Here is a 72,089-nt window from a genome sequence, read left to right on the forward strand (position 1 = left end):
CCTTATCAATTCGAACCGATAGCTGGAAATTCACATGAACATGGATCTTGTCTTTACTCTGACGGGTCAGATGATTCTGAGAGTGAGAGTTCATTCAATCCCCATGAAACTGAAAGCGGTCGGCTCGATAACACTTCCTGGTAAGTTAAAAACAATTCTGCTCAAAGGCTAATGACCTGTTGAAAGAAGTATTATTTTTGTATCATACATTGAAAGTTCATCATAGCTCTAGCTAAAGTCCGTTGCAAGCTAGTTTTTTTTTTTGCTGATATTTTTCGAGATTGATTGAGATACAATGCTTCCAGAGTCTGAGATGAAAACATTCAAAATGGCGAAACGAGTCAGAATTATGATAATCAATAATTGATACACCCAAAATTATAATACTAATCCTTACCACATGAGGCCCATGGTAAAACCACACTTCCAGGAGGGGCTGCCGTCTGCCTCCCAAGCCGGCCGAGAGTGCTCCTCGTCTGGCATGGCTAGGCGGGCGAATGCCCTGGTCCGTCCGCCCTGTCTAAAAAATAATGGTACAACTCTGAGTGAAGGTATCAATGCGCTGTCGAAGCGCGCAGAAGGTGTTAGTACGCCTGTCATTATAGTGCGGACTTTCCATAGCATAGAAAATCGCTACGTTTCAATTTGTGTAACTGAACTTTGTTTCATGTCACTGGTCATATAAACCTATGTAAACAGGAAAAATGTGGAAGAGTTTGGTCGCATCTAACTACAGCCCCAAAAAATACCGTTGGCCATGCTGAGCTTAGCTACATTGCTAACAGGAGTGACAGCGCGTCTGACTGACTGGGAGGTCGCAATACACCATGATGTTCAATGTACGTTAAACACTCTAAAAACGAAACAATTTTCTTGTCATCCAAGACACAAAAACTATTTTGTCGCATTCGTCATCATCACGATTCACACTTCTCCATATTCATCTACCCGCTTGTGCTGTACCCGAAAGTTTTTGTGACGTATGATTACGTGACAGCGGCTCTTCTGGTTGTAAAATATGCATATCGGAGCTCGAGCAGAAATGCCATATAATCATCACGAATATAACGATTTTGCTGAATTTAATAGATAATTTTGTATTTGTTGATGCAATTATTTCATATTTTTAATGGAAAGAAACTGATATAGCGTGCATTTATGTTTCATGTCCCATGTCCTTTAAATGTTCTTCAAGCGTTTAGTCAATGTTGTGTAAAATTCTGCCATATGTTTTACTATGTCATATGAATTTTCTTCTAATTCCCAAGCACTGAATAACTGAATGAAAATGCATTCTGAATAACTGCTATTTATTATATTGCAGATAAGCTTTTCAATATATAGCTTGTAATGTTCATCTTGATCTGCAATAATTACAATATCAAAGATATCACAGGAAATCTATGGTTCACCAGCATGCAATGAATCTGATTTGTTTCTTAGTTACAGGTTTCTGTTACATGCTTCTTGCAATGGTATGTAAACTAATATTAGCTAGCTAGTTGTTAAGTTGAAGAGGTTAAAGGTATCTTTTTCGTGGTAAATGTTTAATTAACAAAGAACTAAAGTAGCACAGTGACAACAACAATGTACAGATATAAGTCAAAAACATTTTGTAATTAAGAATTAAATTCAGCCATTTCATCTTGATCAAGCCCCATCTTCCTTTTGTCCTCGTTTTCTATTATGTTATGCTCACAGATGGGAGCCCAGGAATTAAATAAATGCAATAAAAACAAACTGTAATAGTAGGTATTGTATTTAAAACTGCATGGATGTGCCAGAAGCCAAAATAAAACCATGCATGCGGGGCATTCTCAGTCAAAAGGGATTAATGATCCAAAAGTGGAGTCTGGTCCATTAACACAAGAACTTATTGCCCTGTTTGTGTACAGAAAACAACCAAGTTATTAAAACTAAGAAGGGGATATAGAAACCACTCAATGGGATTAGATCCTTACACGCTAACAAAGAAGGATTTTTTCCATGAGTTGGAAAATTATCCATCCGTTGAGTTCCCCGACATCTCAAACTACCTGGTGCTGCAGACATCGTTCTACACGGACACACAGATGAAAACCTGGAAGAGTATGGAGGTGTGCAATTTTTTATATGTGGCTGGGTTAAAGATCTGAGGATCAGGACACTACAAGATAGATGGCGGTAGACAGATCTAAGTGCAGGGAGAGCGTTTATTAGCAGGTGTGATATTTACAAAAACGAAAGCAAAACAGAAAGTAGAATCATAAAGCAGAGTATTTAAACAGCGTTATAAACATGGCTCGAAACAAACATGACAGTGATAATGACAAAGTCTCTGTGAAAACAGCGTCCGTATCTGTGCGTGCTGATTGCACTCAAATCAGTATCAGGTGTTTCCATAACGACCGGGTCCCAAGCGCGTGCGGCCGCTCGAGCTGTGCCAGGCTCAAGCTTGCAAAGGCATGACAGCCAAGTGTTCACCTGCTGTGTGACCACAACTTTTAGCTCATGTGTATATCACCATGCTTCACTGCCAAAATGCCTCATTTTCATCGATAACCCATCGCAAAGTATCATGAGCTGTAGTGTTACAGGAGCTTAACGAGGCGAATATGACGTCGGATGCAACCCAGCAATTGTACCCTACTACAAGTAAAAAATAGCTTCAACTTGGGAAAAAAAAAAATCACGGCCCACTAGATGGTGCTTCGTGGCCCACTAATGAGCCACGGCCCAGTGGTTGAGAAACACTGCTACTGTATATACTATTGCATTTTGCTAAATTTAGACACATCGACATAAGTAACAGTAAATGTGATTTAATAGTTAGTCTTGATCTATTACATAGATGAACACTATTGGTTTTGGTGACATATATTCATTCAGGGTGGCACGGTGGTGTAGTGGCTAGCGCTGTCGCCTCACAGCAAGAAGGTCCTGGGTTTGAGCCCCGGGGCCGGCGAGGGCCTTTCTGTGTGGAGTTTGCATGTTCTCCCCGTGTCCGCGTGGGTTTCCTCCGGGTGCTCCGGTTTCCCCCACAGTCCAAAGACATGCAGGTTAGGTTAACTGGTGACTCTAAATTGACCGTAGGTGTGAATGTGAGTGTGAATGGTTGTCTGTGTCTATGTGTCAGCCCTGTGATGACCTGGCGACTTGTCCAGGGTGTACCCAGCCTTTCGCCCGTAGTCAGCTGGGATAGGCTCCAGCTTGCCTGCGACCCTGTAGAACAGGATAAAGCGGCTAGAGATAATGAGATGAGACGAGATGTGCTCATTTCCTGCACTAAAAGCTTCGATGCTAGTCAAGCTGAAAGTGACGCGTTCTGGACGGCGGTCGAAAACAGTTTGTTTCCTAAATAGCCAAAACCACAACATGTTCTCAAAAACACCAATGGTGCCAAAAGTGGTCATATGCTCGATACCAATGCAGGTTCTTCTTTGGTAAAGAAGTCTTTATCGGTTTTCGAAAATTTTAATTTCATGTATTTTGTGCATTCGCAAAAATGGTCAGGATAGCCATTTCACCATCTCATCTCATTATCTCTAGCCGCTTTATCCTTCTACAGGGTCGCAGGCAAGCTGGAGCCTATCCCAGCTGACTACGGGCGAAAGGCAGGGTACACCCTGGACAAGTCGCCAGGTCATCACAGGGCTGACACATAGACACAGACAACCATTCACACTCACATTCACACCTACGGTCAATTTAGAGTCACCAGTTAACCTAACCTGCATGTCTTTGGACTGCGGGGGAAACCGGAGCACCCGGAGGAAACCCACGCGGACACGGGGAGAACATGCAAACTCCACACAGAAAGGCCCTCGCCGGCCCCGGGGCTCGAACCCAGGACCTTCTTGCTGTGAGGCGACAGCGCTAACCACTACACCACCGTGCCGCCCCCGCCATTTCACCATGAAATATTAATTTTGGCTGATAATATGCTATACTATACTACCCCAAACATGTACCCATTCTACCAGAATCAAGTGTCAAATTTGACCTTTGCCCTACTTTTAGAAATCAAAAAGGCAATTTTCTGTTTCTGACTGTACTATTTTCCAAAAATCATAAAAATAGTATAATATTGATATAATGACCTTGTATTTTTTCTTTAGTGTATATTCTTTTGTAGATTATTGACACATTGATATATTTTATCAAAAGCTATATAAAAAAAATTACAAAAATTCTCAAATGTGATGGTTATCGCTTGAAAAACGTTGCATTGGTGTTTTTTCTACTTTTAGCCAAAACTATTGCCTCTACATAAATTAAATGTATTATTCATTATATATCACTTACATTTGCTCTTTCTATTCGTACTGTCAAATCACATGTTTCTCTAATATTTTCAGGTCAAGATCAAAAGTCTGAAAAACTATTAAAATAGACAAAAATGTAATTTTCACCATGCAATATTTTTGGCTGATAACATGCTGTTGTAAATCACCCCAAATATATACCCATTCTATCTGAATCAACTGTCAGAGCTTACCTTTGACATACTTTCTGAGGTCAGGTCGATCATTTTCAGTTTTTATTGCAATAATTTTATCAGCTGTTTACATGTACAGATACAGTGTCTTTCAAAAGTATTCATCCCCCCTGGTGTTTGTTCTGTTTTGTCGCATTACAAGCTGGAATTCAAATGGATTTTTGGAGGGTTAGCACCATTTGATTTACACAACATGCCTACCACTTTAAAGGAGAAAACTGTTGTTTTATTGTGACACAAACAATCATTAAGATGAAAAAACAGAAATCTGGAGTGTGCATAGGTATTCACCCCTTTCGTATGAAACCCCTAAATAAGAGCTGGTCCAACCAATTCACTTCATAAGTCACATTATTAGCTGATTAAGATCCACCTGTGTGCAATCAAAGTGTCACATGATCTGTCACATGATGTCTGTATAAATCAACCTGTTCTGGAAGGACCCTGACTCTGCAACACTACTAAGCAAGCAACATGAAAACCAAGAAGCCTCCAAACAGGTCAGAGACAAAGTTGTGGAGAAGTATAGATCAGGGTTGGGTTATAAAAAATATCCCAAACTTTGAATATCCCAGGGAGTACCATTAAATCCATTATAGCAAAATGGGAAGAAAACAGCACCACTACAAACCTGACAAGAGAATGCCGCCCACCAAAACTCACAGACTGGGCAAGGAGGGCATTAATCAGAGATGCAACAAAGACACCAAAGATAACACTGAAGGAGCTGCAAAGATCCACAGTGGAGATGAGAGTATCTGTCCATAGGACCACTTTAAGCCATACACTCCACAGCGTGGGGCTTTATGGAAGAGTGGCCAGAAAAAAGTCATTGCTTAAGAAAACACATTTGGAGTTTGCCCAACAGCATGTGGCAGACTCCCCAAACACATGGAAGAAGATTCTCTGGTCAAATGAGACTAAAATTGATCTTTTTGGCCATCATGGGAAATGCCATGTGTGGCGCAAACCCAACACACTGAGAACACCATTCCTACAGTGAAGCATGGTGGTGGCAGCATCATGCTGCGGGGATATTTTTCATCTGCAGGGACAGGAAAGCTGATCAGGACTGAAGGAAAGATGGATGGCATGAAATACAGGGCAATTCTGGAGGAAAACCTGTTTGAGTCAGCCAGAGGTTTGAGACTGGGACGAAGGTTCACGTTCCAGGACAGCAGGACAATGACCCTAAACATACTGCTAAAGCTACAGTGGAGTGGTTTAAAGGGAAACATTTAAATGTCTTGGAATGGCCTAATCAAAGCCCAGACCTCAATCCAATTGAGAATCTGTGGCATAACTTGAAGGTTGCTGTACATCAACGCAACCCATCTAACTTGAAGGAGTTGGAGCAGTTTTGCCTTGAGGAATGGGCAAAAATCCCAGTGGCTAGATGTGCTAAGCTAATAGAGACATACCTCAAGAGACTTGCAGCTGTAATTGCAACAAAAGGTGGCTCTACAAAATATTGATTTTGGGAGGGTGCACACTCCAGATTTCTTTTTTTCTCATCTCATCTCATTATCTCTAGCCGCTTTATCCTTCTACAGGGTTGCAGGCAAGCTGGAGCCTATCCCAGCTGACTACGGGCGAAAGGCAGGGTACACCCTGGACAAGTCGCCAGGTCATCACAGGGCTGACACATAGACACAGACAACCATTCACACTCACGGTCAATTTAGAGTCACCAGTTAACCTAACCTGCATGTCTTTGGACTGTGGGGGAAACCGGAGCACCCGGAGGAAACCCACGCGGACACGGGGAGAACATGCAAACTCCGCACAGAAAGGCCCTCACCGGCCACGGGGCTCGAACCCAGGACCTTCTTGCTGTGAGGCGACAGCGCTAACCACTACACCACCGTGCCGCCCGATTTCTTTTTTTTTTCATCTTAATTATTGTTTGTGTCACAATAAAACAACAATTTTCACCTTTAAATTGCTAGGCATGTTGTGTAAATCAAATGGTGCTAACCCCCCAAAAATCCATTTTAATTCCAGTTTGTAATGCGACAAAACAGGACAAACACCAAGGGGGATGAATACTTCTGCAAGACACTACTTTAGGGAGTAAACACAATCTTCAGTGCATATTGTAATGGAAATAAATAGCAAACAGATGGAGTTTCTATAAAATGATACATAACAAGAAAGTTCTCTTTAAAAAGAGAACTCTATCAGATTTGGTTGTCAATATGTATGAAGAGAAGTTGTCGTCAGGCTTTTAAAAAGTGTAACTGGTAAATAGTGCAGTGAAAGTGTATATTGGATATAGTGTAAATGTATTGTAAGAAGAGTAACATTACAGGACTGTGTGTCTGTATAGGGATAACTGGCTGTGGAGTGAGTCGCTAGGTGAATATTGCGAGGCAAATGATGCGAGGCTGTTAACGTTAACATTGTCAGTTTACGTTTGAAATGGATGAAGCCTTGAAATTGTCAGTGACAACTTCAGATCTCTAGTTCATTTTGAATTCACAATTTATTAACAGTAAAAATCCCAAAAATAGCACAAACCTAAAACCAAGAAATAAAAATGGTAGTCTACAGAAAATACTACAGCTCTTATAAATAAAACTGTGACATTCGGACAAAGTTATGTGGCAAGTGTGGTGTCAAAGTATTGTGTGTATTAATGTACTGTATATTACAAATCACTAACTCCAGAATACAGTGCTTCACTGGAAAGCCACTCCCATAAATCTCTTCTAAGTGCCTTCACTGAGAAAGTAACATACTAAACTCAACTGATGTTAATGCAAACCAAAATCGGAGTGAGAAAGAGTCTAATAGAGTCAGTTTCAGGATATGGAACACATGGTGCTTTTCTCAGAGCAGCGAGAGTCACAGGAACCTTCTGGAGACTGCATGATGGAGTCCCGACCATCAAAGTCTGGAGAGTCCATTTCAATGTGAGGGTCCTGGAGACCACCATCCTGCAAGGCATCTTTATAATGAGACTGAGATAGATAGATAGATAGATAGATAGATAGATAGATAGATAGATAGATAGATAGATAGATAGATAGATAGATAGATAGATGAGAAGATAGAAAGAGAGAAGGAGAGAGATGAATATCTACATAGCTGTAAGGAATTGATATCTGGCCTTATGGCTCCTTCGCATAATGATTTTTACGAGTGAATATTTGAATAGCTGACAAATTATTGAGAAACTTCAAAAGTAGTGTTTCTAACTGTTAGATACTGACAGGGTTGTGTTGTGACACCACCTTAATTGCTGCAATTTCAAATGTACTCATTTATTCATTATTTTTTGGGATTGTTACCTTGTTGCAAGACACACCCACATTATTTTAGGGCTGTCAAGCAATTAAAAAATGAATCTAATTAATTACATACTCTGTGATTAATTAATCTAAATTAAATCACATCCGTCAATTTTTGCTGTGACGGTATTTAAAATAAAAATATTTCAATTCAAATTAATTTTGGCAGATGAGTGAATCAATGAATAATCAACATTATAGACTTTAAAGTTCAACGTCTCTATTATTATTATTATTATTATTATTATTATTATTATTTGTGCAGTAACACTGAGGTCACTGTGATTGCTAATCGAAGTCCAGTGATCCCCCAGTTAGTGCAATATATTCAGCTCCTTGTTTTGTCTTGTTTTGTTCTCTTTTCAATGTGCTGGATTTTGGACACAATTGTGTTTTTCGATGGTGGCTTATAAACTGTGTCAGAAGATGCTATTTGTAAAGCTTCTGCTAACCCCCTGTCCTCGATCACCGAATCTGGTTTGCAGGCCATTGCAATCCATTTAGCAAAGGAGTTAGTTAGTCAGTCACGGGTAGACTTGCTAAGTTTGCGTCTGAATGCCTGGTCGGGTGTGGCTTGACAAGGCTGGCTGCAAGCGTTAGCATCAAGGGGTGTGCTAGCTCGTACCTCCAAGTTTGCTCCTAAATACTTTGCATTGAAGCGATATTTCAGACTTGATGAACTATGGTATGAAAATTCCTTATTGCAGAAATTGCAGAGAATGAAGCGCCTGTCAACATTTCCATCAGGGCGTTTTTTTTAAACACAAATCTTCCATTCACTGGACCAAGCAGCGCGTTCTCATCTACCTCCTTCATTTTACAGTCACTTGTGGCCAGAACAGCACTGGGTCAAAGGTCACTATGGAATGCAATTAATCAGAGTTAATTTTTTAACACGTTACTTTTTCTGTGATTAATTAATCGAAATTAATGTGTTATTTTGACAGCCCTGATTCTTTTCTTTTTTTTTTTAATGAGGGTGTTGCTGTAAGCCTTTGCTCACAAGTGTAAACTATCATTATCAGGGACAATATCGTATTACTGGGCGGTTTACGGTTATTTAGCACAAAAGTCTTTTAGCACAAGTTCTAAAGTCTCTTAGCACAAGATCCAAGAACACTTAATCTTTATTATGAATACTTACTGATCATGTTTAAAGATCTCATCTCATCATCTCTAGCTGCTTTATCCTTCTACAGGGTCGCAGGCAAGCTGGAGCCTATCCCAGCTGACTACGGGCGAAAGGCGGGGTACACCCTGGACAAGTCGCCAGGTCATCACAGGGCTGACACATAGACACAGACAACCATTCACACTCACATTCACACCTACGGTCAATTTAGAGTCACCAGTTAACCTAACCTGCATGTCTTTGGACTGTGGGGGAAACCGGAGCACCCGGAGGAAACCCACGCAGACACAGGGAGAACATGCAAACTCCACACAGAAAGGCCCTCGCCGGCCACGGGGCTCAAACCCAGGACCTTCTTGCTGTGAGGCGACAGCGCTAACCACTACACCATGTTTAAACCACTACACCATGTTTAAAGATGTTTGATGGATTTTTTTTTCAATGAAAGTTGCCGAGATTCCGATCGAAAATGAGCGATTGTATTTCCCCACTCTGCCATCTTGGAACCGCCATGTTTGATATGAAAACAGTAATATGTGATATCAAATGGACTTTTAATAATTTGAGTATGTTTTTAGGAATAGATTCCGCTCTTAGTCGACAAAACACATGTTGTCAAGCAGGGCAAGAGACGTAATCCCCTGGTTAATTAATCCGGCGAATGCGTAATTATTGACAGTCAGTTGAATTTGTGATATGATCAGAAGTGACTGAAGTTATCTATGAAGGTGCACACAATTCAAAGTTTGTTATGGCTTAACTACAAATATCCAAAGACACCAAAGAACTGGATTTTCAGTCCACATTTCAGGGATCAACAACTGATCCTTAACATGCACAGCAGCAGAAATTCCAGCTTCCAGTCCCTAAGCAATCATAATAAACCCATTCCTATATCAAGATGGGTATTTTTTTTTCCGATTATTGTGACCATAATCCAGAGTTGTGCTAAAGAACAGAGTTGTCCTAAGAGACTTTGGATTTGTGCTAAAAGACTTTGGATTTGTGCTAAGAGACTTTGGATTTTTATTTTTCAATTATTGTGACCATAATCCAGAGTTGTGCTCAAGAACTGAGTTGTGCTAAGAGACTTTGGACTTGTGCTAAGAGACTTTGGACTTGTGCGAAGAGACTTTGGACTTGTGCGAAGAGACTTTGGACTTGTGCGAAGAGACTTTTGTGCTAAATAACCGGATACCTTACAAGGCCAATAAGACTACCAAGTCCTATCTATCTTTCAATGATAAAAAGACATCAGGTTACATTTTCGGCATCTGCATCACATCATTATTTGCTTTGAACAAATGGTTTCAGGTGGATCATTTTGGATGTTTGTGAAACCAAGAACCAAGCCCAACCTTGCTCACAGACAACTCCTCTACCCGGCCCTCTTCCATGGACTCTTCCAAAGAGTTGCCGGATGTTTCCATTTTAATACGATGAGAGCGGATCGACTTCACATCGTCTTCATCTTCACCTGTAACTGACGGGAACATCTGGAGAAAGAGTCAAAACTTATCACATAGCAGACCAGAAGGAAAAATAAATTGGAGTTGTACAGGAGTGAATAACAGTGAACAAAATCCTGTAATAACATCTATCTATTCATGGGACTTCACAGGACAGGACATACCGTACTGTATTACATTAGATTGGAGGTTGTCAAGGGCTCAATATGAGAACCAATATATCAGAGTACAAAAAAAAAAAAAAAAACAATATTTAAGGATGAGCTAAAGGAAATGATCAAATTAAACCATGACTAGAAATGACAAATAATAAGTAAATTCTGTAGTGGTACAGTGTCAGTACAATTGTCACAATTTTATATGATATTTAAATATCAATTTATGCAATTCACATACTGGCTCACATGTTGTTGTTATTATTATTATTATTATTATTATTATTATTCACATTAAATGTGCTAATATTAAATATACAGTATACTATGTTTTTAATGTGCTATATTTAAATAATATTGGCTGGCTTTTTTTGTGGCATATCAGATATATTCCATTCAGCTAGCATGATATTGAATGAATTGAAGACAAGTTCACTATCATGCTCGCTGAATGAAATATATCTGATATACCACGAAAAAAGCCAGCCAATGTTGTTTATTATTATTATTATTATTATCTCATCTCATTATCTCTAGCCGCTTTATCCTGTTCTACAGGGTCGCAGGCAAGCTGGAGCCTATCCCAGCTGACTACGAGCGAAAGGCGGGGTACACCCTGGACAAGTCGCCAGGTCATCACAGGGCTGACACATAGACACAGACAACCATTCACACTCACATTCATACCTACAGTCAATTTAGAGCCACCAGTTAACCTAACCTGCATGTCTTTGGACTGTGGGGGAAACCGGAGCACCCGGAGGAAACCCACGCGGACACAGGGAGAACATGCAAACTCCACACAGAAAGGCCCTCGCCGGCCACGGGGCTCGAACCCAGGACCTTCTTGCTGTGAGGCGACAGCGCTAACCACTACACCACCGTGCCGCCTATTATTATTATTATACATTCAATGGAACTTTTATAGATTTGTTTACAAATTGTCACAGTCGCTCACTAGCATGGAAGTTTTACGCGTAATATGTATCTTATGGCATTTTCAATTCACTGCGACAATTCACTCCGACGTGTGATGTTGTGTTGTCTTGACAACCATGCAATATCAAACCATATTCAACGATCATTCTCCATTGGGTAGAGTGACGTAATACACGTAGGATAAGCGATATGCTAACAATATTGCATGCTATCGAACCAAATGAATGAAACTCGCTAGAAGGGAATAGAATATATTCCATCGAAAAAATGTCCTGTATGTACAATAATTAAATAATATTGGCTGGCGTTGAGTGGTATATCAGATATATTCCATTCAGCTAGCATGATATTGAACGAGTCAAAGACTCGTTCAATATCATGCTAGCTGAATGGAATACATCTGATATACCACGAAAAAAAAACACTCAATATTATTATTATTATTATACATACACACTCTCTTTTCCAGTTTTTTGATGTCCGTTGGTATGTCTTTCTCTCGTAAATATGTGTAAAGAATGTCTAATGAAGTTTTGGTAGCCTTTTGGGTGTTCAACACATGTTTCTCTTTCCTGGCAAACAAAGAAATGCTTCTGTGTATGTGCAACAGAAAACTTTCTCACTGGACATTCGCATCACCTCAGACGTGTGACATCATGTTGTCTTGACAACCATGCAATATCGTAACCATATTTAATGCTCATTCTCCATTGGGTAGATTGACGTAATACATATAGGATAAGCAATATGCGAACAATATTGCATGCTATTGAACCAAATGAATGAAACCTGCTAGAAGGGAATAGAACACATTTTTATTTCATCAAAAAAAGGGTCCTGTATGTACAGTGGGGCTTGAAAGTTTGTGAAACCTTTATTTTCTATATTTCTACATAAATATGACCTAAAACATCATCAGATTTTCACACAAGTCCTAAAAGTAGATAAAGAAGGCCCAGTTAAACAAATGAGACAAAAATATTATATTTGGTCATTTATTTATTGAGGAAAATGATCCAATATTACATATCTGTGAGTGGCAAAAGTATGTGAACCTCTAGGATTAGCAGTTAATTTGAAAGTGAAATTAGAGTCAGGTGTTTCCAATCAATGGGATGACAATCAGGTGTGAGTGGGCACCCTGTTTGATCATGGCACAAACAAAGGAGATTTTAGAGGACCTCAGAAAAAGCGTTGTTGATGCTCATCAGGCTGGAAAAGGTTACAAAACCATCTCTAAAGAGTTTGGACTCCACCAAATCCACAGTCAGACAGATTGTGTACAAATGGAGGAAATTCAAGACCACTGTTACCCTCCCCAGAAGTGGTCGACCAACAAAGATCACTCCAAGAGCAAGGCGTGTGATAGTCGGCAAGGTCACAAAGGACCTCAGGGTAACTTTTAAGCAACTGAAGGCCTCTCTCACATTGGCTAATGCTAATGTTAATGAGTCCAACATCAGGAGAACACTGAACAACAATGGTGTGCATGGCAGGGTTGCAAGGAGAAAGCCACTGCTCTCCAAAAAGAGCATTGCTGCTCGTCTGCAGTTTGCTAAAGATCACGTGGACAAGCCAGAAGGTTATTGGAAAAATGTTTTATGGACAGATGAGACCAAAATAGAACTTTTTGGTTTAAATGAGAAGTGTTATGTTTGGAGAAAGGAAAACACTGCATTCCAGCATAAGACCCTTATCCCATCTGTGAAACATGGTGGTGGTAGTATCACGGTTTGGGCCTGTTTTGCTGCATTTGGGCCAGGACGGCTTGCCATCATTGATGGAACAATGAATTCTGATTTATACCAGTGAATTCGAAAGGAAAATGTCAGGACATCTGTCCATGAACTGAATCTCAAGAGAAGGTGGGTCATGCAGCAAGACAACGACCCTAAGCACACAAGTCGTTCTACCAAAGAATGGTTAAAGAAGAATAAAGTTAATGTTTTGGAATGGCCAAGTCAAAGTCCTGACCTTAATCCAATCAAAATGTTGTGGAAGGACCTGAAGCGAGCAGTTCATGTGAGGAAACCCACCAACATCCCAGAGTTGAAGCTGTTCTGTACGGAGGAATGGGCTAAAATTCCTCCAAGCCGGTGTGCAGGACTGATCAACAGTTACCGGAAACATTTAGTTGCAGTTATTGTTGCACAAGGGGGTCACACCAGATACTGAAAGCAAAGGTTTACATACTTTTGCCACTCACAGATATGTAATATTGGATCATTTTCCTCAATAAATAAATGACCAAGTATAATATTTTTGTCTCATTTGTTTAACTGGGTTCTCTTTATCTACTTTTAGGACTTGTGTGAAAATCTGATGATGTTTTAGGTCATATTTATGCAGAAATATAGAAAATTCTAAAGGGTTCACAAACTTTCAAGCACCACTGTATAATCTCTCATCTCATCTCATTATCTCTAGCTGCTTTATCCTGTTCTACAGGGTCGCAGGCAAGCTGGAGCCTATCCCAGCTGACTACAGGCGAAAGGCAGGGTACACCCTGGACAAGTCGCCAGGTCATCACAGGGCTGACACATAGACACAGACAACCATTCACACTCACATTCACACCTACGCTCAATTTAGAGTCACCAGTTAACCTAACCTGCATGTCTTTGGACTGTGGGGGGAAACGGAGCACCCGGAGGAAACCCACGCGGACAACATGCAAACTCCACACAGAAAAGCCCTCGCCAGCCACAGGACTTGAACCCGGACCTTCTTGCTGTGAGGCGACAGCACTAACCACTACACCAGCGTGCCGCCCCCCATTGTATTATATATGTATACATCTGTACCAGTTCCTCTTCATCAATAGGAGGCTCAGCAGCAGAGATAGCAGCCTTGCTGATGGTTTGAGCTTCAAACTGAGGGCAGGCAGCCTGTGCATTCCCATCTTTATCCCTCTTCCCCTTCAGCCAATATGTCTCGATCTCCACATTACCCTGTAGGATAAATGAGATTCTTAATGCATGTAAATAAATATGTTTTTTGGCATTATTACATGCCATGTACTAGAAATGCATGCAGTGCTGATGTTTTTGAAGAGAGGGGCTTTTTCAGTAACAGAGACTATAATTAGACCATTTTAATGATACAAGACAACAAGAAGCAATCTGCATACAACCCCGGAGGAGAGGAACATAACTGGAGAAAATGTGTTTATTTGCACATTCATACACACCCAGAAAGTGGACTTTGTGTTAAAAAAGTAAAAACAGTCAATGGCATTGTTCTGTTGGTCATTAGTGAGATATAATAATAATAACAGAGCAGCGCATGAATTGACATAGCACTGCTGAGGTTGCTGAAGAAGAAAACACACCCAGATTTATTTAGATTTATTCTTAAAAAGGTGATGGATGATGTGGTTTACACAACAGTTATTTCCAGTCCATGAGTTTGATTGTATGAGTGGCATTCCAAGAGTGTTGATACCGTATTTGCCTGGGATGTTTCACTGTGTGTATCGCTCACTGAGCTCTATATAAAATCTGCAGATCTCATAGCCTATTCCCCGCTGTAGAGACGAGTGAAGCCATCTGCCTGCCATCTTACCACTCCCATCACCCATATTTGGTTTATGTGTTAAACAGTGGTATCTGATCAAATTTACTCCAAGAAAAGTATCACCGGGCGGCACGGTGGTGTAGTGGTTAGCGCTGTCGCCTCACAGCAAGAAGGTCCTGGGTTCGAGCCCCGGGGCCGGCGAGGGCCTTTCTGTGTGGAGTTTGCATGTTGTCCGCGTGGGTTTCCTCCGGGTGCTCCGGTTTCCCCCACAGTCCAAAGACATGCAGGTTAGGTTAACTGGTGACTCTAAATTGACCGTAGGTGTGAATGTGAGTGTGAATGGTTGTCTGTGTCTATGTGTCAGCCCTGTGATGACCTGGCGACTTGTCCAGGGTGTACCCCGCCTTTCACCCGTAGTCAGCTGGGATAGGCTCCAGCTTGCCTGCGACCCTGTAGAAGGATAAAGCGGCTAGAGATAATGAGATGAGATGAAAAGTATCACCTGACTTTTTTCCCTTTCATTACCTCCTCTTTTTTCCTCACATTTACCCCATTCCTTACATATCTTTATAGTGCTGTCCTTCACTGTTATTGTTTTTTTTTTCTTTTCCAGTTCAGTCTCTGATCATTTTTTTTTTGAACGGCTCTTTTGCTACTATAATCATTTCAACAGAGATTCAGTGTTTTTCTTATACAGAGTATCTTTCTCTTTCATATATCTCTTCTCCCTTTCTATCTATCTATGTTATTTTATTTATTTATTTATTTATTTATTTATTATACCAACACAAAGGCTGTACAATACTTCCTTTCTCTTTAGGACAGTTATTGAAACCGGATTATTTTCTTATTTTATTTGCCATTTTCACTTCATTCTCAGTCATGTCTTAAAAGTATTTATTGGTCACATAATTCACTGTCACAATATTCATGCAGCTTGCGACCAATATGACCAATAAATACTGTTGAGACATGACTGAGAATGAAGTGAAAATAGCAGATAACATGAGAAAATAATCCTGTTTCAACAACTGTCCCAAAGAGAAAAGAAGTATTGTACAGCCTTTGTGCTGGTATGATAGATAGATAGATAGATAGATAGATAGATAGATAGATAGATAGATAGATAGATAGATAGATAGATAGATAGATAGATAGATAGATAGAGTTGTGGTCAGAAGTTTACATACAGTGACATGAGTGTCATCTTGGATATGAATGTCATGGCAATATTTCGGCTTTCAGTCATTTCTTTGAACTGTTCTTTTTCTGTGGCAGAATGATTGTACAGCATACAGCTTTAATTAAAAAAAAATCTAAACTAGAATTTGGTGCACAAGTTTTAATTTTCTTTGGGTTTTCTGAAATCAACACAGGGTCAAAAATTTACATACACTCACTTAGATGATTAATTCAGAAGTGCTGAAACTTCCAAAATGTCTCTTATCTTGCCAAGGCTGAGGTCTCTTAACTTCCTGTTAGTGATCATGCTTGACTACAGCTGGTAGCATCTCTGTGCCTTCATAAAAAGGGTTTGTTTACAGCACTCATTGGATTGACCAGCATATAATACAATGGGAAAGTCCAAGGAGCTCAGTGCAGATTTGAGAAAGAGGATCGCAGATGTACACAACTCCAGAATGTCTCTTGTAGCCATTTCTAAACAACTCCAAATTCCAAGATCAGTTCAAACAATTGTATCCAAGTTATTGTGAGGTGTAGTCACTTTGCCAAGCCACTTTGCTTCAAGAAAACCCAAACGGTCACCCTCAGCTGAAAGGAAATTGGTTTAGATGGACAGGAACAACCCAGGAACCACCATGGCCCAGCCCTGCCATGAACTGGAAGCTGATGGATCACTGTCTACAGTTCAGATCACCATGGACTAAGAGGCTGCCATCCAAGAAATAACCCCCTGCTCCAAAATTGACACCTTCAAGCTTAACTAAAGTTTAAAGCTGACCACATGGACAAAGAAAAAGCCTTCTGGAGGAAAGCTGTATGGTCAGATGAGACAAAGATTGAGTTGTTTGGCCACAATGACCACCATGTACAGAGGGACACTGTACCAGCTGGTGGTGGCGGTAGGATCATCATGCTCTGGGGCTGTTTTGATGACAGTGGAACTGGTTCATTGCACAAAGTGGATGGAATAATGAAGAAGGAGGACTACCTCAGAATTCTTCAGTATAAACCATCAGCAACTTGAACATGACTTGGGACTTGGGAGTTACAACAGGGCAATGAACCCAAACACACATCAGAGCTGGTTGTGGAGGATAAAGCAGGCTAACATTAAGCTGAAAACAAGTCCTGACTTCAGCCCTATTGAAAATATATGGACCGTGCTTATAAGTTGTGTCCATTTAATTGAACTCTACCAATTCTACCATGAAGAGTCATGAAATATCCAACCAGAATTCTGCCAGAAGCTTGTTCATGGTAAACAAAAATGTTTGTTCAAGGTGAATCTTGCAAAGAGACATTTTACCCAAATAGTAGGTGTGCTGTATGTATATTTTTGACCCTATGTTGAATATCAAAAAACCCAAAGAAAATTAAAACTTGTGCACCAAATTCTGTTTTTTTTTTTTATTAAAACTGTATGCTGTACATTCTGCCACAGAAAAAGAACAGTTCAAAGAAATGACTGAAAGCCTAAATATTGCCATGACATTCATATCCAAGATGACATTCAGGTCACTGTATGTAGTATGTAAACTTCTGACCCGGGAGGGAGGGAGGTAGAAAAGGAAGAAGAACTATATGTAAGAGAAAGATACACTGTATAAGAGAACAACTGAAATAATCTCCATTGAAATAATTATAGTAGTAAAAGAGCCGTTCAAAAAAAAAGATCAGAGACTGGACTGGAAAAGGGAAAAAAACAATAACAGTGAAGGGGAGCGCTATAAAGATATGTAAGGAATAGTGGTAAAGTTGAGAAAATAAGAAGTAGTAATGAAAGGGAAAAAAAGTCAGGAGATACTTTTCTTGGGGCAAGTTTGATTGGATACGACGGTTTAACACATAAGCCAAATACATGCAATGGGAGTGATACAACCCCGATTCCCAAAAAGTTGGGACAAAGTACAAATTGTAAATAAAAACAGAATGCAATAATTTACAAATCTCAAAAACTGATATTGTATTCACAATAGAACATAGACAACATATCAAATGTCGAAAGTGAGACATTTTGAAATTTCATGCCAAATATTGGCTCATTTGAAATTTCAGGACAGCAACACATCTCAGAAAAGTTGGGACAGGGGCAATAAGAGGCTGGAAAAGTTAAAGGTACAAAAAAGGAACAGCTGGAGGACCAAATTGCAACTCATTAGGTCAATTGGCAATAGGTCATTAACATGACTGGGTATAAAAAGAGCATCTTGGAGTGGCAGCGGCTCTCAGAAGTAAAGATGAGAAGAGGATCATCGATCCCCCTAATTCTGCGCCGACAAATAGTGGAGCAATATCAGAAAGGAGTTCGACAGTGTAAAATTGCAAAGAGTTTGAACATATCATCATCTGCAGTGCATAATATCATCAAAAGATTCAGAGAGTCTGGAAGAATCTCTGTGCGTAAGGGTCAAGGCCGGAAAACCATACTGGGTGCCCGTGATCTTCAGGCCCTTAGATGGCACTGCATCACATACAGGCATGCTTCTGTATTGGAAATCACAAAATGGGCTCAGGAATATTTCCAGAGAACATTATCTGTGAACACAATTCACCGTGCCATCCGCCGTTGCCAGCTAAAACTCTATAGTTCAAAGAAGAAGCCGTATCTAAACATGATCCAGAAGCGCAGACGTCTTCTCTGGGCCAAGGCTCATTTAAAATGGACTGTGGCAAAGTGGAAAACTGTTCTGTGGTCAGACGAATCAAAATTTGAAGTTCTTTATGGAAATCAGGGACGCCGGGTCATTCAGACTAAAGAGGAGAAGGATGACCCAAGTTGTTATCAGCGCTCAGTTCAGAAGCCTGCATCTCTGATGGTATGGAGTTGCATTAGTGCGTGTGGCATGGGCAGCTTACACATCTGGAAAGACATCAATGCTGAAAGGTATATCCAGGTTCTAGAGCAACATATGCTCCCATCCAGACGACGTCTCTTTCAGGGAAGACTTTGCATTTTCCAACATGACAATGCCAAACCACATACTGCATCAATTACAGCATCATGGCTGCGTAGAAGAAGGGTCCGGGTACTGAACTGGCCAGCCTGCAGTCCAGATCTTTCACCCATAGAAAACATTTGGCGCATCATAAAACGGAAGATACGACAAAAAAGACCTAAGACAGTTGAGCAACTAGAATCCTACATTAGACAAGAATGGGTTAACATTCCTATCCCTAAACTTGAGCAACTTGTCTCCTCAGTCCCCAGACGTTTACAGACTGTTGTAAAGAGAAAAGGGGATGTCTCACAGTGGTAAACATGGCCTTGTCCCAACTTTTTTGAGATGTGTTGTTGTCATGAAATTTAAAATCACCTAATTTTTCTCTTTAAATGATACATTTTCTCAGTTTAAACATTTGATATGTCATCTATGTTCTATTCTGAATAAAATATGGAATTTTGAAACTTCCACGTCATTGCATTCTGTTTTTATTTACAATTTGTACTTTGTCCCAACTGTTTTGGAATTGGGGTTGTAAGATGGTAACCAGATGGCTTCACTCTGACGAGCCTATGAGCTCTCTAGATTTATATAGAGCTCAGTGGTATCACTCCACTTTTCTGTGTCCTGCACGTAAGATTCCACTTCCTAGTTTGAAATGGTCCCTATGGTAGTGTTAGTGACATCAGCAGACATGGTAAATGATACTTTTCAGGAATATAACTTGTGGCATAAAATATGAGAGCTCATCAGATGAAAATGAAAAGGAAGAATGGACGCCAAATTTACCGGAAGCACCTTTAACGTGAATGTACTATTCAATGTGCTATAAAGCGAGTGCGGCTTCTTCAGGATCTGTGTCACAAAATAAACAGAACATTTGGCCATACTGTATCCAAAATGTCACTTACACGATATTAATTTCTTGTTTATAGAACTGTTGCATTAAAGTAATATCACACTCGAGGTCATGCTGTTGTACTGAATATCAGCACTGCTGTGTTTAGCTACGGCTATGACTGAATCACAACCGTGCTGATATTCAGTACAACAGCCCTTCCTCTTGTCAGGTCAGAATTGAGGTCAGAATTTCCTGACCTGACAAGAGGGAGTGTTGTTGTGTGATATTGCTTGAGTACAATACACTCTCATTCAAAGGTTTCTGAGGATAAGCTCTGACTCCAATATGGTGCCAGTAATTTCAGTAATTTGTCCAATCCGCATCCATTTACCATACTGTGCAAAAGTCTTAGGCACCCTATTTGTGTTTTGTTTTTGTTTATTTTTTCCATATAAACTTTGTTATAGATTTCTATTTTATGACTTCTACATTATCGAGTCGGTACAAAAACATTTTAGAGTTCAAACGTTCATTTTCCAGCACAAAATTAAATGTTACAGAAAAAAAAATGTTTGAGCAGCATATTCCATAAGAGAGCACTTTTCAGATTAAAAAAGAAAACAATGAAGGCTGCTGGTTTTTTTGGCAAAATGAAGAAGCGAGTGTGGCAGTCAAAGTGTCCAGAAGAACTGTGGCTGGTTCTGTAAGATGCTCGGTAAAACCTACAGCTCATTTCCTTATCAAACTGCACTCATTGTACCACAGACTACTATACAGTGCCCTCCACAATTATTGGCACCCCTGGTTAAGATGTGTTAAAAGCCTTAAAATAAATTCAATTTTTATTGCATAAGCATAATCTCACACTGAAAATTGTAGAAAAATGTAACCCTTAACTCAAGTGAATTAAAAAATAATAATAATAATAATAAAAATCCCTAAGAAATAAAATCACCTGTTCCACAATTATTGGCACCATAACAATTCCTAGAAAATAAATGTAATTGAAGCATTTCTGTCATTTCTATTGTAGTTTATAAAGTTGATCAGAGTATCTAGGAACCTTTAATTAGTAATTTATCACATCCTGTTTCCCTGGGGTATATGTATATATATAGGGTGGTGTAGTGGTTAGCACGGTCGCCTCACAGCAAGAAGGTTCCGGGTTCGAACCCAGCGGTCGGCGAGGGCCTTTCTGTGTGGAGTTTGCATGTTCTCCCCATGTCTGTGTAGGTTTCCTCCGGGTGCTCCGGTTTCCCCCACAATCCAAAGACATGCAGTTAGGTTGACATGGGGCAGCCTTGGGCTGAGGTGCCCTTGAGCAAGGTACCGAACCCCTGACTGCTCCCCGGGCGCTGTGTGGCTGCCCACTGCTCTGGGTCCACAATCCAATAACTGTGGAGGGTGCTGTATATTTTTGTAACGCAAAGGGTCGTCTCACACCCTGTGTTTATGTTTACAGTGTTTAGCAGACACCCTTATTCAGAGTAAACTATATGACATGCTGTGTACTCACTGTACTGTATCGTACTGTACTGTAAAATAAAATGGTACCAATCATTTTATTTCATATGTAAGGACTAATTAACTGGCCTTTCGCAGATCCTATTGGGACTTAGTAAGAGTTAATCCTAGAGACAAACACACACTCCCAGACCAGGCAAGATAGGTGGTGCTAAAAGCAGGGACGGATCTACCCCAAGAATCTGACAGATGCACATTTGCAGAAATATTTTCACTAATTTTAACAGATCAATATGGATTTTCACAGGGGCATAGAGCACTCTGAGTCCTTTCTGAAGAGGGCAGCCACGGCCCGCTATGACCGCTGATTGGCCTGTTATTCACCCCTGAAACCCCACATGAGCACAACTCACCGAAAACTTTAATATGAGTCCTGGCTCCAACCGCACACACATGCCAGGATTTAAAATTTCATAACTCGGCCACTGAAAGTCCTAGCCCCGCCAAAGTTTACAAGCACATCCCTCTCCCCGAGACCTTTCGAACCAGTCCAGGCCTGGCCCGCTACGACTGCAGCTCAGCCTGTTACCCCCCAACCCCCTGCATGAGCACGGCTTGCCGAAAACTTTAATATGAGCCCTGGCTCCAGCTGCGCATGCACGCCGGGATTTAAAAACTCATAACTCGGCCCCTGAAAGTCCTAGCCCCGGCGAACTTTACAAGCACACCCGTCTCCCCAACACCTTTCAAATCAGTCCAGGCTCAGCCGCTAGGACCGCAGCTCGGCCCGTTATTCCCCCTGAACCCCCTGCATGAGCACGGCTCGCCGAAAACTTTAATATGAGCCCTGGCTCCAGCTGCTCACGCACACCGGGATTTAAAAACTCATAACCCGGCTACTGAAAGTCCTAGCCCCGCCAAACTTTACAGACACCTCCCTCTCCCCGAGACCTTTCAAAACAGCCCAGGCTTGGCCCACTACAACTGCGGCTCGGTCCGCTATTCACAGCGAATTTCAACCTCTTTCTGGAGCATTTTATTAGTTTGACCTAGATTCTTTGTTTCAGGTCACACTATACAAAGCATCGTGAGAATACAAGTAATTAGGTCAGGTAGGCATCACCGCTTACCACAGGCGGTCAAATCCTGAACCATTGGTCTGTTGGTTGAGCGTGGCTTATAGACCATGTAGCCGGCTAGCGGTAAAGTAAACAAACGCTCCGTGACCGATGGCAAGTAGTGCACATATATTTCTGACCGATGCACATGCATCAGTTGCCCCGGTCTGGATCCGTCCCTGAAAAGTGATCAGTTAGATGTGGATTGATTCCAATACATCCAATAAATAGTCATGCACATTTCTCAGTTCATGTATACTATTCCTGACCTAGATTTTTGTTTGACAGTATATGGCAACTTCTTGCCCTTCAGATATTTTGTATACATTTACATCCATGTTTCTGGTCCAACTCTAATGTACAGTCCTGTGCAAAAGTCTTAGGCATATGTAAAGAAATGCTGTAGACCAAAATGGCTTAAAAAGTAATGAAATGAAATGTTTCAACATTTTTTAAAAATACTGTAAACAGCAGTAAGCCATCATAAATGAAACAAAGTCAATATTTGGTGTGAGACAACCCTTTGCTTTAAAAAAATACAGTTAGGTCCATAAATATTTGGACAGAGACAACATTTTTCTAATTTTGGTTCTGTACATTACCACAATGAATTTTAAGCAAAATTCAGATGCAGTTGAAGTTCAGACTTTCAGCTTTAATTCAGTGGGTTGAACAAAATGATTGCATAAAAATGTGAGGAACTAAAGCATTTTTTAAACACAATCCCTTCATTTCAGGGGCTCAAAAGTAATTGGACAAATTAAATAATCTCATCTCATCTCATTATCTGTAGCCGCTTTATCCTGCTCTACAGGGTCGCAGGCAAGCTGGAGCCTATCCCAGCTGACTACGGGCGAAAGGCGGGGTACACCCTGGACAAGTCGCCAGGTCATCACAGGGCTGACACATAGACACAGACAACCATTCATACTCACATTCACACCTACGGTCAATTTAGAGTCACCAGTTAACCTAACCTGCATGTCTTTGGACTGTGGGGGAAACCGGAGCACCCGGAGGAAACTCACGCGGACACGGGGAGAACATGCAAACTCCACACAGAAAGGCCCTCGCCGGCCACGGGGCTCGAACCCGGACCTTCTTGCTGTGAGGCGACAGCGCTAACCACTACACCACCGTGCCGCCCCAAATTAAATAATTGTAAATAAAATGTTCATTTCTAATACTCGGTTGAAAACCCTTTGTTGGCAATGACTGCCTGAAGTCTTGAACTCATGGACATCACCAGACGCTGTGTTTCCTCCTTTTTAATGCTCTGCCAGGCCTTTACTGCAGCGGTTTTCAGTTGCTGTTTGTTTGTGGGCCTTTCCGTCTGAAGTTTAGTCTTTTACAAGTGAAATGCATGCTCAATTGGGTTGAGATCAGGTGACTGACTTGGCCATTCAAGAATATTCCACTTCTTTGCTTTAATAAACTCCTGGGTTGCTTTGGCTTGATGTTTTGGGTCATTGTCCATCTGTATTATGAAATGCCGACCAATCAGTTTGGCTGGATTTGAGCACACAGTATGTCTCTGAATACCTCAGAATTCATCCGGCTGCTTCTGTCCTGTGTCACATCATCAATAAACACTCGTGACCCAGTGCCACTGGCAGCCATGCATGCCCAAGCCATCACACTGCCTCCGCCGTGTTTTACAGATGATGTGGTATGCTTTGGATCATGAGCTGTACCACGCCTTCGACATACTTTTTTCTTTCCATCATTCTGGTAGAGGTTGATCTTGGTTTCATCTGTCCAAAGAATGTTCTTCCAGAACTGTGCTGGCTTTTTTAGATGTTTTTTAGCAAAGTCCAATCTAGCTTTTTTATTCTTGAGGCTTATGAGTGGCTTGTACCGTGCAGTGAACCCTCTGTATTTACTTTCATGCAGTCTTCTCTTTATGGTAGATTTGGATATTGATATGCCTACCTCCTGGAGAGTGTTGTTCACTTGGTTGGCTGTTGTGAAGGAGTTTCTCTTCACCATGGAAATTATTCTGCGATCATCCACCACTGTTGTCTTCTATGGGCGTCCAGGTCTTTTTGCATTGATGAGTTCACCAGTGCTTTCTTGCTTTCTTTCTTTCTCAGGATGTACCAAACTGTAGATTTTGCCACTCCTAATATTGTAGCAATTTCTCGGATGGGTTTTTTCTGTTTTCGCAGCTTAAGGATGGCTGTTTCACCTGCATGGAGAGCTCCTTTGACCGCATGTTTTCTTCACAGCAAAATCTTCCAAATGCAAGCACCACACCGCAAATCAACCCCAGGCCTTTTATCTGCTTAATTGAGAATGACATAACGAAGGAATTGCCCACACCTGCCCATGAAATAGCCTTTGAGTCAATTGTCCAATTACTTTTGGTCCCTTTAAAAACAGGGTGGCACACGTTAAGGAGCTGAAACTCCTTAACCCTTCATCCAATTTTAATGTGGATACCCTCAAATGAAAGCTGAAAGTCTGGACTTTATGTCCATTATATAACTATAACTTGAATATGTTTCAGTAAACTGGTAAAAAAAAAATTGTGTCAATATATATGGACCTAACTGTATATAGTAGTCTGAGGCTTAGTGAGTGCAGTTTGATAAGGAAATGATCTGTAGGTTTTACTGAGCATCTTATAGAACCAGCCACAGTTCTTCTGGACACTTTGACTGTCACACTCGCTTCTTCATTTTGCCGCAAAACCCAGTATCCTTCATTATGTTTTTTTTTCATCTGAAAAGTGCTCTCTTATGTAATATGCTGCTCAAAAAAATTTTCCTGTAACATTTAATTCTGTGCTGGAAAATGAACATTTGGAACTCTAAAATGTTTTTGTATTGACTTGATAATGTAGAAGTCATAAAATAGAAATCTATAACAAAATTTGTATGAAAAAAACAGGGTGTATAAGACTTTTGCACAGTACTGTATGTCAGTTTATTTATGTTCCCTAGGATATGTTAGTAAGTTATTTAGGTATGCATTTCAAGCTGCACTTTTTCACCTTAATTGTTATTGTTCCACGTCTTTCAAAGATAAAGTGACTGCCCTTCAGGTGCTCATAGGTGGCGCTGCTGAGCTGGATGTGCATCTCCTATAATACACATACACACAATTAATCAATCAATTAATCAAATAATGATTTCTCACTACAACAAAGACATATGTGAGGTATTACACCCTTGCTGCAAAAGTTTCTTGTTCCATTTGAAACATTCCCTACAAGCACTATTAACATATCCATATATCCCTATATCCATAGCTTGGGTATCAATAACTGTATATCTGTTTAGAATTTGAAATGAAATCCAAGTTCTTCTTTATTTCTACACTATAACACACACACATCATACACACTGTTTGTCTCTATGTACCTTTCCATTGCTTTCCATGGCAGACGCCGTGTGGACCGTGTCACCATGAAGACCGTAGCGAGGCATTTTGTGACCTACGACCCCAGCGACAACCATTCCAGAGTGGATGCCTGAAAGCAAAGTTCGTATGCTGAAGGTCAGAGGTCAAATGCATTAGATGGTAGTGGTTACAGTGGTTAAAGTGCAGTGACAACCATTCACACTCACATTCACACCTACGGTCAATTTAGAGCCACCAGTTAACCTAACCTGCATGTCTTTGGACTGTGGGGGAAACCGGAGCACCCGGAGGAAACCCACGCGGACACGGGGAGAACATGCAAACTCCACACAGAAAGGCCCCCGTCGGCTGCTGGGCTTGAACCTAGAACCTTCTTGCTGTGAGGTGACAGTGCTAACCACGACACCACCGTGCTGCCCATGTCCATATAATACATGACTATTTGTCTGACATCAGTGGAGCTTTTCTATTTTTTCACTCTCAAAAATAACTCGATGAGATTTACTGTAATGGAAAGAAAACGTGTTCAGTTCGTTCTTCTCTTGCCTGAAAATCACTCTGTAATGGTGTGTGATAGATATTCATGCTGGCTCCAGTTGTGAATATGTTTCAACTAGACATCAGAGAATCACAAAAAGACCAGGAGACCACACACCCACTCGGATCTGAATGTTGTTTCCATTAGATGGGTCTTTAAGGTGGTCAATGGAGCGCACCATGTCCAAAGCCATGTCACAGATGTTATGGGCATGGTACTTAGTCTTCTCTGGAGCTCCTGCTACCACCATGTAGGCATCTCCGATAGTTTCAACCTTGAACACACACACACACGCCATATAGTAATCACTAGTTAACCAAAATAAGCCCATACACACATACATACAGACACATGTGCCACCTTATATGCTCACCTTGAAGACTCTGTGTTTCTCACTGAGCGTGTCAAACAGTGTGTACATGGTGTTGAGCATGGACACCACCTGCATGGGAGTGATGTGGCTGCAGATGCGTGTAAAGCCCACCACATCACTAAACAGAATGGTCACATCTGGGAACACCTGGGGAACACAACGCTGAGCTTAATTAGGATCAACACGTTATGAAACTTCAAATATCCAAAGATAAAACAGTGATTTTAGTTATTAAAAAGTGTTTTAGGTATTACAAATATTAACGAACAGTCAAGGTTCATTTTCAGACAGAATTCTTTTCTGGCTTTAACCAGAATTCTATCTCCAGTAATAGACAGTACAAGTTGAGGTAAATGTTGTCATTTTCGATAAAAGATTGCAGTTTTTTGGAAGTAAAAAAAAAACAAAACAAACAAGCAGCATCTAAACCATAATTAAGGCTACATATCACCTTCGGACATAATGTGTACAATTTTGTCTGAAGGTGATATGTAGTTCCATAGCATTTTTCCTTGTATCTGAAGGGGTTATATACACTAATATACAACCCCGATTCCAAAAAAGTTGGGACAAAGTACAAATTGTAAATAAAAACGGAATGCAATAATTTACAAATCTCAAAAACTGATATTGTATTCACAATAGAACATAGACAACATATCAAATGTCGAAAGTGAGACATTTTGAACTTTCATGCCAAATATTGGCTCATTTGAAATTTCATGACAGCAACACATCTCAAAAAAGTTGGGACAGGGGCAATAAGAGGCTGGAAAAGTTAAAGGTACAAAAAAGGAACAGCTGGAGGACCAAATTGCAACTCATTAGGTCAATTGGCAATAGGTCATTAACATGACTGGGTATAAAAAGAGCATCTTGGAGTGGCAGCGGCTCTCAGAAGTAAAGATGGGAAGAGGATCACCAATCCCCCTAATTCTGCGCCGACAAATAGTGGAGCAATATCAGAAAGGAGTTCGACAGTGTAAAATTGCAAAGAGTTTGAACATATCATCATCTACAGTACATAATATCATCAAAAGATTCAGAGAATCTGGAAGAATCTCTGTGCGTAAGGGTCAAGGCCGGAAAACCATACTGGGTGCCCGTGATCTTCAGGCCCTTAGACGGCACTGTATCACATACAGGCATGCTTCTGTATTGGAAATCACAAAATGGGCTCAGGAATATTTCCAGAGAACATTATCTGTGAACACAATTCACCGTGCCATCCGCCGTTGCCAGCTAAAACTCTATAGTTCAAAGAAGAAGCCGTATCTAAACATGATCCAGAAGCGCAGACGTCTTCTCTGGGCCAAGGCTCGTTTAAAATGGACTGTGGCAAAGTGGAAAACTGTTCTGTGGTCAGACGAATCAAAATTTGAAGTTCTTTATGGAAATCAGGGACGCCGTGTCATTCGGACTAAAGAAGAGAAGGACAACTCAAGTTGTTATCAGCGCTCAGTTCAGAAGCCTGCATCTCTGATGGTATGGGGTTGCATTAGTGCGTGTGGCATGGGCAGCTTACACATCTGGAAAGACACCATCAATGCTGAAAGGTATATCCAGGTTCTAGAGCAACATATGCTCCCATCCAGATGACGTCTCTTTCAGGGAAGACCTTGCATTTTCCAACATGACAATGCCAAACCACATACTGCATCAATTACAGCATCATGGCTGCGTAGAAGAAGGGTCCGGGTACTGAACTGGCCAGCCTGCAGTCCAGATCTTTCACCCATAGAAAACATTTGGCGCATCATAAAACGGAAGATACGACAAAAAAGACCCAAGACAGTTGAGCAACTAGAATCCTACATTAGACAAGAATGGGTTAACATTCCTATCCCTAAACTTGAGCAACTTGTCTCCTCAGTCCCCAGATGTTTACAGACTGTTGTAAAGAGAAAAGGGGATGTCTCACAGTGGTAAACATGGCCTTGTCCCAACTTTTTTGAGATGTGTTGTTGTCATGAAATTTAAAATCACCTAATTTTTCTCTTTAAATGATACATTTTCTCAGTTTAAACATTTGATATGTCATCTATGTTCTATTCTGAATAAAATATGGAATTTTGAAACTTCCACATCATTGCATTCTGTTTTTATTTACAATTTGTACTTTGTCCCAACTTTTTTGGAATCGGGGTTGTATACACTATATGGCCAAAAGTCTGTGAACATCTGACCATTACACACATATGGACCTTCCCCAAACTGTTGCCACAACACTGGAAGCACACAATTGTATAGGATGTCTTTGTACACTTCACATGAACTAAGAAGTCCAAACCTGTTCCAGCATGACAATGCCCCTGTGCACAAAGCAAGCTCAAGTTTTGGAAGTTTCGTTTTGGAAGAACTCAAGTGTCCTGCTCAGATCCCTGACCTCAACCCTATTGAACACCTTTAGGATGAACTTTCTGTGACTGAACAGTGACAGAAATCTCTATCCCTAAAAACACTCACCGGCCACATTATTAGGAACACCCATCCACCTGCTGTTTGATGCAGTTCTCTAATCAGCCGATCCCTTGACAGCAGCACAATGCATCAAATCATGCAGATACAAATCAAGAGCTTCAGTTAATGTTCATTTCAAACATCAGAATGGGAAAAATTGTGATCTCAAAGTGTGACTTTCTTTCACTGTGGCATGGGTGTTGGTTTGAGCCAGATGGACTGGTTTGAGTGTTTCAGAAACTGCTGATCTCCTGGGGTTTTCACACACAACAGTCTCTAGAGTTTACACAGAATGGTACGAAAAACAAAAAACATCAAGCGAGCGACAGTTCTATGGGTGGAAACAAACCCCTTGTTGATAAGAGAGGTCAGAGGAAAATGGCCAGATTGATTCGAGCTGCCAGGAAGGATATAGTAACTCACAGCAACTCTTTACAACCGTGGTGAGCAGAAAAGCATCTCAGCATGCAACAGCAGAAGACCACATTGGGTTCCACTCCTGCAGCCAAAAACAGGAATCTTAGAATCAAGAACAAGTTCCTGTTAAAGTGGCCAGTAAGTGTACAATACAATTAACTAAACAACAACAAAACAAAGTAGAACTACTCACCATTACCACACATGAACTACTACACTAATACAGTGTCTATAAAAAGGTGGAAAGTTTAACTAGATGCAGTTTTGCTCAGGCACAAAGAGGCCAAGTGAGCAGGAAAGAAGTTATTTTAGTCTCTTTGGTTTTGAGTAAGTGGGTAGTTGATATAAGCAGATGGTTAATTCTGATTGGTACTTTGGTAGCGTTGATCTCATTCATCTCATCTCATTATCTCTAGCTGCTTTATCCTGTTCTACAGGGTCACAGGCAAGCTGGAGCCTATCCCAGCTGACTACGGGCGAGAGGCGGGGTACACCCTGGACAAGTCGCCAGGTCATCACAGGGCTGACACATAGACACAGACAACCATTCACACTCACATTCACACCTACGGTCAATTTAGAGTCACCAGTTAACCTAACCTGCATGTCTTTGGACTGTGGGGGAAACCGGAGCACCCAGAGGAAACCCACGCGGACATGGGGAGAACATGCAAACTCCGCACAGAAAGGCCCTTGTCGGCCACGGGGCTCGAACCCGGACCTTCTTGCTGTGAGGCAACAGCGCTAACCACTACACCACCGTGCCGCCCAGCGTTGATCTCATCAGTACCAAATGTAGTCCTGAACAGAGGAAAATGGCAGAAACAATACAGAAATCCCTCAACTGAAAATCGTTGTATCCTTTAGTACTTTTTTCCTGTGTAAGTTTGGGTTACATTTCAACTCATGCTGTGAACATCAACTGTGATTTTTGCATTGCCTCAAATAAATGTCATGCTGAGATAACACACCTGCATCTAGCCTTATCTAAATGTACATTACACAGGAGCTTTAAAGCTGTGCATAAAATGGTATCAAGTTATATCGTGAACCTCTTATGCCACCGTTCTTTGTCTCTTCTTTTTCTTTTGGCTACTTCCATTAGGGGTTGCCACAGTGGATCATCCTTCCCAATTTATGATCGGTATATTTGGCTTGGAATAGGTTTTTACACTGATGCAATCCTCCCCAATCTATCCAGACTTGGGAGCAGCACTAAGCATGCATTGCCTTGTGCGATTCCAGTGGCTGAGTATTTTTACTTAATCTGTATGTCTTTGAACTGTATGAGAAAACCTACACAGACACGGGGAGAACATGCAAACTCCACACAGAAAGGCCCCCATTGGTCATGAGGTTCGAACCAGGAACTGCCACCATTCTTTGTCTAAACCTCAAGATTATGAAAAGCTTACGTTTTTTTTTTATCCCTTACAAATTACATTTCTAAATGCATCATCATCTCCCTTGTCCAGCACTGTTGCCAGGTCAGGGTCCATGTGGACCCTATTGATCCATGTGTCATACTAATTGGAGCACAGTTTTACACCAGATGCCCTTCCTGCCACAACTCTCCCATTTCTGGACCTCCCATTTCTAAACCTCAAGATTATGAAAAGCTTACAGTACGTTTTTTTTTATCCCTTACAAATTACATTTCTAAATGTATCATCATCTCCTTTGTCCAGCACTGTTGCCAGGTCGGGGTCCATGTGGACCCTACTGATCCATGTGTCATACTAATTGGAGCACAGTTTTATGCCAGATGCCCTTCCTGCCACAACTTTCCCATTTCTGGGCATGGGAAAGGCCATTGTCTGACCCAGAACCTTCTTGCTGTGAAGCGACAGTGCTAACCACTACACCACCATGTCACCCACACAAATTACGTTTCTAAATGCAATTTTCCTATGTTGGTTCTCTGGTGTGTGTTAGTCTATCCTGTATTTTCAGCCAACACTTGTCCATCCATCCTTTATGCATACCACTGCAATGTTAAGTTCTGTGGAGGCATCACGACCTAACACAGAGTTTCATTGTATCTGGAACTCTTGAAGTTTATTTTTATCTCAAAGTATACACCGCTCAAGGTTACCGATCAACCCAGAACATCCACACTACATTGGTTTTGTACTCCAACATTCCATTCTTCTTCTACACTTCCTGGTTCTTAAGTCCCATCTCAAAATAAAAGTCCTTGCACATTTTAAGTGCTACACCACTTATCCATCAGGGTCGTGGGTGAGCTGGATCCAATCCCAGCTGACTTTGGGTGAAAAACAGGGTTCACCCTGGGCAGGTCGCCAGTATATCAATGGGATAACACAGAGACAAACAACCATTCGCACTTGCATTCACACCTATGGGCAGTTTAGAGTAACCAGTTGACCTCATCCACATGTTTTTTGGACTGTGAGAGGAAACCTGAGGACCCAGAGGAAACCCATGCAGGCACAAGGAGAACATACAAACTCCACATAGAAAGGCACCAGTCGACCAGCAAGTTTGAACCCAGAACCTTTTTGCCGTGAGTCGACAGTGCTAACCACTGCACCACCATGCTGCCTGTCTGTAAATGTGTTTTATATAAATAAATGTACTGTAGCTTTTCTTGACTTGACTATGAGACAGTACTGAGACACTGGGTAGTAAGAGTGTCTTCTGACCTCACACGTATTCACTGCAGGCTCTCCCTTCCTCAGCCGCTTCGCCACAGGTTTGGGAATCATCCTGTACAGCAGGTCGTCTGTCTTCTTCATCTCATAATCCAACATCTTCATGCTCTCCTCCAGCTTGCTTGATTTTTTCTGCTCCTATGAAATAATGTGAGGAGGCAACAAACGTGAACATGCACCACTGTGACCATTTTACAGCTTGCAAACACTTGTTTTAATTAAACATGCCTCAAGTACATATAATGCACAGTGTGTGAAGGGAGAAGTTGTAGATTAAGATAGACTCTTAATGATTAATACAATAAACCTGATGAAGGAGTGCATGATCAGAAATCAGGTGACAAAAAAGATGCAAATTAAAGTATTCTCTATAAATGTATAAGATCCAGATGAACATCTAATGTATGCTACAATATTTTGAGTAATCATGTACATTATCAGAGGTGGACAAAGGACCCAACTTCATTAGTTAAGTCAAAGTACAGATCCCACTGGTCAAATGTTACTCCGATACAAGTGAAAGTTGTCTAGTCAAATTTTTACTTAAGTTAAAGTACTGAAGTACTTGCTTTTAAAAATACTTAAGTATTAAAAGTAAATTTTCTGTCAACACATTGTTGCATTATTGCCACAATGTTTATAATACCTCATGCCTCTGAAGCAACCTACTGGATGATTTTGTAAATTCTCAAAATGAATGCATGCTGTGTCATCATGGTGGTTTAATGTTAAGCTAGCTCGTCAGTGAAACTCCACCTGACATGCTAGCAAACTCTTTTCAAACTCGAAATCATATTGGGTAGCTAACGCTACTAGAAAAGAAAGATCTCTACATTGTTTATTTGGCAAGATTATGCTATAACATATTTCTGAAAGGACTTCAGATAAGATAACGTTATTCATGTTAGCATAACTCTGTTTTTACATGCTAACTAACAGTGTCCAAGTTAACTAGCTATATGTTAACGTTAGCCGTGGACAAGACTACAGCAACTTGGCGGGCAAATCCATCGAAAGTTATTTGATTAACCAGACTGCATAACTATTGCAATGTTATCACTAGCTCTAAAAGCACAGACAACTTCATTGCAAGTTTTTTCTTGGGATAAAACGTTTACATACCTCAGTATGCTTCTGCAGGTTGGACGGCAAGTTTTTGTAGGCCTTGATGTGGTTCGTTTTAGGTAAACAAAGCAAATATTTAAAACGAAATGAATATTTAATCCTTGCAGAAAACTGAAACATGGGTTCTAGGTATGGCCATGGGTGCGTGCATTCCCCAGAACCGCCTCCTTCAATTCTGCCATCAACTGATCGTGTTAAATAATGTGGCTGAGAAATCACTGAACTTGATTTTATCCAGTTTATGGACGTGACGTAACCCTAGTAATGACTGATCGGCTGTCTCAGTGTCACCTGCGAAAAAACCATCACGTTTTAGAAAAGAAAAGAAAAAAACATCCACTTTCAAAGTTGTTTCATAGTAACAAGTAACGAGGACCTTGATAGAAATGTAGTGGAGTAAAAAGTACAATATTTGTCTCTCAAATGTAGTGAAGTTAAAGTCATAAGTTTCCAAAAAAAAATACTCAAGTACAGATACTCAAAAAGTGTACTTAAAGGAGATACGGAGAGCCATGGCCTCACTTTTTGTTTATAAATGCCTTCAGACCTCAAGAATGACACAGGAATAGTTTTAAGCATGAACAATAAATCTAATAAAGTAATTTTTATGATTAAAATGATTCATATAGGTAGCGGTATGAGTGAATGACCTTGACATCTGTGAGGTCACCGCAGGAAGGCTATCGGTCTCATCACCATTTCTGCTATACTAAAACACAGAGCTGACTGCAACTTTGAGCTTCCATTTTGAGCTAATTTATCGCCATGCCATGTAGGTGTGTTACTGGCTGGTGCAGCAACACGACAGAAGGTGGATTTATGCTGCATTCATGGCCCAAGAATGTTCAAACTGCAAAGATTTGGATGCGTTTTGCGAGAAGTTCACGGGTACATTGGGCGCCTACGAAGTGGTCTCTCCTCTGCTCTGCACATTTTACTGAAAACTCGTATAAGACCTCTGATCTGTTGAGGAGCGTTGGCTATAAGCCCGTATTGAAAGAGGGTGCAGTACCAACAATTAAAGGAAAAGAAAACTACAAGAAAAGGAAAGTAAGTTCAGTTGTACCAGTTCTCCCGGAGTGTGAACCAAGGGTTGTTGCTAAAACCCGGGATGGAACGGGACGGGACAGGACACATTATCGCTCAGGCAGTGACCTCCCTGTGGTTGTTGCTAAAACCGGTGACATCCCATCCCATCCTGGGTTTTAGTAATTGCCTGAGCTGAGCAGTAATGGCGGAGTACTCAGTATGGAGAAAATGAAGAATGAGTGGAGCAGTCGTCTGATTTCTCTGCTGGATATGCTTGCCTCAGCAGCAATATCTCCCCTTACGTGGAAGAAGTGAATGAACGGAGAACTGAATGAACAACTGAAAGTCAGATTGTTTCAAAACAATCGGCCACAAGGTCAGCCTTCAAGAAGCGAGAACACAGACGGGTAAGCTCCGACTCTCATTTGGATACAAAACAACAAAAACAACACTCGTTGTTTACCTGCATTTAGATTCATACATGTAATTTGTATTGAGTACTTAAGTTACCGGTATAGGATTATTTAATTTGCTTCAGAATGTGATTGTCTCAGTTCATCTGATTATTTAATTAGCCTTTTACGTTTTATCAATGAAAATGCATGCATGTACATGTATGTTGCATAAGTTATAACACCTATCCTGTTTTAACGAGAGTCGACCCACAATCAATGAAGTCAAATCAGTCTTAGTTGAGTATGCCAACTTTGTGGTCGATTTTAACTCTCAAAAATATATATATTTTTTTTTAATTCCCATTTATGCAGCATACAAGGGTCAAGGATGGAGATACTATCCACTCAGAAATGTATTTAAAAATAAAGGTTCTGCATATCTCCTTTAAGTACACTACTCAAGTAAATGTACTTCGTTACTGTCCACCTCTGTACATTATATAGCTGTTCCTCTGGCAACAAGTATAAGCGGTGACACACACTTTCAGGTACCTGTATGAGAGCCCGTTTGAGCTCTTCAGATTGCTGGGTTCCTGCCAGCACCAGGTCTCTGCTGGAGTCGTGCATGCTCAGGTCGTTAATGTACAGCCCGGTCTTAAACATAGCACTCAGACTCTCCATTCTACAGAGAAAAGACACACACTTGCACAAGCACAAACATGTACACACACAAATAAGACTCGTGCATTAATTCCACAAGTATATACAGTGGATATAAAAAGTGTACACACCCTGTTAAAATGATAAGTTTTTCTGATGTAAAAAAAAATGAGACCACGATAAATAATTTCAAAACTTTTCCCACCTTTAATGTAACCTATAACCTGTACAATTCAATTGAAAAACAAACAAATCTGTTAGGGGGAAAAACATAAGAAAAAACGTACAATAAGCTGGTTGCATAAGTGTGCACACCCTTAAACTAATACTTTGTTGAAGCACCTTTTGATTTAATTACAGCATTCAGTCTTTTTGGGTTCACACCTGCCATCAATTAAAATGACTCTGATTAACCCCAAATAAAGTTCAGACATTTACTCAGTTGCTCCTCCAGCAAAGGCCAGCGTTCACAGAGAGCTTACAAAGCGTCAAAGGGAGCTCATTGTTGAAAGGTATCAGTCAGGAGAAGGGGACAAAAACATTTCCATGGCATTAGATATACCATGGAGCACAGTGAAGACTGTCATCAGGAAGTGGAGAAAATACGGGACAGCAGTGACATTACCGAGAACTAGAAGTCCCTCCAAAATTGATGAAAAGGCAAGACAAAAACTGGTCAGGGAGGCTGCCAAGAGGCCACAGCAACACTGAACGAGCAGATAGATAGATAGATAGACAGACAGACAGACAGACAGACAGACAGATAGATAGATCCCTTTGGGAGGGTTCCCTCAGGGAAATTAAAATTCCAACAGCATCATTAGAGAATAAACAGAGAATAGAAAATAGAGAAAACTTCTAGATAAATTAACATTTACAAATATAAAAAATAAAATATGAAAAAAAAATCTAGCAGGAAAGGTATTGCACATTGTCCAGTATTACTTTTTGTCAGGCTAAGCTACTGCTCCTTCCTCATCCTCTGTCCTCCTGTTACCCCTCCTCCCCCCCATACCCACCATAACACCATACCCACGGTGAAGCATGGTGGTGGCAGCATCATGTTTTGGGGCTGTTTTTCTTCAGCTGGAACAGAGATTTTAGTCAAGGTGGAGGGAATTATGAACAGTTCTAAATACCAGTCAATTCTGGCCCCAAACCTTCAGGTGTCTGCTAGAAAGCTGAAGATGAAGAGGAATTTCATCTTTTAGCATGACAATGACACCAAAAAAGTTTTGGAATGGCCCAGCCAGAGCCCAGACCTAAATCCGATTGAAAATCTGCGGGGTGACCTGAAGAGGGCTGTGCACAAGAGATGTCCTCGCAATCTGACAGATTTGGAGCGCTTTTGCAAGGAAGAGTGGGCAAATATTGCCAAGTCTAGATGTGGCAGGCTGATAGACTCCGACCCAAAAAGACTGAATGCTGTAATTAAATCAAAAGGTGCTTCAACAAAGTATTAGTTTAAGGGTGTGCACACTTATGCAACCAGCTTGTTGTAGTTTTTTTTTTTTTTAATGTTTTTCCCCCTGACAGATTTGTTTGTTTTTCAATTGAATTGTTATACAGTTATCCAGTGGCATGCAAAAGTTTGGGCACCCTTACTGAAAATGTCTGTTACTGTGAATAGTTAAGTGAGCAGAAGATGAACTGATCACCAAAAGGCATAAAGGTAAAGATGATACTTTTCAGCGTTTTCTGCAAGATTTGTGTATTATTTTTGTTTTGTACAATTGGAGAGTGAAAAAAGAAAAGGAACACCATGTGAAAGTTTGGGCACCCCAATACATTTGAGTTCTCAGGTAACTTTTACCAAGGTTCCAGACCTTAATTAGCTTATTGAGCTGTGGCTTGTTCAAATTCTTCATTAGGAAAGGTCAGGTGATGCAGATTTCAAAGCTGTATAAATTCTCTGACTCCTCAAACTTGTCCTTAAAATCAACAGCCATGGGCTCCTCTAAGCAACTCCCTCACATTCTGAATAATAAAATAACTGATACTCACAAAGAAGGAGAAGGCTACAAGAACATAGCAAAATGTTTTCAGGTAGCCGTTTCCTCAGATTGTAATGTTATTAAGAAATGGCAGTTAACAGAAACAGTGGAGATGAAGTTGAGGTCTGGAAGATGAAGAAAACTTTCTGAAAGACCTTCAGAAAGATTTAGCAGACCCTGGAGTGGTGGTGCACTGTTCTACTATACAGCGACACCTGAACAAATATGACCTTCATGGGAGAGTCATCAGAAGAAAACCTTTCCTGCATCCTAGCCACACAATTCAGCGTCTGAAGTTTACAAATGAACATCTAAATAAGCCTGATGCATTTTGGAAACAAGTCCTGTGGACTGATGAAATCAAAATAGAACTTTTTGGCCACAATGTGCAAAGGTATGTTTGGAGAAAAAAGGGTGCCAAATTCCAGGAAAAGAACACCTCTCCAACTCTGAAGCATGGGTGTGGATCGATCATGCTTTGGGGTTGTGTTGCAGCCAGTGGCACAGGGCACATTTCATTGGTTGAGAGAAGCATGGATTCGAATAAATACCAGCAAATTCTGGAAGCAAACATCACACCATCTGTAAAAAAGTTGAAGTTAAAAAGAGGACGGGTCCTACAATAAGACGATGATCCAAAACACACCTCAAAATCTACAATGGAATACCTCAAGAGGCACAAGCTGAAGGTTTTGCCCTGGCCCTCACAGTCCCTTGGCCTAAACATCATTGAAAATCTGTGGCTAGATCTCAAAAGAGCAGTGCATGCAAGACAGCCCAGGAAACTTGTAGAACTGGAAGCCTTTTGCAAGGAAAATCCCCCAGGTAAGAACTGAAAGATTATTAGCTGGCTACAGAAAGTGTTTACAAGCTGTGATACTTGCCAAAGGGGGTGTTACTAGGTACTAACCATGCAGAGTGCCCAAACTTTTGCTTTGGGCACTTTTCCTTTTTTGTCATTTTGAAAATGTAAAAGATGAAAATAAAATATTGTTTTTGCTTGAAATATAAAGGGAATGAGTCATCTTTAACTTTATGCCTTTTGGAGATCATTTCATCTTCAACTTGCTTAACTGTTCACAGTAACAGCAATTTTGACCAGGGGTGCCCAAACTTTTGCATACCACTGTAGGTCACATTAAAGGTGGGAAAAATTTTGAAATTATTTATCGTGGTCTCATTTTTTTTACACAGAAAAAACTATCATTTTAACAGGGTGTGTACACTTTTTATGTCCACTGTACTACTGTATGTGTGGCAGTCTGGAAAAACACATCGGATGTCACTATGACTCAATTTTGTTAAACAGTCAGAAAAAAATGTGGCCTGGGTTTTTTTTTTCTGCTTATGAGACCTCAACTTTAAGAACCCCTAAATAGATTTCACCAAAAGAATGTGGATTTTTTTTTTTATCTCTCTGCAAAGATCATGTGAGATAAGGATGTCTAAAAACTTGCTAGAGTCATAGGTGTACCGAATACAGCACTGGGCTACATTTCTCATCAGCCACTGCACCATACCTGGTCATGTCACGTGACTGTGTGCACCTGTTTCACATTTTGGTTAATGAGCACTAATGTATAAGTCATGTTTTGTCCAGCACACTTTGTTAGTCTTTTTTGTTTCTCATTATTCATATTTTGTTTATATTATATGGACATGTGTGTTTTACTGGGAAATACGCCGCTCATATTTTTCATACAAACTACATCCGGATGACAACCATGACATAATTAAATAATATTGGCTGGCGCTGAGGGGTGGTACGGTGGTGTAGTGGTTAGCGCTGTCGCCTCACAGCAAGAAGGTCCTGGGTTTGAGCCCAGTGGCTGACGAGGGCCTTTCTGTGTGGAGTTTGCATGTTCTCCCCGTGTCCGCGTGGGTTTCCTCCGGGTGCTCCGGTTTCCCCCACAGTCCAAAGACATGCAGGTTAGGTTAACTGGTGACTCTAAATTGACTGTAGGTGTGAATGTGAGTGTGAATGGTTGTCTGTGTCTATGTGTCAGCCCTGTGATGACCTGGCGACTTGTCCAGGGTGTACCCCGCCTTTCGCCCGTAGTCAGCTGGGATAGGCTCCAGCTTGCCTGCGACCCTGTAGAAGGATAAAGCGGCTAGAGATAATGAGATGAGATATTTTTCATACGAACTACATCCGGATGACAACCATGACATAATTAAATAATATTGGCTGGCGCTGAGGGGTGGTACGGTGATGTAGTGGTTAGCGCTGTCGCCTCACAGCAAGAAGGTCCTGGGTTTGAGCCCAGTGGCTGACGAGGGCCTTTCTGTGTGGAGTTTGCATGTTCTCCCCGTGTCCACATGGGTTTCCTCCGGGTGCTCCGGTTTCCCCCACAGTCCAAAGACATGCAGGTTAGGCTAATTGGTGGCTCTAAATTGACCGTAGGTGTGAATGTGAGTGCGAGTGGTTGTTTGTTTCTGTGTCAGCCCTGCGATGACCTGATGACTTGTCCAGGGTGTACCCCGCCTCTCACCCATAGTCAGCTGGGATAGCTACAGATAATGGATGGATAGTTATATTGAATATATTGATATGACGATCTTGAACGAGTCAAAGACAAGTTCAGTATCATGCTAGTTGAATGGAATACATCTGATTTACCATGAAAAAAGCCAGTCAATATTATTATTATTATTATACATACACATTCTCTTTTCCAGTTTTTCGATGTCTGTTGGTATGTTTTTCTCTTGTAAATACGTGTGAAGAATATCTAATGAAGTTTTGGTAGCCTTTCGGGTGTTCAAGGCATCTTTCTCTTTCAGAATTCTCTCAAAATATTCCAAATTTAATGAAGCAAATCTGGCAGCCATGTTTGTTTACAAATTGTCACAGTCGCTCGCTAGTACGGAAGTTTTACGTCTCCGACATGTGACGTCATGTTGTCTTGACAACCATCCAATATCGTAAACCATATTCAACGCTCATTCTCTACTGGGTAAAGTGACGTAATACACATAGAACAAGCGATATGCTAACAATATTGTATGCTATCAAACCAAATGAATGAAACTCGCTAGAACAGAGTAGAACACATTTTTATTCCATCGAAAAAGTGTCCTGTATGTATAATAATTCCCGATATGTCACTCATGAGGAAATCAATGAACTGTTTTGATAAATTTTGATACTTTTTGTCTGCTGTTAAAAGCACTATACAAAAAAACTTGATTTGGCTTTCACCACTCGAAGATAAACTTCATATCTTCATGCAACCGTGTAATATCCTCTATGTATGGTTGCCTAGCCTCAGTGTTTCTTGTTCATTTTTCATAGTCTTTGTGTTTCTTTGTTTTACTTAAAATAAACATTCATCTGCACTTGCTTCTGCCTCCTCTCCATTTACGTGACAGCTAGCTACTGTAAGTGTTACTTCCTCCGATAGTAAATGTCACACTTTGCGCTGGTTTTTGAATCATTTCATGCCATAGTGAAACAGACGTAACCTCATCAATTCAGTTTGTAATCACATACTGACACTTGACATCTTTAAATGCAATTTTCAAAGGAACACATTTCAGTTCAGGGAGCGATAGCTACATTACACACATCTGTACTGTATATAACAATCTGTAGTAGATTAGTAGAAAATATCAAGATTTCAGCATGTGAAGTGTTTTCCAAGCCTGTCATGCATATATGGCTCCATAACTAATCTTTGTGTGTGTGTGTGTGTGTGTGTGTGTGTGTGTGTGTGTGTACAAATGTTGTTCATTAGTTAACATGCATATAATTATATGATGTAATTTCATGCTGACTTTTCTGTGATGAATAACATGACCATAACAGGGAAATAAATTTCAGTTCATGTTATTATTCTAACACAAAATGTCTAAAAATAAATATATTAAAAATAGTGGACACCTGACTGTGTGGGTGTCTTAATGACACACTTTGTGAGATATGCTTAAAATGATAAGTAAATGATAATTAGTAATAGGTGAATATGATAATTAGCTATTAATGAATATGACAATTAGTAATTAGTGAAAATGATAAATAGCAGTTGATGAATGTGATAACTAGTAATTAGTGAATACAATAATTAGTGATATGTGGATATAATAATTAGTGATTAGTGAATATGATAATTAGAGGTCAGTGAATAGGACAATTAGTGACTGGTGAATATAATAATTAGTGATTAGCAAATATGATAATTAGGGATCAGTGAATATGCTAATGATACACTGGTGAATAGGATGATTAGTGACTGGTGGATATAATAGTTAGTGATTGGTGAATATGATAACTGGGGGTTGGTGAATATGTTAATTATGGATTGGTAAATATTATAACTTGTGATTAGTGAATATGATAATGAGATATTGGTGAATAAGGTAATTTGTGATTGGTGGATATAATAGTTAGTGATTTGTGAATATGATAATTGGAGATTGGTGAATAGTGTAATTAGTGATTGGTGGATATAATAATTAGTGACTAGTGAATATGACCATTAGTGATTAGTAAACATTGCAAATGTGACTTTTGAATAAAAAATGTACCTTTTAATGCCTCTGATAGAGAGTAAATTTAAAAGGGGGTTCTGAGGAAAATCGGCTATAACTGTGTTCGCACGAGTGTGTATGTGTGTGTGTGTGTGTGTGTGTGCGCATCTCACACAGGTGTTCCCAGGAAGATTATGGACTCCCACTCAGGCATGTATCTCATTTGGCCTTTCAGTTTGAGGCATCGGCTGCCATCGCCCCAGCTCTCCATGGCATTGGCACTGTTCCCATCTAATAAAACAACACACACACACACACAGCCCATCATTCATACACCATCACAGCAAAGCAAAGAGTGGGTTTTGGTCATTGTGATCTATATGTTATTTACCAGCTGGGAGGTCCGTATGGTGAAATACCGTGACCGAGGACTTGAAAGTACTGAGCGAGGCCCTCTGGGCCGAGGTCAGTATTCAAGGCCAAGGTCATGGTATTTCACCATATGGACCGACCTTAAGCTGGTAAATGATATATTTATTTTTTTCTTTACCAAATTCTAACAGAAAACGAGAGCGCCCGAAAGGGAAAACCGACCCGAGTCGAGCCGCCATTTTGAATCCTCATTCACGTCTGTAATGCAAATTGCTTCCTCCTCGGTATACAAGTGCACTTCCATGGCAGGAAAAAAAAACCTACATTTTGCCGCCTATGTAGTCCCCTATTTATACAAAATTGAGTCATTCAGGATTCAGCCATGTTTTTGCTCGGCGTTAGCAACAGTTACAGGTTTTTAGTTTTCTCCTGAAATGTTTTCTTTTATTTCTTCTTCCTCAGGGTAATAAAACTCGCTTTCGCTGGGAACACTGTTGTTATCACTATCCATGCTGCAAAATTAATGCTATTCTCCTGAGAAATGCTGGCAAAAATGTAAAAGATTTTTGATAATCTTATAAATAAATCTTAAAAAAAAGATAAATGTTGACAAAAATGCTCCTATGTTTGTTGTTGTTGTGAGTGAGCGAGTTGTCAGAGGTCCATAACCGGGGTCCGTAACCGGGGTCCATATCATAGGATACAGACCTGCTCGGCAGCCAATCAGAGCACAGGATTTGATGGAAACCGGACCGCAAAAAAAATAAATACATTTATTTCTGTAATATCTTTCAAAATATCAGGCCATTCTGTGGCTGGGAAGTTATTTAAATTGAGGGGATTAAAGCAAATAATGTGCATGAAATTGTTCACTTCGCGCAGTTGATCAGACAGAGGAAGTCACTGTGCACATGTGCAGGTTAACCTTCTTCTTTTTTCAGGTTTTATGGTAGCTGGCATCCACAGTGTTGCATTACTGCCATCTACAAGTTTACCTTTGACCGTGCACTGACAGTTACATCATTCTGTCACTAAACGAACAGCTGATCACACCGAGGTGCTCGCTGACCACCGATATTTATTAGTTTGGTCCTGTGTTTCCTTTCCTTCACAACATAACATCTTTTCTTCTCACTTTCCATTACTGTAGTTGATCTTTCACGTTTCATTCACACACTCACGTCCTCCATTTTTCTCTCCTGTTTCAAATTTGTATCCCACAATGCCTTGTGCGAATGGGGAAAGCCCACCACGTGATGGATGACGTAGTATCTTGAATTGGGTCATGATGAAGCAGGAAAAAAATAGCAGAGAATTTAGGGCCATGTGGCCCTAAATTCATTACTTGTTCTTTTTTTTTTAACTAATAAAATTGGAAGTCTGTGATTTGAATTCAGCAGCTTTCGGTCCACTAAACAAAAATAACTGGGTGTCAGGGAAAATTCTTTTTATTACCTACACTTGAAAAATCTGAAAGGCAGTCTATCTTTAATAAGGGCAGAAATTTTCAAGAGACAGAAAAATATTATGTGTTCATGCAAAAAAAAAAACATGTACTACAGAGAATTTTTTTCCTGACTGTTATAATTCTGTGTCTGTGTGTGAGAAATGGATGTCTGACCTTTGTAGTCATCTCCAATGATAGACTGGAAGGCCATGAGCTCCACATCTACATCAGCAGAGCGATTAGCATTCTCATAATCAGAGTCTGTGATGAACAGACAACATGACGGATTCAGCACTGATACTGTTCTTTTATAAAAATATCCGCTATAAGGCTTTAATGAAACATGCAGTGGTTAAATAGGACCTTCCTTACTCTGGACTCTATTATGAAGGTTTCGTTCCCTCTTCACAGGCTCCTTAGACATGATTTCAAACAGGTTGTTGGGATGGGAAATGATCTGGAGAGAACAACTAAACATCAGACATCATCTTCTTTAAATTTCACTTTATAGTGAACACTATGAAGTAATAATTGTGGAACAGGTTTAATCTTTCTGTTATAGGTTATAGAGAAGGTTACAGCTGACAAAAATGACTAATCAGCAGCACTATTCTGATGGCCAGAGAAGATTTACACACCATGTTCCAGGTGAACTCCACCAGGGGGCGTGCCAGGAGGAAAGCATCGTTAATCTTCTTCCCATCCAGGTCAGGAAAGACCGTGGCCAAACCAGAGCCAACGTTGTGCACCACCATGTCCTATTGATGACAATAAACGTTTTGTTATATAACAATCACAGAAGAGAAGAGAATAAGCAGAAAAGACAAAGAGAAACAAAATTAGAAGAGATAAGAAGAAAAGAAAATAAAGTAGAGACAAAGAGAAGAGAAGAGACAATGAGTAGAAATGAGAAGAAAAGAGAAAAGAAAAGAGCAGAAATGAGAAGAAGAAATGAGAAGAGAAGCAGAAATGAAAAGAGAAGAGAAGTGAAACACATGAGAAGAGAAGCAGAAATGAGAAGAGAAGCAGAAATGAGAAGAGAAGTGAAACACATGAGAAGAGAAGCAGAAATGAGAAGAGAAGAGAAACAGAAATGAGGAGAGAAGCGAAGCAGAAATGAGAAGAGAAGAGAAGTAAAAATGAGAAGAGAAGCAGAAATGAGGAGATAAAAGAAGAGAAGCAAAAATGAGAAGAGGAGAGAAGCAGAAATGAGAAGAGAAGAGAAACAGAAATGAGAAGAGAAAGGAAAAGAAGCAGAAATGAGAAGAGAAGAGAAGAGAAGAGAAGAGAAGAGAAGAGAAGAGAAGAGAAGAGAAGAGAAGAGAAGAGAAGAGAAACAGAAATCAGAAGAAACGCCATACCTGTCTGAACACAATGTTGAAGGGAAACACCTCAAAGAAAAAGTCACTAGTGATCGGCAAAATCTCCTGCTCCTCTTCATCCTCTTTTTGGATGTAGCGATAAGCAGAGTTATCAAAGTTCAATCTGAAAACAAAAGACAACATTCACAACACAACTCGACATTCCCAGTCACATATGAAGAGAAAAATTCCTTAACCCTCTATCAATCCATCTTCACACTCAGTGTTTCAACAAACCCAACCCCAAACAGAAATAAAGGAAAGCAGGAGTGCAGGAGCTTCACAGTGTTACCAGAGTGAGTGTGAATCATCTCTTACCTCATAGTGACGTGAGAATAATCTCCCACTAGCTGCTCCGAAAGAACCTCCACATGGATGTCTGTGTCGTAGAACTGTTTCCCCATCTGCCTCAGCTGACCCATAGCATAGTGCAGGTAGCCTTTTCGCTTGCTCCTACAGCCCAGTGTTCAAAAAAAAAAAGGCCCACACCTTTACATTCACTACAGCACTGATGTAATCAATGCCTTTAGTTTCATTACAGTGATGCAACAATAACGTACTCCCAATTCCCACTCACTGGCCAACTAACATGTGCTTCCTTTGAGGTACATAAAGCTAGCCAAGAGTATCTGATCAAACTGCTGCTCTTGCTGCATCACAGGGCTGTGTAACACACTCAGAGGAAACACTATCTGCTATCTGCCCCCTTCCCCATATAGGAGTCCATCAAATATTCATAAATCCAAATATTGAGTGAACAGAGTTGACCTGGAAATACAAGTAGGCTATTCTATAGGCATTTCCTCTGGATAATATGCTGTATATACTCGGGAACTTTATGATGTTTTATATGTAATTGTGTTTTCATGCATTCATTTTTTTTTCAGCTGAAAATCCAGCAGGTTGTTTTTTGGTGGGTTTTTTTTAAACCCTCACCCTCTTAAAAAGCAAGTAGTAATTTGTGATTCATTAGCAGTACATCCAGCACTAACAATAATTTTTAATCTCATCTCATTATCTCTAGCCGCTTTATCCTTCTACAGGGTCGCAGGCAAGCTGGAGCCTATCCCAGCTGACTACGGGCGAAAGGCGGGGTACACCCTGGACAAGTCGCCAGGTCATCACAGGGCTGACACATAGACACAGACAACCATTCACACCTACGGTCAATTTAGAGTCACCAGTTAACCTAACCTGCATGTCTTTGGACTGTGGGGGAAACCGGAGCACCCGGAGGAAACCCACGCGGACACGGGGAGAACATGCAAACTCCACACAGAAAGGCCCTCGCCGGCCCCGGGGCTCGAACCCAGGACCTTCTTGCTGTGAGGCGACAGCGCTAACCACTACACCACCGTGCCGCCTAATTTTTAATCTACAACCCCAATTCCAAAAAAGTTGGGACGCTGTGTAAACTATAAATAAAAACAGAAAGCGATAATTTGCAAATCATGGAAACCCTATATTTCATTGAAAATAGTACAAAGACAACATATCAAATGTTGAAACTGAGAATTTTTTTTTAAATATATGCTTTCTGCACATATTAAAACTGCATGGCTCTGTAGTAAAAGAGTCCAGGTGCTAAACTGGCCTGCCTACAGTCTAGACCTGTCTTCCACTGAAAACATTTGGTGCATTATGAAGCGCAAAATATGACAGAGGAAGCCCTGAACTGTTAAGCAGCTGAAATTGTATATCAGCTGATATTTCTCTTTCAAAACTACAGCAATTGGTCTTCTCAGTTCCCAAACGTTTACAGAGTGTTGTTAAAAGTAGAGGTGATGCAACACAGTGGTAAACATGCCCCTGTCCCAACTTTTTTGAGCCAGGTTGCTGACATCAAATTCAAAATGAGCATATATTTTTCAAAAAACAATAATATTTCTCAGTTTCAACATTTGATTTGTCTTTGTACTATTTTAAAATGAAATATAGGGTTTCCATGATTTGCAAATTATCGCATTCTGTTTTTATTTACACTTTACACAGCATCCCAACTTTTTTCAAATTGGGGTTGTATATTTTTCGATTTTCTAGCTACCCAGAAACTCCTGATACACATCTGGGTCATTCAAAATTGTTCATTAATTTTTGCCCCCAAAATGCATCTTAAATGATGAAAAACAACAAAAGAGAAATATATGAGAGGTTTTCGTCATTTGTCCTATATATGCACAACTACGAGTTGGCCTAGTGGTTAGTGTGTCCATCTCTCAACCAGGAGATTGAGAGTTCTACTCACAGTCAGGTCATACCAAAGACCATCATAAAAATTATAACTATTGCCATCTGGTGAGGTACAATGCAGATGTGAGTAGGGAGATAACTAGCCCCCACCCTAGCTGTGTAATAGGTGAGAGGCCAAGGGTTATAGAAATGGTGATTAGCACCACCTGGTTAGTACTTGGATGGGAGACTTCCTGGAAAGACTAGGTGCCGGCATGGTTGAGACTTTGACTGTATAACAATAGTTGTTTTTTTTTTAATGAAAAATGACTGAACACAACATACTGTATATACCCAGACCTCAAGCTGCAACTTATGGTAGCTATGGTAGTCCCCACAGCTTTCTGGATTTACTGAGATTTAGACTAAACTCATTCACTTCAAATGATCAATAAACCAGGTAAATAACTCAATATAAGGATTCAATAATAAAGTCTATAGATTTGTTATTGGTGCATTGTGATTTCTATCACTGTAACAAAATAAAGAAATCACAGACACCCTTTGAAAACTATTGTCTTACAGGACTGATGAAGCCTCTTAAAAAAGTAGCAAGTTTCAAGATTATATCTTCAGAATTATACAAATCCAGAAAATCTGATTTATTATTGCAATATGTTTACTGCATTACCTTCATTTATAATAAGTCACTGAAGTAGGTCTAGCTCTTATTCCTCTTTCAGCAGTATAAGCTCAACTGGCAGAAAACAACATGGATCTCACTGCTGAAATTTACGGTACACAGGATGTAAAATAACCATATTCAGAGTTTCTTCTGATTTCTGATTGCCACTTTAAGCCTTTTAAGAGTCCGGGTGAATATCTCTACCCCACCTGTAGTGCAGTGTGACTCCGGTTGCAGACTCCTCCTGGCAGAAGAAAGTGGGTGGCTGCACTTTAGGGTAACTAAAGCGCAGATACTCATGCAGGTTATCCAGACCATTAACAAAGTCACGCACATGACGACCCAACACCTGGAGCGCATACACACACATATGCACACACATTTGCATGTTGTTCATGTGTGAGGGACTCAGACACTCATAACATACAACAAACACAAAGTGAAGCCAGAGAAATTGTTGCTGTCAATGAATGACCAGTACTTACCTTGAGAATGCGGTCGTAACCATACTTCCCAACAAAACCAAGAAAGTAGACACCCCAAGAGTTCATTAGCTCATTATAGGGAGTGCCTGTGACACCACTTGCTGCTTTGGCTATGCGTGGGATTACACTTTCACTGTAGACCTACACACACATACAGTCATTTTTTATATAAAAAAATTAAAGATAATGGTAACACTTTGCACTGGGGTTTCATTAGCTGGCATCATTTAACATATTAGTCAACATGAGCAACAGTGTACAGCATCAAGTAAGGAATAAAACACTCAGAGATATACTGTTACAGGGAAATAATCAGCAAAGAAGTGGTGTGATGTTGCCTGACAAGAAGTTGAGAGACGTTTATCACCCCAAAGTTGATTACTTTGCTATAAAACATCCTGAAGTGTTTCATTCTTCTTATATCACAGTGTTTTGCCAACAAGTACATTTTTTATTTATTAAAGACAGCCATCAAGACAGTCATCAAGAAGTGGAGAAAATATGAGACAACAGTGACATTACCGAGAACTGGACATCCCTCCAAAATTGATGAAAGACAAGACAAAGACTGGTCAGGGAGACTGCCGAGAGGCCACAGCAACACTGAAGGAGCTGCAGGAATTTCTGGCAAATACTGGTTGTCTACACGTGACAACAATCTCCCAGATTCTCCATATGTCTGGACTATATACATTTTTATTTATTAAAGAAAAAATATCATACCATATACTGTATCATATGGTAAAATAATAATAATAATAATAATAATAATAATAATAATAATAATAAGTTTATATACAGTATAAACAATTGTTCCTTCACCAGCCAATCTTTTTTCTGGCTCTTAAAGTTAACAAGACAAAAATACATCTTGTTATGTTACAGAGAAACCACAAAGCCCTCCATCATGTAGACTTAACCATGATGGAAATCTTAAAGTTACAGCTTTACCACTGACTGTTACAAAGCACTGTTTGTATTTGTGTTAGTTTGGTTTCTGTAGCACACAAATCACTGAAAACAAATGATGCAAATGATGGAGTCCAATGCATGCACTGTGATGTCACTCTTGATCATGGACTGATATTGAAATATAGCCATTATAATATACATTCACCAGCTGCTTTATTAGGTACACCCATACGTACAGTGGTGCTTGAAAGTTTGTGAACGCTTTAGAATTTCCCATATTTCTGCATAAATATGACCTAAAACATCATCGGATTTTCACACAAGTCCTAAAAGTAGATAAAGAGAACCCAGTTAAACAAATGAGATAAAAAATATTATACTTGGTCATTTATTTATTGAGGAAAATGATCAAGTTTCAAGTTTATTTGTATAGCACTTTTAACAATAAACATTGTCGCAAAGCAGCTTTACAGAATTTGAACGACTTAAAACATGAGCTAATTTTATCCCTAATCTATCCCCAATGAGCAAGCCTGTGGCGACGGTGGCAAGGAAAAACTCCCTCAGATGACATGAGGAAGAAACCTCGAGAGGAACCAGACTCAAAAGGGAACCCATCCTCATTTGGGCAACAACAGACAGCCTGACTATAATATTAACAGTTTTAACAGGTATAACCCTCAACTGTCCTCATGGGGCCATCCTTCACAGGAGCAGTGCGATAAAACTCCGACCAGACACAGGGCACCAGGATGGATCAAGCAGGTCCGAGGGGCAGAAGAGGCCAGCATCTCAATCCCAGGATCAACATGTAACTCAGAGGGACAGATTGGGGGGGAGAGAAAGAAAACACAGGCTGTTAGGTATGCCCTAAAAATGACAAGTATTAAATCTGTGTGGTAGGCTCGCAGAGACAAGAGTCTTTACATCAGGCATAACACACAACAATGGCATGTTAATATGGTAAAATATATCATGAACTGCTCTGGCTGGATGCTTGATTGGGTGATGGGAGCACACTCCTCAGCAATGATGAGATGCAGATGGGACCCTTAGGGCTGGCCAAGACAATTCAGTTACATTTCACCGGGTCTGGGACATGCGACAGAATGTCTGACGGCCGATTCCCTGCAGGCTACGATAGCCAGTCGAGGTCTCCACCCTCTCCACCAAAAGATTTCCTGTTGACTCCATGTAACTCAGAGGGACAGATTTGGGGTGGGGGGGAGGGAAAGAAAACACAGGTAGTTAGGTATGCCCAATGTCACCTGAATAAGTAGGAACAGTATACATATTGCACCGAGTACAAGCAGGGACTCCGGCAACTAACTATGACAGCATAACTAAAAGGAGAGAGCCAGAAGGTAACACAGGCATGAGGGAGCCCCGGGACATAAAGCAGCCAGCCACTACACCATCAACAAACTCGAGTGAGCAAGCGAGTGGGGACTGACAGCATCCATACATCCCAGTTTACCAAAACACTCTATGTCTGAGGACCCTCCAGATCTACTCCTTTACCTCATAAACACCATTAACAAAAGGCTTGACTAAACAGATATGTTTTCAGCCTAGACTTAAATGCTGAGACTGTGTCTGATTCCCGAACATTACTTGGAAGGCTGTTCCATAACTGTGGGGCTTTGTAAGAAAAGGCTCTGCCCCCTGATGTAGCCTTCACTATACGAGGTACCAGCAGATAGCCTGCACCTTTTGATCTAAGTAGGCGTGGCGGGTCATAGAGGAGTAGAAGTTCACTCAGGTACTGTGGTGCGAGACCATTTAGTGCTTTAAAGGTCAATAGTAGTATTTTATAATCAATACGAAATTTGATTGGGAGCCAATGCAGTGTGGATAAGACAGGCGTGATGTGGTCATATTTTCTAGTTCTAGTAAGGACTCTTGCTGCTGCATTTTGAACTAACTGGAGCTTGTTTATGCACTTATTGGAACATCCAGACAGTAAAGCATTACAATAATCCAACCTGGAGGTAACAAAAGCATGGACTAGTTTTTCTGCATCATGCAATGACATTAAATTTCTTATCTTTGCAATATTTCTGAGATGAAAGAAAGCTATCCGGGTGATGTTATCAATGTGAGTTTCGAATGAAAGACTGGGGTCAATAATCACTCCGAGGTCTTTTACTGCTGCACGTGAAGAAACAGAAAGGCCATCCAGAGTCACTGTGTAATCAGAAAACTTACTTCTAGCTGTATGTGGTCCTAGTACAAGTACTTCAGTCTTGTCAGAGTTAAGCAGAAGGAAATTAATAAGCATCCAGTGTCTAATGTCCTTAACACATTCCTCAATTCTATTAAGCTGGTGTCTCTCATCAGGTTTTGCAGAGACATACAACTGTGTGTCATCAGCATAACAGTAGAAACTAATACAATGTTTATGAATAATATCGCCCAGAGGTAACATATATAGAGAAAAAAGCAGTGGACCCAAGACAGAACCTTGTGGAACACCAAACTTTACCTCGGTACGTCTAGAAATATCACCATTTATATCAACATACTGATAACGATCAGTTAGATAAGACCTGAGCCAGGAGAGGGCCATTCCCTTAACTCCCACAACATTTTCTAGTCTATCCAGAAGAATGGAATGATCAATGGTATCAAATGCTGCACTAAGGTCAAGCAAAATGATCCAATATTACATATCTGTGAGTGGCAAAAGTATGTGAACCTTTGCGTTCAGTATCTGGTGTGACCCCCTTGTGCAGCAATAACTGCAACTAAACATTTGTGGTAACTGTTTATCAGTCCTGCACACCGGCTTGGAGGAATTTTAGCCCATTCCTCCGTACAGAACAGCTTCAACTCTGGGATGTTGGTGGGTTTCCTCACATGAACTGCTCACTTCAGGTCCTTCCACAACATTTCGATTGGATTAAGGTCAGGACTTTGACTTGGCCATTCCAAAACATTAACTTTTTTCTTCTTTAACCATTCTTTGGTAAAACAACTTGTATGCTTAGGGTCATTGTCTTGCTGCATGACTCACCTTCTCTTGAGATTTAGTTCATGTACAGATGTCATGATATTTTCCTTTAGAATTCGCTGGTATAATTCAGAATTCTTTGTTCCAAAAATGATGGCAAACCATCCTGGCCCAGACACAGCAAAACAGGCCCAAACCGTGATACTACCACCACCATGTTTCACAGAAGGGATAAGGTTCTTATGTTGGAATGCAGTGCTTTCCTTTCTCCAAACATAACGCTTCTCATTGAAACCAAAAAGTTCTATTTTGATCTCATTTGTCCACAAAACATTTTCCAATAGCCTTCTGGCTTGTCCACATGATATTTAGCAAACTGCAGATGAGCAGCAATGTTCTTTTTGGAGAGCAGTGGCTTTCTCCTTGCAACCCTGCCATGCACACCATTGTTGTTCAGTGTTCTCCTGATGGTGGACTCATGAACATTGGCTAATGTTAATGTGAGAGAGGTCTTCAGTTGCTTAGAAGTTACCTTGGGGTCCTTTGTGACCTCGCCGACTATTACACACCTTGCTCATGGAGTGATCTTTGTTGGTCGACCACTCCTGGGGAGGGTAACAATGGTCTTGAATTTCCTCCATTTGTAAACAATCTGTCTGACTGTGGATTGGTGTAGTCCAAACTCTTTAGAGATGGCTTTGTAACCTTTTCCAGCCTGATGAGCATCAACAACGCTTTTTCTGAGGTCCTCAGAAATCTCCTTTGTTCGTGTCATGATACACTTCCACAAACATGTGTTGTGAAGATCAGACTTTGATAGATCCCTGTTCTTTAAATAAAACAGGGTGCCCACTCACACCTGATGGTCATCCCACTGAATGAAAACACCTGACTTTAATTTCACCTTCAAATTAACTGCTAATCCTAGAGGTTCACATACTTTTGCCACTCACAGATATGTAATACTGGATCATTTTCCTCAATAAATAAATGACCAAGTATAACATTTTTGTCTAATTTGTTTAACTGGGTTCTCTTTATCTACTTTTAGGACTTGTGTGAAAATATGATGATGTTTTAGGTCATATTTATGCAGAAATATAGAAAATTCTAAAGGGTTCACAAACTTTCAAGCACCACTGTACATCTGTGGTTTTATGCAGTTCTCAAATCAGCCAATCTCTTGACAGCAGCACAACGCATAAAATCATACAGATACAACTCAAGAGCTTCAGCTAATTAATGTTCACTTCAAACATCAGAATGGGAAAAATTGTGATCTCAAAGTGTGACTTTCTTTCACTGTGGCATGGGTGTTGGTTTGACCCAGATGCACTGGTTTGAGTATTTCAGAAACTGCTGAACTCCTGGGGGTTTCACACACAACAGTCTCTAGAGTTTACACAGAATGGTACGAAAAACAAAAAACATCGAGTGAGCGACATTCTGTGGGTGGAAACAAACGCCTTGTTGATAAGAGAGGTCAGAGGAAAATGGCGGATTGGTTTGAGCTGCCAGGAAGGATATAGTAACTCATAGCAACTCTTTACAACCATGGTGATCAGAAAAGCATCTCAGCATGCAACAGCAGAAGACCACGTTGGGTTCCACTCCTGCAGCCAAGAACAGGAATCTTAGAATCAAGAACAAGTTCCTATTAAAGTGGCCAGTGAGTGCAAATCTCAGAACCCAGACACAGCACAAAAAATTATAGAACTTTAATTCAATTTCTTTTGTCAGTGTGCTAGTTTTACTGACGTCTATATAGATAAAGTACTGGTCAAAACTTTGGACACACCTACTCATTCATAGGATTTTTTCTAATTGGAAAAATTTCAGCATTGACACTGTGCTTCTGGATGTAATGGCTATTATGTTGTAATGTCCAGATATGTTTTTAACCCTTTTAGCCCTTCAGTCACTTCAGTGGATACCATTTCTGTAACATTTGAGTGTATAGGTACAAAGATTTTAAAGATGCAATCTCTCACCTGGTGGGTGACGAAGGAGTGTAGTCGGACATCTGCTCTCTCCCTCACCAGCTTCCACACATCATCCCCATACGACTCCTTAATGAAGTCATGCAGACTCTCACACAGCAGGCCATACATGCTGACCGCGCATGAAGTCCACGTTAGACAAATTCAGAGCCATGGGTCCTCAGTTAAATGACACGAATAGGCATAGCCATTTTTAGAGTGAATACTCACATTCAAAGCTGTAAAGCCTTGGTCACACGTTCTTCAGACACTCTGTGAGATTGATTTTTGGGTCCCAAGATGAAGAAAAGCTTTATAAGAAATCTCAAGCACCTGTGGAGAAAGGAGATGCTCAAAGGAGATCCATCAGAAGGAACATAGTTTGTCTTGAGCCAGGAACCTTCCAGTTATATTCATTTCACACATAATGGACAAAACCTTGATCATAAATTAACGATCTTCTTACCTACAGTATAAACTGACCTGAATGCTTGTCTCAAGTCACTCGGGCTCCTTCTAACACAACAGCGCTGTTGAAACTCTGTCAGTTGGGACAGGAGTCGCTTTTTTTAAAGCTGGCCTACTTATGTGCACTCTTGAGTGACAGAGCTAAGTCATTGTTTAGATGTCAATTGGTGCTGACATGACTGGGCATCTGCCAGGAGCAGCTTGGCACAGGTCAGCTCTCAATCACACATGTTACTCAGATCAAGTGTGTGTGTGCTTTTTTTTTTCTTCACTGATGAGTCTGAGAGATATGGGTAGAGTTGGACACTGAAAACCCACTGAGCCATATAGAGTTATAGTTATAGACTACAGGGAAAATGTGTGATGTTGCTTTAATATCCTACATCACCTTCATCTACATTTTTACACTTGATACAAAGCAACATGGGGTGAGACAGATTACACTCCATATAAATCACTTCTTTGCCAAGACATAAAAACACCACAACTGAATAAAGTGCCATCTAGCTTCTAACAGGTTAGTAGGTTTGTCCCTCTGAGGAAACCCTTGATGGTAATGTGTAGAACTCCATAACAGAGGGTTTTCATTTCAGAAAAGATCCCAAATAGAACCCATTTGGAGAGCTATAACCCTTAACCATCCAAAACCTGTGAACAACCCTTATTTCTAAGAAAGTAGATGCCCACAGTTGGAGAAAATGTTCCACCTAGCTCCCTAAAGGGTTGTTTGGTTGGTTCCTCTGAGGAAACCCATTCCCATTTTGGTACAATGCAGAAGCCTATAACAGAGGGTTTCCCTTTCAGAAAGGTTTCCAAATAGAATGACTTTACCAACCAGATCATCCTTGAAATACCCTTATTTTTAAGAGTGTAGAAGTCCACAGCTGGAGATAAAAAAGTTTCAATTAAATTCCCTAAACTATCTACAACAAAGTTTCTCTTTTTGGTAAACCTTCAGGATTTAATCTCATTAAGTCAAGTCAAGTTTATTTGTATAGCGCTTTTAACAATAGACTTTGCTGCAAAGCAGCTTTACAGAAAATGAAAGACTTTAAACATGAGCTACTTTTATCCCTAATTTATCACCAATGAGCAAGCCTGTGGTGATGGTTGCAAGGAAAAACTCCATCAGATGACATGAGGAAGAAACCTTGAAAGGAACCAGACTCAAAAGGGAACCCATCCTTGTTTGGGTGATAACAGGTAGCATGATTATAAATAATTTGCTTCTATAACGGTGCCCTAGATAGTCACAAAGTATAACTGTGTAACCGAGAAAATCATTATAATTTTAACATGAAGTGTGTTTTGTTGAAGTTATAAACTGTTCATTGATGGAAACTTGAGTGCAAAACTGTTCATGACAACTGCAGTCCTAAAGTTATCATGTCAGTTGTAGTCCTCAGCCATAGATGCATTACTATAAGTCTCCAGAACAATGTTCCAAGTGCAACTTTCGACTGTCCATATGGGGCCATCCTCCACAGGAGCAATGTGATGAGACTCCAGCCAAACATAGGGCATAGATCAGGTGAGTCCAAGGAGCAGAAGAGGATCTTTAGACAGCTATAACCCATAGCCATCCAAAGAATCTATAAGCAACCGTTATTTATAGAAGCCCACAGCTGGAGAAAAAGGTTCCATCTTCAGTGGATATAAAAAGTGTACACACCCCGTTAAAATGATAGGTTTTTCTGATGTAAAAAAAAAGAGACCATGATAAATTATTTCAAAACTTTTCCCACCTTTAATGTGACCTATAACCTCATCTCATCTCATCTCATTATCTCTAGCCGCTTTATCCTTCTACAGGGTCGCAGGCAAGCTGGAGCCTATCCCAGCTGACTACGGGCGAAAGGCAGGGTACACCCTGGACAAGTCGCCAGGTCATCACAGGGCTGACACATAGACACAGACAACCATTCACACTCACATTCACACCTACGGTCAATTTAGAGTCACCAGTTAACCTAACCTTCATGTCTTTGGACTGTGGGGGAAACCGGAGCACCCGGAGGAAACCCACGCAGACACGGGGAGAACATGCAAACTCCACACAGAAAGGCCCTCGCCGGCCCCAGGGCTCGAACCCAGGACCTTCTTGCTGTGAAGCGACAGCACTAACCACTACACCACCATGCCGCCGACCTATAACCTGTACAATTCAATTGAAAAACAAACAAATCTGTTCGAGGGAAAACATAAAAAATAAAAAAAAAAAACATACAATAATGCTTGGTTTCAAAACACCAAATGTTAGATTCATCATGTAATGTTTCTAAGCAGAGATTGTTGACTCTCTTAATATTACTTTTATCTGGTGATGTGCAACCTAATCCAGGGCCAGAGTTGACACAGCTCCAAACACCAGAGGAGTTTAAAACCAAAAGTGGTCTATGTTTCTTTCATCTTAATGTACGTAGCCTGATTAAAAAGATGGACTCTATTAGAATATGGGCTGACTCAACTGACTCTGACATCATCGTCCTTTCTGAGACATGGCTTAAAAAGTCAATCACAAATGACATGATTAACATGGAAGGATACAACGTCTTTAGAACAGACCGTGTGGGAAAGGGAGGAGGGGTTGCGATTTATGTAAAAAATCATTTAAACTCAACTTGCATCCAGTCTATAACAAAACCGAAGTGTCTAGAGATCTCTGTATTAAAATTATCCCTCCCAAATGGTTCAGACATTACTGTGGTTGGATGTTATCAGCCACCCTCTGCCCCAAGTGAAGCTACAGCTCTACTCTTGGACCTTCTCCACAACTGGACTAAGTCTGAGATGGTTTTACTCGGAGACCTAAACTGGGACTGGCAATCGGACTTGTCATTAAATTCATTTAAAGATACTTGTGACTCTCTTTGTTTGGTGCAGCTAGTTAACTCACCAACACGGTTAAATCAAAAAGATCCAGAGAAGTCCACACTTATAGATCTTATTTGAACAAATGCGTCCCACAGATTCTCTGCAATTGGAACCTTCTGTAACGATGTTAGTGATCACTGTGCAGTTGTCTGTGTAAGAAACTGTAAGATCTCTAAAGGCAAACCGCGTTTTATTTATAAAAGACAATTCAAACACTTTGATGAACAAGCCTTCTTACATGATGTATATAATAGTGATCTGAACATTGTCTCACAAAGGACTGATGTTAACTTAGCATGGGGTTATTTCAAGTCTACCTTCCTGGCTATATGTGATAAACATGCCCCTTTTAGGAAATTTAGGATAAGTGGTAAAAATAATCCTTGGTTTAATGACTCCATCTCTACTCTTATACGACAAAGAAGTGCCGCTTGGGCAAAAGCAAAGAAATCGAACCTTCCATTAGACTGGACTCTTGATAGAACTTTAAGGAATAAATGTACTAAATTAGTTAAAAATTCAAAATGTGACTACTATCTTAATATGATGAATGAAAACTTGAATAACCCTGCTAAGTTCTGGAAATTAGTTAAATCTTCCTCAGGTACTATTACACCAAACCATCTTCCTGATCTTTTAAGGGTGAATCAAAATGAAGTTAAGGGTGGACTTGATATTGTACGCAGTTTTAATAATCATTTTATTTCTGCTGGCTCAATTTTTGACTCCAGCTATACAGGGGCGCATGCGATAGAGGGAGAGTTGAATCCTACTCCATGTGACCCTGATCAACAGTTTACTTTTGCACCCATTCTGACCTTCCAAGTTTGAAAAGCTCTATTCTCATCTCATTATCTCTAGCTGCTTTATCCTTCTACAGGGTCGCAGGCAAGCTGGAGCCTATCCCAGCTGACTACGGGCGAAAGGCGGGGTACACCCTGGACAAGTCGCCAAGTCATCACAGGGCTGACACATAGACACAGACAACCATTCACACCTACGGTCAATTTAGAGTCACCAGTTAACCTGACCTGCATGTCTTTGGACTGTGGGGGAAACCGGAGCACCCGGAGGAAACCCACGCGGACAACATGCAAACTCCGCACAGAAAGGCCCTCGCCGGCCCCGGGGCTCGAACCCAGGACCTTCTTGCTGTGAGGCGACAGCGCTAACCACTACACCACCGTGCCGCCCAAAAGCTCTATTGAACTTAGATATAAAAAAAATAAATCTCCGGGCCCAGATAAGATAGAACCATTTTTCTTTAAAACTGCTGCAGGTATTATTGCAGAGCCAATCACCTCTATTTTCAATCTCAGTCTCCACTCCAATAAAATACCCAATTCATGGAAATCGGCTATGGTTCTCCCTCTGTTAAAGGGTGGTGACCCTTCTGATTTGAATAATTATCGTCCCATTTCTAGATTGTCAGTTATGGGCAAAGTTTTTGAATCCCTTGTAAATGAGCAGCTGAAAAGGTTTTTGACTAATAGGAATATTCTCAGTGAGTCTCAGTCAGGTTTCAGATCAGGCCACGGTATTACAACAGTGGCTCTGCTAGTCACAAATGACATTATCAGATTTTTAGACAGTAAAAAACACTGTGCAGCATTGTTTGTTGATCTGTCTAAAGCATTTGACTCTGTGGATCATAAACTATTACTACAGAGACTTAGCTGCATAGGCCTTAGTGAAATGGCTCTGAATTGGTTTAAAAACTACCTATCTGGTAGAACCCAGTGTGTATCAGTGGAAAACTATACTTCAGCCTCTCTTCCGCTAAACAAAGGTGTTCCCCAAGGTTCTATTTTGGCCCCTATTTTATTTTCTATCTTTATAAATGACCTAGGTAGTGGAATAAGTCCAGCCCTTTTCCACTTATATGCAGATGACATGGTTGTCTATACAGTGGGATCCTCCTTAGATCAGGCCATAAAACTCTTGCAGGGTGCATTTCAAACATTGCAGCACTCCCTGCTCAAATTAAAACTGGTCCTTAATTCGAAGAAGACCAAATATATGACCTTTACTCGCTCTCGAGCTACAGCAGCTGCTCCAATTTCCACTATAATTTCCACTATTGTGACATTAGACGGTACATGTCTTGAAAGAGTTGCTTTTTACAAATACCTAGATGTATGACTTGATGATAAGTTGACTTTTGGTGTGCATATTGACAATTTGTTGAGAAAGCTTAGGCCTAAACTGGGTCTTTTTTTTTTTCGTTTAAATGCTTTTCATTTGAGGCTAGAAAGAGAATAGTGCAAAGCTCCTTTTTATCTGTATTAGACTTTGGTGATGTGATATATATGCATGCAAGCTCTTCCATGCTAAAAAAGCTGGATTCTCTGTATCATGCTGCAATACGTTTTGTAACAAATGCAGGTTCACGAACACATCACTGCACTTTATATGAATCTTTAGGTTGGCCCTCTCTATATCAGAGGCGAAAATGGCATTTGTTGATTCTTACTCTCAAGGCCTTGCTAGGTAAACTGCCGGTCTATATCTCAAGATTTCTAACTTACCACACAGGCACCTATAATACTAGGCAAGCAGCAAATAGGATGCTCTTGGATGCTCCGATGGTACAGTCAGAGCTTGGAAAAACTGCCTTTTCCTTTTATGCACCATCAATATGGAATGAGATGCAGGTTATCTTTACATTAGAAGCACTTCCAACTGTAAACGCCTTCAAAGGAATGTTAAAATCCGCCCTACAGGAAACATGTAGCTGTTTTATCTGATGTGACTGTTGACTGTGATAACTCCATTTCTCACATTCTTAATATTGTGTTGATTTTATGTATGATGTATGTATTTTACTGTATTCTGTGGTTGGTAGAAGAGAGCAACTGGACTTGCTTGAAAAGTCTTGAAGACGTTTCGCCTCTGAGAGGCGAAATGTCTTCAAGACTTTTCAAGCAAGTCCAATTGCTCTCTTCTACCAACCACAGATTACTATGTACCTGGATGACTGAGTATCTTCACAGATATATTTTACTGTATGTATGTAATTTATGTTAATATCTGTGCGCCATCTTGGCCAGGACTCCCTGGAAGAAGAGATCTTGTATTTCAATGAGACAATTCCTGGATAAATAAAGGATATTAAAAAAAATAAGCTGGTTGCATGAACTAATACTTTGTTGAAGCACCTTTTGATTTAATTACAGCATTCAGTCTTTTTGGGTTCACACCTGCCATCAATTAAAATGACTCTGATAAACCCCAGATAAAGTTCAGCTGTCCTAGTAGGATTTTCCTGACATTTACTCAGTTGCATCCTCCAGCAAAAGCCAGGGTTCACAGAGAGCTTACAAAGCATCAAAGGGAGCTCATTATTGAAAGGTATCAGTTAGGAGAAGGGGACAAAACATTTCCATGGCATTAGATATACCATGGAGCACAGTGAAGACCGTCATCAAGAAGTGGAGAAAATATGGGACAACAGTGACATTACCGAGAACTGGACGTCCCTCCAAAATTGATGAAAAGACAAGACGAAAACTGGTCAGGGAGGCTGCCAAGAGGCCTACAGCAACACTGAAGGAGCTGCAGGAATTTCTGGCAAGTACTGGTTGTGTCCTACATGTGACAACAATCTCCCGTATTCTCCATATGTCTGGACTATAGGGTAGGGTCGCAAGATGGAAGCCTTTTCTTACAAAGAAAAACATCCAGGCCTGGCTAAATTTTGCAAAAAATAATACATCAGCTCTCCAAAAAGCATGTGGGAAAATGTGTTATGGTCTGATGAAACCAAGGCTGAACTTTTTGGCCACAATTCCAAAAGGTATGTTTGGCACAAAAAACAACACTGCGCATCACCAAAAGAACCCCATACCCACGGTGAAGCATGGTGGTGGCAGCATCATGTTTTGGGGTTGTTTTTCTTCAGCTGGAACAGGGGCTTTAGTCAAGGTGGAGGAATTATGGAATTATGAACAGTTCTAAATACCAGTCAATTTTGGCCCAAACCCTTCAGGTGTCTGCTAGAAAGATGAAGATGAAGAGGAATGTCATCTTTCAGCAAAACAATGACTCCAAGCATACATCAAAATCAACAAAAGAATGGCTTCACCAGAAAAAAATTAAAGTTTTGGAATGTCTCAGCCAGAGCCCAGACCTAAATCCAATTGAAAATCTCTGGGGTGACTGGAAGAGCGCTGTGCACAAGAGATGCCCTTTGCAATCTGACAGATTTGGAGCACTTTTTGCAAGGAAGCATGGACAAATATTGCCAAGTCTAGATGTGGCAGGCTGATAGACTCCGACCCAAAAAGACTGAATGCTGTAATTAAATCAAAAGGTGCTTCAACAAAGTATTAGTTTAAGGGTGTGCACACTTATGCAACCAGCTGATTGTATGGTTTTTTTTATGTTTTTCACCGGGCAGCACGGTGGTGTAGTGGTTAGCGCTGTCGCCTCACAGCAAGAAGGTCCGGGTTTGAGCCCCGTGGCTGACAAGGGCCTTTCTGTGCGGAGTTTGCATGTTCTCCCCGTGTCCGCATGGGTTTCCTCCAGGTGCTCCAGTTTCCCCCACAGTCCAAAGACATGCAGGTTAGGTTAACTGGTGACTCTAAATTGGCCGTAGGTGTGAATGTGAGTGTGAATGGTTGTCTGTGTCTATGTGTCAGCCCTGTGATGACCTGGTGACTTGTCCAGGGTGTACCCCGCCTTTCGCCCATAGTCAGCTGGGATAGGCTCCAGCTTGCCTGTGACCCTGTAGAACAGGATAAAGCAGCTAGAGATAATAAGATGAGATTTGTTTGTTTTTCAACTGAATTGTACAGGTGTACACATTAAACATCACATTAAAGGTGGAAAAAGTTTTGAAAGTATTTATTGTGGTCTCATTTTTTTTTACATCAGAAAAACCTATAATTTTAACAGGGTGTGTGTACTTTTTAGATCCACTGTAAAAGCGTTCTTGAATTTGTCTCTGTGACAAACCTTTTCAGGTTCTATGAAGAACCTTACAGCACAAGGTTTCCTCTTTGAGAAAAGGTCCAAATAGGACCCCTGTAGACACCAAGAACCATTACCCATCCAAAGGCCTTTTAAAGTACCCTTATTTCTAAGTGTGTAGGTGCTCACAGCTGGCAAAGCTGGGAGAAGCCATGGCCTAATGGATAAATAGCTTTGGGAACAAAAGGTCGCTAGTTTGATTCCCTAGACCAGCAGGAATAGTTGAAGTGCCCTTGAGCAAGACACATAACCCCCAGGCTGCTCTGGGTATGTTATATGTTGCTCTGGATAAGAGTGTCTGCTAAATGCCATTAATGTAATAATGCAGAAAAGATACCTTGTCTCTCTGAATAAACCATTAAAGTGTCTATATACAGTAGAACCATATACCAGAGGTTTTCCTTTTTATTAAAGGTCACAAATATAACTTATTTAGAAAGCTACAACCCTAACCTATCCAAAGAACCTGTGAAGAACCTATGTTTTTAAGAGTAAAGAAGCCCACAACTGGAGGGATCATGCTCTCTAATAGGGTCTTGGAGAAAAAGCAGCACCTCATTAGACAGTTAGAATCCTTGATGAACCCACACCTGGAGAATCCTCAGAATCCTCTGGAATTCCAGAGTTCCTAGATGCGTCCCTGCAAAGAGGTCATGTCCTTGAATATTTTCTCTTGCACACACCATTAGATAGATAAATTCACACACACAAATGGGAACTTGTCACTGACATGCAAAGGTACTTCTAAAATCTCATCTCATTATCTCTAGCCGCTTTATCCTTCTACAGGGTCGCAGGCAAGCTGGAGCCTATCCCAGCTGACTACGGGCGAAAGGCGGGGTACACCCTGGACAAGTCGCCAGGTCATCACAGGGCTGACACATAGACACAGACAACCATTCACACTCACATTCACACCTACGGTCAATTTAGAGTCACCAGTTAACCTAACCTGCATGTCTTTGGACTGTGGGGGAAACCGGAGCACCCGGAGGAAACCCACGCGGACACAGGGAGAACATGCAAACTCCACACAGAAAGGCCCTCGCCGGCCCCGGGGCTCGGGGCCCTTTCTTGCTGTGAGGCGACAGCGCTAACCACTACACCACCGTGCCGCCCTACTTCTAAAATATCCAGATCAATTTCAGGTCAAGCTATGAGTGTAACAGACTCAAGAGTTCACACACATGGATGCACACAGCTTTTGACAGCCTAATTGGTATGTACACACACACACACACACACACACACCACATATGCATAAAGCAGGGATCAGGTTTTTATTATGGTAGATATAAGGGTGGGTCAGGGTGAAACACTTCACCCCATATAGCCTCTCACTGCCTTGGCTAAAATTACCATGATGATGTAAGCGCAGAAATTGGCCTGTCTGAGTCTATACAAACCCTCTTGAGCACAAGATCCAGACAGACCTCGAGTAACGTCTCAGTGCCCAGCCTTCCCCTAAACTCTACATTCATACACAGGTAAGGTTGAGGTTACTATCTCATATTGACTAGAATGTGTGAGGAGCTATGCTGTGTGTGTATGTGCAGAGGGTTCATCATGTGTAGCCATTTGAGAGGAGTATGCTGAGAACAGCAAGCATCTGCTCATCACTAATTTGAAGGTTCAGACAGGAAACCCAAATGAGTGAAGTGTTTAACCTGATAGAATGTCAATATTACAAATAATACAGAATGGAATAATGAGAGTATGGTCCAGTTATGTACTATTATACCTCACTGACTATCTTGAACATTATCACCAGGGCCACAAGAAATATTTAGCAAGCATTTTTAACACATAAAAAATTTGTGCAGACCTCCGAGTGAGAACTTTGAAAGGGGTACGTGCATCAGAACTGATTGCTCTATCTTGTATTTAGCGGCATCAAAATGCAAAGAGGATTACAAGCCTTGTCCTTTCTGGTTGTGTGTTTTTGTATGTGTTCATAGGGGACAGGATGCAGACTGCAAACAACAACATGAGCAAACACTGGCAGCAACAGGCACGGGCACTGAGTAGAGAAGCTCGAGGAGGTGAGACACATAGAAACCTAGAAAACAAAGAAGTGGATCGTGACCAAAATAGTACTGATTTTTGTTCCCCCACTGTGACAGTGACTTAAACATTTGCACTACTCGTAGTGTTCTCTTTGATTGACAGTGGCAGACAAGATCAAACACATACTTTAAGGTCACGTGAGCAGACAACTTCCAGTGCCATGACACCCTGTAAACGGAGATGCCATGCAACCAGCACTGCCAAGGAAACACTCCACACATTTGTCTGTTTGTTTTACGTTATTTTCCAGTGACCTCAGCTTTGTGCCATTTTTGGCACTGCACAACCCCTTGAGCTCAGCTAAATCTGACTCCAAAGTGGGAAATATATCCACAATCCTCATGATGCAAGTTCCTTGAGAAGCTGCAAAAATTAAAAACGTCACTGTGAAGTAATTTTCCCCCTGTCAGTTTCTTCATTCGTCACTCTATTTATATTCCAGTGTCTGTGCAACAGAGTGATAATATTGTATATAGTTTCACGCTACTCAAATAAGGCCATTTATGTGGTTTCAGGATCAGGGTCAAGTCAGAGTAAACTGCTGCCTTGATACACAAGCATTCAAAACTGTGTGCAAAATAGTTGGGAGAAGAAAAGGATTCACACTATACAGTAGTCCAGAAAAAATGAATGAACCCAACAGTCATAGGGTGAATATTTGTCATTGTGTGCTTTGTACGCATTTCAGAGGGCCTGAATCTAGGGAAGAAGGTCAGCATACCAAAGGATGTAATGATTGAGGAGCTGAACCTGACATCCAACAGAGGTTCCAGGATGTTCCAAGAGAGGCAGAGAAGAGTGGACAGGTTCACAGTAGAGAACACAGCAAATGCACCTGCAATCATATATGTAAGACATAAATTTAGCTACAATGACTTCTTGGTTAGGGCGGCATGGTGGTGTAGTGGTTAGTGCTGTCGCCTCACAGCAAGAAGGTCCAGGTTCGAGCCCCATGGCCAGCGAGGGCCTTTCTGTGCGGAGTTTGCATGTTCTCCCCGTGTCCGCATGGGTTTCCTCCGGGTGCTCCGGTTTCCCCCACAGTCCAAAGACATGCAGGTTAGGTTAACTGGTGACTCTAAATTGACCGTAGGTGTGAATGTGAGTGTGAATGGTTATCTGTGTCTATGTGTCAGCCCTGTGATGACCTGGCGACTTGTCCAGGGTGTACCCCGCCTTTCGCCCGTAGTCAGCTGGGATAGGCTCCAGCTTGCCTGCGACCCTGTAGAAGGATAAAGCGGCTAGAGATAATGTGATGTGTGTGTGATGTGTGACTTCTTGGTTAGGGCGGCATGGTGGTGTAGTGGTTAGTGCTGTCGCCTCACAGCAAGAAGGTCCAGGTTCGAGCCCCATGGCCAGCGAGGGCCTTTCTGTGCGGAGTTTGCATGTTCTCCCCGTGTCCGCATGGGTTTCCTCCGGGTGCTCCGGTTTCCCCCACAGTCCAAAGACATGCAGGTTAGGTTAACTGGTGACTCTAAATTGACCGTAGGTGTGAATGTGAGTGTGAATGGTTATCTGTGTCTATGTGTCAGCCCTGTGATGACCTGGCGACTTGTCCAGGGTGTACCCCGCCTTTCGCCCGTAGTCAGCTGGGATAGGCTCCAGCTTGCCTGCGACCCTGTAGAACAGGATAAAGCGGCTAGAGATAATGAGATGAGATGAGAATTCTTGGTTGAAGACTTTGGAATCAAACACTCTGCAGCTAAATGGTATCAGCACACTGATCTGGTTCTTACCCATTGGATTGCCATTTGTGTCGGATTTCATGGTAGTTCATTCCAGTATCACCTAAATACAAATAAGAACAGTTTAACTTTATACATTTCATAGAAGTGGACTCACCATGCATCATTCACTCACGGTTCCAAGATAGAATACAAGCCCTGATAAGTGAATCAATTAAGGAGGGCTTTTCCACTGAACAGTGCAGCTCACCACAGCTCAGCAACAAATCTGCACCCAGGCCTCTCAGTATCCTGTCCAACTCTCTCTCTCTCTCTCTGTGTGTGTGTGTGTGTGTGTGTGTGTGTGTGTCCCTTTCCCATCACACATATCCTATGCTACCCATGAACAGGCTTGTAGTACTTGAGTCCAGGGCTCAGACTTGAGTCCAACTCGTGCCCTAATTTTAAGGACTTGAGCACTGATGACTCAGACTTGGACTCGGACTTGTGCATTAACTGCATTCGGATTCGTAAATTGGAGATGAGGACTAGGATTTTTTCTTTATTTTTTGTAACAAGCCATAAAAATTTGGCATAAGATATTTATATCTACATTAATTTTTATACTCATTTTGTGCAAGAGAATGCACATTCACCTGTTCATACATCGTGTTCAGGAACAAACTAACGTTAATGGTGCTAAAATGCCTGGAGAGAATGCCCTAGGATTGTCCGCTTTGCTTATACAGACTTCTCATGCAGTGGGAAAAAATGCACTGCTATGTGTTCCATATGTAGAAGAACTATCAAGGAGACGACGGGGACAACCTCGAACTTCAATCATCATTTGGCAAGACTCCACCCAGAGAAGTAAGTGACACACTATATTCATTGCTCTGTTGATAGCGGGGCTTGCTGAGCGAGTGTTAACCCTCTCTCATGTTATTTGCCCTGTTGATGGTGGGCGGGGCTTGCTGAGTGATGAACAAGCTTTTTATCTGTAGCCTGTTAACTTAAACGGGGCAGTCGAACAGTAATGTTAGTCCAATACAGTAGCAGAGATGGTTTCACCTAAAGGCAGCAACAGCCACCGTCAAATGGTGTGGTTGGAGTCTTGTTCTCAGACTTGACTCAAAATTTTCTTTCATGGCTTGGACTTGACTAGGACTTGAGCACTGGGGACTCAAGACTGGACTCAGACTCGAGGTTTAGTGACTCGACTACAACAGTGCCCATGAAAGTAGGAATACTCTATACTCTGGAGACATTATTGCGTGGTGACTTGACTTGACTAAAATACTATAACTCCAAGCACAAGACTCAGTTCATTTGTTTAAGTGGAAGATATGTGATAATACTTTAGTAGATATACAGATGAGCATATGTATTTTTATTTAATAGCTGTCCATACATTCAAATGCAGCTGTCTACTCTAAAGCTACATCCACACGACAATAGCAACGAGATGTTATTTAAAAATATATCGCGTCCAAATGGGCAACGATCAGTAAAATATCAGGTCCATATGGCAACGCAACGCTTGCTGAAAACGATGCAATACACATGCCACACCTCTAGGGGCGCTGTAAGACGGTCCCTTTGGAGACACCAGAACAATAGAAGAAGTAAGGACGCATGCGCATAAACTATTATGTGCGAGACTTCATATTAGCCACAAAGTCAGGAAAATCTGTTCGTAAAATAACATTATAATGACCAAATACAATGAAAAGTATTTTTCCAGTCTCACCTGTGAAAGGTAATCCCATGTGATCTCGTTTGGACGGCAAACCTGTTGGTACAGTTAAACGCAGCTAATCTTTATTCTCCGCTTTGACCTATCCAATATGGTGGCGAGGATGACGTATGTATGATTCTACGCGGAAGGCGGCGTCTTTAATGGTCCGGAATAAATTGAATGCTACACGTTGATGGATTAATTTGTTGTTTCTCACCTGTGAAAGGTAATCCCATGTGATCTCGTTTGGACGGTAAACCTGTTGGTACAGTTAAACACAGCACATGAATCTTTATTCTCCGCTTTGACCTATCCAATATGGCGGCGAGGATGACATATGATTCTACGCGGAAGGCGGCGTCTTTAATGATCCAGAATAAATTGAATGCTACAAGTTGATGGATTAATTTGCTCTTCTACGCCCTTTTTGAGGAATGTATTGTAGGACTTAAACCAACATCTGAAGAGGTGAGATCGCTCCTTTTTTTCCCTATTTTTGCTGGCGGGATTGACTCTGCCCTAAGGGCAGAGTCTCTCTCTCTCTCTCTCTCTCTCTCTCTCACTTTGCACCATTACACAATAAATATTCACAGTGAAAATATTTTGGAAGCGCATTTCATGAACCAAGTTATAGGATTTGTTGACAACTCGCATCGAGTTCGTTACACTTCTACCCAGCGTGAAGCACTCACAGTCATGTGGTTGTGACATCATCGTAAACAAATCCGTTCTACTCATCCAGACGACTTCACAACGGCAACGTTGCCAGATCTTTCCACTCTGGAACCCGTTCTCAAAAAGATTGCGTTTTGGGCACCCAAAACGCCGGTGCCATGTGGATGCCAGGCCTAAACGATAAGCAATTGTATTGGAGTCACCTGAATCCGTTGCCGTGTGGACAGGGCCTAAACCTCAGTGAAAATACAAAGAGGTTTGAGTGCAATGCTTACCAGAATATGTTTAAAAACAAGGAACTGTTCATATGTAACTGAATCTTATATGTCAACCTAGACATATAGGGTGCAAAAAAAGTGAATAGAAACTCAAGGGTCCTGGTGGGCCTTTATGGTAGTAGGTGTGACAGAGATATGTTGGATTGGAGGACTTGCCAGAATGACAAGATGATGTGTGCCAAGTTTCCCAAAAGCATTGCAGCATAAAGGTCATCATTAAATGGTAGAGCAAGCAGCACAATGAATGACCCTCTCTCATAGTTAAGATGCTCTTAGCATTAAGAGGCTTTTGGGAAACCCACCTCTGTCTTCAAAGGTTTAACTTGGGGTTAAATGCTTGATCAAGAGGCCTGAAATAGTTTGGCAACCTGGCCAGGGTGTACCCTGCCTCTTGCCCAAAGTCAGGTGGGATTAGCTCCAGCTTCCCCTGCGACCCTGATGGATTAGCATTATAGATAATGGATGGATGGATGGATGGATGGATGGATGGATGGATGGATGGATACTTGATCAAAACTGAGATATTCATAACATCTAATACTGAAATGCAAGCTGAGACTAGGTTACCTCTTGAAGGTAGAACACAGAGTTGAGTATATATCAGCATAATAGATTAATGCTCCCAATGAAGGGGTGGACAGTAAGAACAAAAAAGAGTTAAGAACAAATTATTGGGGTGCCCTCTTTATTGTCTCATATGACTAGAGAGTCCTCTGTAGGAGTTTCCTGATAGATAGAATTCAAACCAGTGCCTGTTATGCCAAAGACAGTGGTTAGAGTGGTTTGTGTTGGACTTTTTTCTTTTTTTCCCTTCCTCTTCCCCATATCTTATTCTTTTTTACATTTGTATATGTAAATACCTAATTTAATTTATCTAGAAGTTTTTCTCTATTTTTATTCTCTGTTTATCCTGTAATGATGCTACTGGAATTTTAATTTCCCTGAGGGAACCCACCCAAAGAGATCAATAAAGTTCTAATCTAATCTAATCTAATCTAATCTAATCTAATCTAATCTAATCTAATCTAATCTAATCTAATCTAATCTAATCTAATCTAATCTAATCTAATCTAATCTAATCTAATCTAATCTAATCTAATCTAATCTAATCTAGAGGATGCCCCACCATGTCAAAAGCTCAAATAAAAGAACTGGGGATTTGGTGCAGGGTATCCACAAGTCAAGTCAGTCTCAGTAAAGTGTCCCCTTTTGAAGGCAATCCTGTTGGTCATTCTGCAGAAGACAGCATGTTTATAGGTTTGTTTGGGGTTTGTTTGACAAAGCAGATAAAAGTTGGCAGTTCCTGTGATAATGAGGTTGAAGAGATTTGCTGGAGAATCTGATGGTTTACTAGCTCAAAGGCTGCAGATGGATCTAGCAGTATAAGAACTTGCTGGCGGATTTTGGATATCTCAAGTTTAACAAGTTTCAACAAGGCATCCTTGGTTACATGACTGGTCTCAAGGGGATTTTTGAGCCAACAGGTTGTTATGTGAGATGTAAGATAAAAGTTTTGTTAAAGACATAGAAGTTTTTGATGAAGGTGAGGATGATGAAGCAGTCTGTACTTCTGTACATTTGATCGGGTGACTTGTTTTCTTGCATGTTATCCAAGACTGCTTGAATAAAGTTAGGGAATCTGAGATGAATGATGTACTGATGATGATGTAGGTGAGTGCACAGATGAGTGTCAGTGTGATGACCAACAGAGAGGTGTAGTAGTTCAGCCATGTAGATGTGGAAATGCAGGACATGTGATGGTAAGGGTCCAGACCACAGGTGATAGCTTGGTGAGTGAAGAGGAGCTGAGAGACATCAGTGTCAGTGATGGAGTAGAATTAAAATATCGGTGTGCTGTGGGCACAAGGAGGAAGATGGTTATATATGGCAAGGAGAACTATCTAAATGGCCACCATCTTATAGCAAATTTTATATCTTCATCTACATCAGAAAAAGAGTATTCACACTACAGTTTGACAAAAATTAAGCAAATATGGGCTTAATTTGGAACACCATTTAGTTTGGTAATCAAAACCACATCTTGGTGTTTAAAAAGCTGTAGTTTTAAGTCAAGCTGAATGTATGGAGGTCATGGTTCATTGTTGTAGTTCTCCTTCTGAATACAACCCTGATTCAAAAAAGTTGGGACAGTGTGTAAAACATAAATAAAAAAAGAATGCAATGATTTGCAAATCCTTTTCGACCTATATTCAATTTAATACAATACAAAGTATTTCAATGTTCAGACTGAAACTATCTTGTTTTTTGTAAATATACATTTATTCTGAATTTCATGCCTGCAGAAAATTGGGACATGGGCATGCTTACCACTGTGTTACATCACATTTTCTTTTAACAACACTCAGTAAGTGTTTGGGAACTGAGGACACTAATTGTTAAAGTTTTGAATGTGAAATTATTTCCAATTCTTGCTTGATATATGACTTAAGTTGCTCAACAGTCCGGGGTCTCCGTTTTGTATTTTGTAATTCATAAACTGCCACACATTTTCAATGGGAGGCAGGCAGGCCAGTTTAGCACCCTGCACTCTTTTACTACAAAGTCATTCTGTGCAGAATGTGGCTTGGCATTGTCTTGCTGGATTAAGCAAGGACATCTCTGAAAAAGCATTGTTGTTGTTGATATATGGCTTTTGCTTTACATGGTAGATGCAGCAAATTCACTTCCACTTGACCTGCCTCTGCAAACTCTTTCATATCAAGTGACAGGACAAAATCTCAGACATGGAGGTCCTAAAACGGGCTGGACTTCCCAGTGTTAACACTCTTCTGCAGAAAGCCCGAGCCAAATGTACCAGTCATGTTATCAGGATGCCAGAGAATTGACTGCCCAAACAGTTGTTGTATGGAGAGCTGTGCCAAGGCAAGAGCTCTTCTGGGGAGCAGAAGAAATGCTTCAAGGACAATATCAAAATGTCCCTCAAAACCCTAGAAATCAATC

The 72,089-nt window shown here is 40.8% G+C and overlaps 2 protein-coding genes across 2 annotated transcripts in view; one reads left to right on the forward strand and one right to left on the reverse strand.

Moving 5' to 3' along the window:
• Positions 1 to 7,281: 7,281 nt before the first annotated feature.
• Positions 7,282 to 54,528, reverse strand: LOC132870331 (soluble guanylate cyclase 88E-like). Its single transcript, XM_060903965.1, has 18 exons — positions 54,409 to 54,528; positions 48,553 to 48,693; positions 48,277 to 48,416; positions 45,532 to 45,666; positions 45,214 to 45,337; positions 44,491 to 44,610; positions 44,225 to 44,309; positions 44,027 to 44,113; positions 42,207 to 42,324; positions 35,462 to 35,591; positions 32,352 to 32,498; positions 26,809 to 26,955; positions 26,553 to 26,709; positions 25,897 to 26,006; positions 25,527 to 25,616; positions 14,270 to 14,416; positions 10,261 to 10,398; positions 7,282 to 7,416 (listed from the first exon to the last, which is right to left on the reverse strand). Exons 1-18 carry the CDS (start codon positions 54,526 to 54,528, stop codon positions 7,282 to 7,284), a joined length of 2,271 nt encoding a protein of 756 aa, XP_060759948.1.
• Positions 54,529 to 64,123: 9,595 nt separating this feature from the next.
• The window catches only part of myoz3a (myozenin 3a), an 18,242-nt gene continuing 10,276 nt past the window's right edge, over positions 64,124 to 72,089 (forward strand). Inside the window, exons 1-3 of the mRNA XM_060910745.1 lie at positions 64,124 to 64,196; positions 64,668 to 64,751; positions 65,465 to 65,625. Of these exons, the coding sequence (XP_060766728.1) occupies positions 64,676 to 64,751; positions 65,465 to 65,625 (237 nt within the window). The 5' untranslated portion in view covers positions 64,124 to 64,196; positions 64,668 to 64,675. The remainder of the gene's footprint in view (positions 64,197 to 64,667; positions 64,752 to 65,464; positions 65,626 to 72,089) is intronic.

This window comes from Neoarius graeffei, chromosome 2 (assembly GCF_027579695.1).
Source record: "Neoarius graeffei isolate fNeoGra1 chromosome 2, fNeoGra1.pri, whole genome shotgun sequence".
Lineage (NCBI taxonomy): Eukaryota > Metazoa > Chordata > Actinopteri > Siluriformes > Ariidae > Neoarius > Neoarius graeffei.

Coding starts and splice junctions, on each gene's coding strand:
- LOC132870331 (XM_060903965.1), bottom strand. CDS start 54,528: ATGTATGGCCTGCTGTGTGAGAGTCTGCATGACTTCATTAAGGAGTCG. Junction 44,114..44,224: donor CCTTCATAATAGAGTCCAGA/GTAAGGAAGGTC, acceptor TGTTCATCACAG/ACTCTGATTATGAGAATGCT. Junction 25,617..25,896: donor CCATGGAAAGCAATGGAAAG/GTACATAGAGAC, acceptor TGTGTATTATAG/GAGATGCACATCCAGCTCAG.